The following is a 72,089-nucleotide window of genomic DNA, read 5'->3' as shown; positions in this document are numbered from 1 at the left end:
CATAGATTCCGGTACCCGATATTTTTCCAATCTTATCTTTTGTAACTGACGTCCTTATTCATCGTTTGACCGTTCCTCACAACCTAATCCTATTTTTCTTCAGGGAATTTACCACTAGGTGGCATTCTTCCCTCACTTGGTCCAGTATATAAATATGTATTATTCCCAAAACCGTCTGCGTCACCAACACTTTTCCGTTTATGGAAAATAATCTTAAAAACCTTTGTGTTGGTTTGGATTGCTGTGCATTGGCTGTGGTAAAACATATATTGATAGAACTAGATGAGATGAGAGGTAATCGTTGTCATCGAACACCAACGCGTAAGAGAATATGCGTGAGAGATAACTGTAAAATCAACTGAAAACTTATATGTATGAAAACTAGAAGGCAGTCCTTTCCTCCAGTTAATGAGAGAATCTTGGACACATACGGTCGTCCGTACAACTAAATCTGTTTGTATTGTCACATCTTTCCTTTCACGATCACGTCGATTCCATCTTGTAGAGCTGAGCCACTGGTATCGGTTTTACGTTAGGAATTCTCGAGGGATTTCAATTGGTGAGCAACTCACAGACAACGCACCGCAAAATTCTTCATTCTAGAAATTCTGTCCAACTTTGTTTTATTTATGTTATTCCATTTAATAAAATTAACTTCAATATCTATTACGAATTTAAGTTTGAAATATGCATTTTGATGAACTATTCTTGTTATTTGTTGAAAGTTGTCATCTCTTTGAGCTTTTAATTCCAATTTACTTCGTGTCAACTTATTTTAATCTTACCGAAAACATCTGCCGTACTTTCTTCATTTATTTAGCTTGAGTCATTGCACTAGTTCTTCCCTTTTCGATTTCTGTTTTTTTCTTTCAATGAAACTCATTTTTTTTTGGTTGCATGTGGACCATCAATTCACGTGTTTTTTGTTGAGTTTTTTTTTTTTAATTTTTACTTGGACTTTTTAAGTTGATCCCCGTAGAAGAACTTTTTCTTTAGTTATGCTATAATTACGCTTATTTTCCTCTATCTTTTCTTCCTACTTACGGCGTACTCTCAGCAAGCTTTCTGTTACACCCGTAGACTTCTAAGGCGTTCTTTCAATTTTTTCATGTTTTATTTTAGTGGACAGTCAGTACGCTTTTCTATTTACACGTTAACTCTCAATAAACTTGAATTTTCTTTCTTAAGTGGACTTTGATCGCGCTTGTAATGCTGCGTAATTTTAACTTTGTAACAGCGGACTCCCATCACGCTTTTTTCCTATCAAGTGGACTCTCAACGCACTTGTTTTCTCATGTTTTTATGCAAGCAAACTTCCAACGCACTTACCAACAATACTTTTTTTACAAGCGGACTCTCAACGCGCTTGGTTTTATTTTTTTTTCCCTCTAAGCGGACTCTCAGCTCGCTTGGTATAATTATTTTTCTCTAAAGCGGACTCCCACCACGCTTTGTTTGTTGCCAAGTGGACTCCCAACGCACTTGCCAAAACTATACTTCTCACAAGCGGACTCTCAGCGCGCTTTGTTTTTTTTTTTTATTTTCTTTGCGGACTCCCAGCTCGCTCTGTTTGTTGACAAGTGGACTCTCAACGCACTTGCCAACAACTATACTTCTTACAAGCGGACTCTCAGCGCGCTTGATTTTCTGTATTTTTTTAGTTCTTCCACCGACGCTCAAGCTCGATTCCGAGCTAGATGTAATCTGGTTAGATACTTACATTTTCAAACATTCCGGAGAAATATGGACACCACGCATCGTCAACACAATTAAATTTGAACTTGTTCCTTGCGAAAGGGTGACTTTTTAGCTTTTGTTTTGAGTTCTGAACAAACGAATACCTTTCACCAAGAAAAACGTCCTGTTTAGGTCGCCAATGTGCAATTCCATATTACTGCTATAAAGTCACCCTTTGCACAAGGCACGAGGCACCGACTTAGTTGGCCGAAAGCTTGCACACGAATGGCTGACGAAGACGCTGTCTCTACATACCCTGAGTCTGAAAGAGTATAGTGTGCGTGACGCATCACTGAACAGTTACCGGCTGGCTATCACATACTGAATGCCAATCATATAGTCGTGCAACGCACACAGCCACGTGAAACATAAGCTCTCTGCTCTCTCAGTTCAACCCGTGTAATCGTATGCTTGGCGCTCAACACAGTACGGTACCTAATTATATGGGATGTGTGGCTGGTTATACAATCGCCCACCACACAACACCACTTTTTACATTTTTTGTCATGATCTTAAAAAATTTCAAAAATATATATATATCCTTGTACGAAACGTATACCCAAGCAATCAAACAGCACATATTCACTTGAATGAAGGCTTTGAAAGTTACATGTTGGCTGACAAAGAGAATCAACTGCCCAATTCCCTCACGTGAATTTTTTGTTCTCATTAATGAACTTGAAAGTTGCAAAGGTGTGTGTTATGTGTGACATATTTCGCCCAATTCCCATGAGTATGTACTTCTTGATGGACTTAAAAGTTGCAGAGGAGATTTATAGGTACGTAGTAAAAAGGGATTTAAGTCACATAAAGGACACACATGTGCTCAAAACGGGACTTATTTTGCCCAATTCCCATGAGTGAACTACATGTACTCATTAATTAACTCCAAAGTTGCAAAAGTGATTATTATTTACGTTGTAAGGGACGTACGTTGCAAGCGTGTTCGATTCTCACCACGAAGGTCGAGGTTCGATCCCCATACTGGGGAAGTTTTTTTGCAATAAGTAATTTGGCACTTGAATGATCATCTTGATGCAGTACATGTAGAGGAAATGTAGAAAAGAAGCAATTGAGGAATTTGTCGAGTTTGAAATCCGGCGTCATGTACTTAACGAAGTAAACAATCAAGAGAAAGTGATATAAAGCAGTTCTAAGGTGCAATTGAGATAAAGAAAGAATTTTTATCTCGTTTTTCGATTTTTTGAAGCTGTATAAAAAAGCCGCTGAGAGCTGAAAAGTAAGTCATTGAGATTTGGTTTGGGACTTGAATGTAATAAATAAGAACTTAAATTTGACTCTGTTGTATTGTGAGCCTACTTGGTTGAATGATTCAACTGAATCAAAGCAATCGAAAGGTTCCTTTTAATTCAACCACGGTAAATGAAAAGTTCATATACCGGTATTTCGATAGCAACTTACTACCTTCTTCAGTGAGCGTTTTCGATTCAAATCGAAAGCACTCACTGAAGAAGGTAGTAAGTTGCTATCGAAATACCGGTATATGAACTTTTTATTTACCGTGGTTGAATTAAAAGGAATCTTTCGGTTGCTTTGATTCAGTTAAATTTCGAGCTGTATAGAACGTACTTCAGATTAATGATGGGGCTAGGTAAGCTTTTTTGTACCTGTTTTATGAGACCTTTGGTTGCTTGGGTAGCTTTCAACTTCAGTGCTCTAGGGTAGTACGTAAAAATTTTTGAGTTTTCATAGCTAATTTACAGTCTTTTTCCCGAAACTTGTTAGGATTTTTTTCTTAGACTTAGAATAATGGAGAATTGGAGTATTGTAGCCGAATATTGTCTGAAAAACATAAATGAGTTACATTGCGAGATTTCCAAAACTATAGATAATGTACAAATCGGTTGAAAACAAGAGGGATATTGTGGTTTTAGTCAAGAGTGTCAAATTGACAGTCCAGGAACTTTAACGGGTAAACCTTTCAGAATAAATGAGGATTAAGAGATTACTTTTTTTAAAATTTAATCTAATGTCATTTTTCCCGACCGTTTGCTCAAAACTCCATGCAAAGGATCGAAGAACAGTTCTGAAAACCTATGTTTCCGAAATTTAAAGACAATGAACAAAATAGAAAAATCCATAAACATTATTTTTCAACGCCACATTGGTTACCTTTATATTGATGAAAATATGGTCAATTTATATCGTCTCCATGAGCTTCCGTAACAAATATCAGCTCTTTAGACCACATGATTCTTTTAAAGACTTATGCGACTTGCAAGCATTTGAAAAAAAAAAACATACAACATTGATTTGACTATTCAACTGTCAATGAGAATGGTCTTCTGAGCTTTGTACCGAACGTCCCTGAAGACGTTACATTTAGCACGGCATTAGAACTGTGTCTGCAATTTTTGGGTACAGGAAACCTGTTTTCAATGATTTTTTTCAATATTTTTGTAAAACTTTTTTTTTTTTTTGAAAACTTGCACTGTTGGATCTTATTTAACAATTTTGTTAAAAGTAATTGATAAAAAAAAACTTGCTTAAAAAAATTGGTTAAAACTACTAAAATAGTGAATAACTGTGGAATAAAGTGCCCAAATGAGCCAACTTTTTAAAAAATTATGCGCTGCAGTCTTAAATTAATACTAAATAGGCCTAGTACAAGGTCCCATGCAGCCAGATCGGACCACTGGAAGTGGTCGATTTGCGAGCTTGAAGTTTGTATGGGATTTTTAGACAATTTATTCAGGATGTACATGAAAAACCAATTTCTCATCAATAGCGTAGAACGATAGTTAACTAAGAGTCTGTAATTTTTACAGCGGAAAAATCGGGTTTTGGATGGTTACTCCCATACAAACTTCAGGCTCGTTGAGTGACCGTTTCCCATGGCCAGATCAGGCCCAAATTTAGCGGGCAGCACTAAACATTCCACAGGTTTCAAATTTCCCATACAAATTGCACTCTATTGGACAACGAATGTCAAATCACTCTACTTTTAATTCCAAATAGCTGACTTTTTCTTCATAAATATAATCTCGTTAAAACAAATGTTTTTTTGTTAAAACAATTTAAAAAGTTGAAAAATTTCAAAATTATTGATTTCAGAGCAAAGCATTGAACTTTGAAACCATTTCTCGTAATTTCGTGAGGATGTTTTTCATCATTTTTCGAAATCGATATAAAGGTCAAGCTCAAATTCTGTAAATAATTAAATTATTATATTTTTAAAAAACATTTGAACCAAATTAGCAAAACAGAGAAATCATTAGACTCTCAAGTTCAAACATGAAATTTTAATCAGACTTGAATAATAAAAGTATAGTTAGAACAAATGCAGAGAGAAAGTTATGAAAACAAAGTTTCTTCTCAAGTTTTTTTTATTTTCATTGAAATCTAGAACAACTTCAATTATGTATTTATTATGTTATTGAAAACGAAAATTGTTTTTGACCAGCAAAATCTGCAACTGAACTCTTAACTGACACTGACCGCAACTGGATTTGACAAATTTTTATTTTAGGAACTTTGATTTGAATTTAAAAGGAATATCGATCTTTAAATTTCAAATAAAAAAAATCAAATTCACTTCGATAAATCCTTAAGAATTGTTGTTTAACGCAACATTGGTTGGTCGCTTTGATTTTAATGAAAATCTGGTTAGTTAATATATTTTCCAAATGGGTTTCGTTTTGTAATATATTTTTCTCAAAATGAGCTTCCGAATCAGCTTTAGACTTTGAAAGGAATATCGATCTTTAAAATTCTAATAGACAAAATTCAAATTCACTAAGAAAAAACTCAGATCTTCGATATATTTTTCTGATTTATTTTTAATGGAGAAAAATTAGCAGTTCGCCGTCTTTTGAAGTGTTTTTGAGAGTTGAATGAGAATTGAAACTTCAATCGAAGAACAAAAAGCTTTGTCAAACATCAAGCAAAATTTATCGACTCAGTAGATCCATTGATTCATTGACATAATAAAAGCAAAAAATCTACTTTTTTGACAGCTTCTGTTTTGTACAAAAGAGGAGAGATGTATATTAGGTAGTAATACTGTGCTCTTTAAGCAATTATAACAATTCATTCACAAACAGATTTTTTTTAACTCAATTGAACCCTTATGTAATACAGATCAAAATAAAAATTTCTAGGGAAAAATTCCGAGTTCACCATTAAATACTTTGAAAAAATGTCATCATGAAGTTTATGTCATCCTCCAATGATTGACATATTGAAATATAAATTTAATTGTGAGTTTTCCATGTTCAAATCATGTAGAAATGATGAAAAGCGATCTTCAAGTATTTTTTTTTTTGGAAATAAAGATGAATAATTCAAAATATATACATATATATATATATATATATATATATATATATATATATATATATATATATATATATATATATATATATATATATATATATATATATATATATATATATATATATATATATATATATATATATATATATATATATATATATATATATATATATATATATATGTATATATATATATATATATATATATATATATATATATATATATATATATATATATATATATATATATATATATATATATATATATATATATATATATATATATATATATATATATATATATATATATATATATATATATATATATATATATATATATATATATATATATATATATATATATATATATATATATATATATATATATATATATATATATGGGAGAGTGGGGAATCATGGGCCACTTTTTTTCGTTGTTCCATAACTTCTTTGTTGTAAAAGATAAAATAAAAATAAAAAATGGTATGGTTTTCTACATTTTCAAGGTATCATATGGTATTTTTTTTTTATTTTAATAAGTTATTTTGCCCGAATTCTGACTGTTTGAAAAAAAGCTATAATTTTTGGATATTGAAAAATGGTGGGGAATCGTGGGCCACCAAATCCAAATTGACCAAATAACGTGAAAAGTTCATGAGTTGACCCAAAACTGTGATTTCCTTATTCATTTCGTTGTTTTAAAGCAATTCCAGATGATGAAATAAAAAAGACAGCTGTGTATGATCGCATAGATTCCAAAACCTGGCTCGCGAACGTTTTGGCAAAATTTCTTATATAGGATGGACAAAATATTTTTCATAACTCTTCATTTGGCATAAGAAAACTTTACAGATAGGTTTAACGTATTTTAAGTTCTGAATGTGTATAAAACACAAAAATATAGGTGATTCAAGATGTGTGGCCCATGATTCCCCACAAGCTATGATTTGCAAATTGGTTGCGTTTGTGTGACTTATTGATGTTTCATGAAAAATTCCTTTTCCATGTGAAAGATCATGACAAAACTAAGATCATAAGCGTATGAGCATATTTTTGTTATGCACTTTAGGTTCCCCATCGATGAAATTAGCAGCTTTTTTTTTAATTATGTAAGTAAATTTTTCTAACACTTTTTAGCTTGATAAATAAAAGAAGCATATGATGCGTATTTCAGTCAACAACATATAGGAATATATGCTCACGCAAAGCGACGACGATGACAGTTGATTTGAGATTTTTATCTCAACACACATCTGAGATATTAAAAGTGGCCCACGTTTCCCCATGGCCCACGATACCCCACTCTCCCCTATATATATATATATATATATATATATATATATATATATATATATATATATATATATATATATATATATATATATATATATATTCATAATTCATAAAAAAAATTTAATAAAATTATTGATCGTATAATGAAAGAAAAAAAAACAACTTTCTTCTTGGTACCTCCCATTCAGTCATAATATTGATCAGTTTTTCCAATTTTTACTTCGTCTAATCTGTATTCTAGGTGGCTGCCTCCTTCTTCTTCAATTTTTGCTACTTCTCAGTCCGATACTTCTCTCTTAAAAGAAACTGAGGGCAATTTTGTGGATACAGCAGTTTCGAAATAAATAAAACTTGATTATAATTGAGCTTCTTAAAAGCGTTTTCAATGGAATTTCTGGCAATAATGAAGTAAAACCATCATGAGATTAATATTAAAGTAAAATCGGTTAGTATCGATCGTAGGTTGTGAAGGGTACAAATAAGATTACTCTTTTTATGCTTTTAAAAACAGCTAATTCCAAAGTTACCGTTTTGAAAATTGTTGTTTTTTTCGCAGGAGCAGAGTCTCGGACAGTCATTATATTTTGTACAAAAAAATACAGCAAATACATGCTTTAAAATGCTAGGGACCTTACCACGAGCAGGCATGTTATGAGATTCAAACGCCGGAAATTTGTTTAATATAGAGCTTTTCATAAGATTTGTCGTCCTTCAGAAATCATCGGTCTCATAGCCTCGGTACTGGGGATTTTTTTTTATTATCTGACAATTTGCGCCGGGGGTCTTCAGATTTTCCCCAAAATTGAAAATTTGGTTCATTTTTGCGACTTAAAAACACTTGTATTTTTTCAGATTTCTAACATTTTTATTTTTTGAGTTAGCTTCGGTTAGATTTTTTTGCAAATAAAAAATAACCATTTTTCAAAGCTACATAACTCTGTTGTTTCTCAACGGAAATTATAAAATAGCACATCAAAATGCATTGAAATTTTATCAGCTTTCCAAATAGAATAGTTGAAAAAAATTAAATGATGACCTTCAACATGAAAAGTTGTAAATAAACTTTAAATGGCGTCTAAAAGTACCGTCTGCACCACCGAATATTTTGCAAAAAATACCATTGTATAGCTCGATTCATGATGCAACTTTCATTTGAAGACACCAAAGTGGGTCATTAACACCTTGAAGAGTTATGAAAGAAATAATGACAATAAATCTCTTTATTTGCATCGAAAACAAACAATGGTCGAACAACTGCACTCACATATGGAGAAAGCAAGCACTTCTAACAACATGGAAACAAAAGAACTTACCAAAGCAGGTAAAAAACACAACTTTTTCGTGCTTTGTAGAGTGTTTGTAGCAAAACTGACTTTAAATTTTAACCAAAATTCTGAGTATCGTATTGTTTATGTGATATATGTAACTAATAATGGGAATGTTGCTTTTACAACCTGGTCATATACTATACCTATATAACTTATTAATTTTTCGATCAAAGATCATTGTGAAGCATAATCAATGCCAATAGTAGAAGGTTCAGTCCCTGTGTTAAGGATCACAATAATGTGATTAAAAAAATGAAATATAGACGTGCTTTACATAGCTTTTATATCGGGAGCTAAGCACTGGACACCAAAATTCTTTCCCATTGATCAAAAAAGTATGAGAAAGTGGCACAAATGTTGTATAAATAATCAAAGAGCTCAGTATGGCCAGCCCAGGCTGTAAAATGATGAAAATATGATACTTTTACCGTATTTTCTACATTCGCCCAGTTTTGAGGTTTACCATACTAGAACGAACATAATTCGTCGTCAGTGTTTTGCTACCTCGATCGCTCACACACGAATCTTCAGTGTTCCACCGTCCATTTTAAATCAAATCTGAGGGATTACGGATGCAAAACTTAGCGCATAAACTTCTAAAAATGACAGTAAAATGTGCATAACTTGTTGTGACCTGGTGCAAAACTGGGTATAAACGAATACGTTATTAGATTTTTGGATATAACATGAAGTCAGTTAAGCTGCAACAATCTACCGCCCTTTCTTTCATAACAGTCTCATATACAAAAATAAGCAAGCGAGACAATCAGCTTTTTCTGTTTTGGAATATATTTTCAAATTGTGACCACCACTTTCAGCATAAACGAAAATCGTTTCTAGGTTGTCATAATAAATCGTTAGACCTGAAATTTTCGAAATTGGGTTATTGGTAAGGTCGAGATCACCATTTTTATTCATTATGGGACTGTTAATCGACCATATTTGAAACCTTTTTCGAATCTACTAGCATAACAGTCCCATACAAAATATATTTTTCTCACTAAGCTACTTTCTAAGACTTAAATTTGATCATTTTTGAACTTCTAAATGCAATTGTCAAAAAAGAAACATACCTTTGCAAAAAAATATCATGAATTCCACATTGTAAGTTTAATCTTTTTTTACGATTTTTGATTGCATCCGATAGTTTTTCGCTCAAGAAGTCATTCCTAAGAAAGTCAGACCTGCCTTCGAAAACTAGTGTGCATCATTCGACATCAAGTGAGTTAAAAAAATGTTTAAATGATTCAAAGCAATAAACCAAAGATTATTTCACCGAAAGAAACATTGAAAAGTAACCAAATCCGTGGTATTTTACATATGGGACTGTTATTCAGGTATATTTCATATAGGACAGCTACGAATGGATATTTTTTTCGAAATTTCTAGAACAAAACCTCTTTTTTTAGTCTTTTATGTTGAAGCCTTATGTTGACCTAAAATGACGAAAATTCATATGGGACTGTTATGCGAGTAGGGGCAGTCTGAAAAGGACGAAAAAATTGTGTTTTTACCTGCTTTGATGAGTTCTTTTGTTTCCATGTTGTTAGAAGTGCTTGATATCTCCATATGTGAGTGCAGTTGTTCGACCATTGTTTGTTTTCGATGCAAATAAAGAGATTTATTGTCATTATTTCTTTCATAACTCTTCAAGGTGTTAATGGCCCACTTTGGTGTCTTCAGATGAAAGTTGCATCATGAATCGAGCTATACAATGGTATTTTTTGCAAAATATTCGGTGGTGCAGACGGTACTTTTAGACGCCATTTAAAGTTTATTTACAACTTTTCATGTTGAAGGTCATCATTTAATTTTTTTCAACTATTCTATTTGGAAAGCTGATAAAATTTCAATGCATTTTGATGTGCTATTTTATAATTTCCGTTGAGAAACAACAGAGTTATGTAGCTTTGAAAAATGGTTATTTTTTATTTGCAAAAAAATCTAACCGAAGCTAACTCAAAAAATAAAAATGTTAGAAATCTGAAAAAATACAAGTGTTTTTAAGTCGCAAAAATGAACCAAATTTTCAATTTTGGGGAAAATCTGAAGACCCCCGGCGCAAACCCGTCAGATAATAAAAAAAAATCTCCTACTGTCAATACAGCTTACGAGCTCAAGAACTAGCAAAAATTTGTTGTTTGAGTTTAGGTTTGCATGACTCGTAATGAGGCAACACTTTCAGCTTATCGGAGAAAATTTTGCTGGACATTTCAGCGATCTAAACTTAGTTTTTTGCTAATTAAAAATTAAACATTCGAATATACGACTTGACTTCCCTGATGACCCTTAACCGTAATTGCCGATCACGTGCTTCTCTACACTGCTTGATTTGAGTTTTGTAGACATTTTTGACATTTTTACACCACTCACACACGGTTATTACTTGAATAATCAACGGGTTTTTCAGCTATCAATTTGATATTGATGGATTTTGAAGGAATCTGTACAGGTTTTTTTTTCTTTTTCTTTTTCATCGTAAATATCTCAAAAATGCGTTTATTTAAAATTTTGAAATAAATAAGTCGATTAGTACTTGTTTGGTTTCGATTGTTTTGGTTACCCTGAAACGAGCGTCACAAAAGTTTGTGCATAACCCCTTGTACCGTTACCATTGTGAATGATTCTGAATGTTGCCAATTTGATTGTTTTAGCCGTTAATTTATTGTACTTTGCGCGGGAAAAGTTATAATTTTTAATGACGATGAAATATAAACCCTCTTTAGTTCGAACTTTTATCGAGGAAAGTTGTTTCTTTTGCCGTAATGGTCTGACACAACAGTACTTTTCACAGGCAACAAAATGCTGTCAAAATTTTGAATGTCTGATTACTAGTAAATGAGCAATCAGCAAAAAAAGTGTCCCATTTCTAAAAGAACTAAGCTTTACATGCTCTTTGAAAGAGCAACTCTTTTTTCAACAACACGTATTAAATTTTGATTTTTAAGTGATGTAATAAAGTTATCATTTAATAATAATGTGTTAGGATGTTTTCGCAGTTTTAGTCAAATCCAGTCTTAAAGCTCAAATTAAGTTAAAAAAATTAATGATTTTTGTGACAGATAACAAATGGTTTCCTAACTGGTTTAAGCGAAATAAATTCGCATATTCTTTTTTTTTTTGGAATTATAAGATAAGATTCCAACGCCACGCTGATGTGCGAATGTGCGTTTTTAAAGAAAAACATCTGGATTTTTCCAGGATTTGCCCGGATATTTATATCATGAGCAAATTTGAAATTTTATGATTGCATGGAAAAAAAAATTTTTTTAATTCAACATCGTTTTTGTTTCTTTAATTTTCTTTAAATTTATAAATTAGCACGATAAATAAACAGACATTAGCAGGCTCGGTTTCACAGAAGAATATTTATATGATGCTGGACTTTTCAGAATATAAAATGCAATTTTCTCTTACAAACGAAAAATTTTAATTTTACTCATGTTAACGTTACTAAAAAATTCGGCAAAAACATGGATGAGTTTTGAACCAGAAAATAGCTTTTCACAACCCATGGTTTGAGAAATTCAAAAAAGACTCCAAATCGACTCATTCCACTAGACAAGGAACAAAGTTTTCAGGCAGCAACAGCACTCGACTGAGTCCAAGGATCGAAGATTTGTGTAGAAAATCCGGCAGCTACTCAACACATCCACCGGATATCAGTAGAAAGGAATTATGGACTAACAACCTAGTTGGTACCTGATCCATCTAGACTAGCACGAGCACTCGCTACTTCCGGCCGGGTATCAGGAGGGCAATTTCGAAAATGCTTCCAGAACCTTACCTTTTCGGAATGCTTACCTACTTACTTACACAATCGACGAGAAATCCGGTCGGCTGCTAGCTCTAAGGGCCCGAACTAGCCATGGGGCTTTGAAGATGCACTCACCGATGATGCACATTTTCTCTCTGCTGCGTCCGTGGGCGGAAAACCACAGCTGAGCTTTGATTACCTTGTTTTGGCAGGAGGGTGCTGAGGATTTTTATAGAATTTTGAAATATTTCAGGCAAGTTTCTTTTACATCTAATTTAAATTGTGCGAATAGTTGAAATTATATACCGTAGCATCGGGTAATATTGCCAATAACTATGAGTGAAGTTTACTAGTGGGGCCTATATAAGGATTATGGTAAGCTTGCCAGATTGCCCGGTTATATCCGGGTTTGCCCGGATATTTAATGCAAAAATTTGAGAAAGTCCGGTCCGGCCCGGTTGCCCGGATATCGTGAAAAAAGTCCGGATATTGCCCGGATTTTTTCACAATTTTCACATAGAAACAAAAAAAAATCAAAGTTTTTGAGTAAGTTTTAGCAAAATCGATTAACGGTATTCTCGGAACGGAAATTCTCAACGGTTGTTTCAAATAATTTTGCTGATTTACTTTTATAAACCTTTAAATGTTTAAGTGTTCCAAAAAGTTATTGGAAGTCTGCAATTACATTAAACTAATCGAGCATTGTTTTATTGCATTAATATTAATTTCAGTTTTTTTTGCATTTTTTCTTTGCTTTTATATATAATAGGGTAAATGTACCCAATCTTGGCCCCTAAGGCATGGTTGACTAGATTTCCCATGATTGTAGTCTTCCTGTAATGTGAACCTCCAAAAGTCCTTCGACAAATATGATTGCTTACTATCCTGAAATGCAGCAAAAATATGTTTTTGCTTGAAAGCGGTTGATAATTTGAGATAAACCTGATCAAACTTTTGATTGAAATGCTCCTTATTGTAGCCCCCGCGCCGAATTTTGGCCCTTTATGAGTTCCTTAAATTGGCCGTCTCTAGAATAAACTTGCCTCACTAATACAACAACCGCCCCCACGAATTCATTGAAACTATCCCGGAAGGAATGTTCTGTATTGTTTTCAAAAAGTCGGAAGTACGAAATGTCAATCAACTTTTAGAATTGATATTTGCATGTAGAATGATAATCTTAGGTAAAAAAGTTTCACTTGCTTATTTCGGTTTTTGTGTATTTAAAATTTCTATTATAAGAATGATAATTTAAAACAAGCAGGTTCCAAACTATTGCACTGGTTAACATAATTATGTTTATTAATGAAGCAAACAAATCGTTCGCTCAATTTTTAACATGCAATCATGAAAGATCTGTTGCCATTGAAGTAAACAGGTTAACATAAGATAGTAAATGTTCATTTTTTTGATTCCACTCCCTTAAAAGGAGGACCGACATTTTAAAAACCATTATGACCGAGGCAAAAAGCAAACTAAAGCTTAAGCTTAAGTAAGCGAGCGATTCTTTGAATCATAAATATTTAAAATGTCGCCCTTAGGAATTTTCTAGCAATCGTATGCGTACACTCGGAAAGCAAAACAAGACAATCTTTCGCTCACTCCAGCCAGCCTGATAGAAATATATTGCATCTCACTCGTTCGTTTGGGAACTATAGGCAATGGAAGCGAATAGCAAATTCAATAGCTGGATGAAATAAAGGCTGCATCCCACTCGCACTCATGCAAAATCATTACCCGAACTAGGCAGCGCTTCCTTCGCATATTTCTTTCCTACAGAGAACAACGTCTTCACCTCCTGCTAATGCACAGTGATGTATAATAAAAAACAATCTTGGTCAAAATATTATTTTTGATTTCACATGAAATTGAAAACAATAAAAATTCAAGCTCGTTACAACATAGTATTTCAACATTGCATTGCAGTTATTTTTAATATTAATATTTAGAGTGTCATAATTTGAACTTTAAAACAATTCCTTTCAAAGCGACACATATGCAGCAAATGTTCATCTTCAATACAAATCAAATGAAATCATAATACGTTAAACCGTATTTCCAAATATGGATTTTTTTAAGTATGGATATAGTAACAACATTGAGATCCAAGATATCAATTCGGATCCGGAACCGGTAAATTAATTTATTGAGAGGTAAATTTTATTGAGAATAAAAGTTCTCGAAATTTACCATAAAAGAGCAGCTCAAATTATAGTGTTATAATTCTAACTAAGATACCAAATACGCTTGAGTCGGCTTGAGAGATAAATAAATTGATTATAGTCCAAAATACATTCATGATATTTTTACATTATTTCAATCATTCATTTTACTTTCGACCGGCTTTTCAATTTCCAGACCACTGTGCAACGTCGGCCGACGAACGGCCGCCGGCTGCCGACTGCCTGCTATGTCGTTTTCACACATACATAAATACTTCTATTTGTGGAATTGCATGCCAATATTAGGCAAAAAAAATGTTTATATTTTCTAAAATTCTACATAGAAAATGTACGTTGTTTGGAGTAAGTTATAATTTTATATTTTTTGCCATGTTTTGCTGTAATCAGTGGTAATTTTTAGTGATTTTTCCATAAGGAAGTATGTTTTTAAAATCAATACGAAGACGGCAGATGCACTAGCAAGGTAGGTTCATTTTAGATTTTTTCCGAAGATCATAATTTCATTTGCAGTTTGTCATGCGAAAAAAAAATTATTACGCAGTCATTTGGATTTAATAGTGAACAAATGCTATGCAGAATGTTGCCATATGCGATTTTCTCTTATGTTTGATTTTTTTATTCCATTTTCAGACGTATGTTTGACATGAAAATCACCAAAATGCATTTTGGCATGCCAAGATAAGGAGCATGCCAAGTTAAGGCTCACTTACCCTAACACCTAAATTTTGCCCGGTTTTTGCCCGGTTTTTGGATTTTAAAAATTAAAATCCATGCCCGGATTTTGCCAGGTTTTTTTGAAAATACGCCCGGAATTGCTAGGCCCGGATGGGAGTGGAAAAAATTCTGGCAACCTTAGATTATGGTAAACAAAAAAAAAATTTAAGCAACGTATTTTTTTTTATATTTCATGCAACTTTTGAGGATTTTGGTCGATTTTCAACTTGAGTAAATAGTCATCATTCAGAAGGCCAATTCATGAATACCGACAGATTCTGAAAAAAAAAATGGTAAGCTTTTAAGGTTATTTATAGAAAACTTGTCAAATGTGATGTTTATCTCAAATGAAACATTAATTTCATTATTTACTTCGTTTTTCATGTCTGGCGAAACTAAATCTTGCTCAACCATTGAACTGAAATGTTTGTTCTCAGTTCAAGGACGTTATTCCAACAATATTTGTAGTACACTGCAGCATCATAAAATCATCCAAATTATGAGTTGTCAAAAACGGATTTTGCACAGGTACGCCCAAGTGTCAATGGACTCAAAACCAACAAAAAAAAATCGAGGACATCCTAGAGATAGCACAGTGAGCACAGCTAGACAACCGGCCTCTGCAAAAGCACCATCATCTAGCCACTGTAAAGTTAACGATAAGTGAAGGAATATTTATTATACCCAGCTGGATTTTCAGGCACTTTTACGGCAACAGCGCGGCAACGGATAGAATTTCTACACCCGCATCCGCACCGCTGCGATGCTCTGTGTGGGATTTTGGGATCCGGCTTCTGCTGGCCACTGCCTGAGTTGTAGTGCGTTGTCTAGCTATTCCAAGCTTCCAAGAATCCGAAAGCGCCAACATTTCCTTCCTCTCGAGAAAACGAACGATGGTGCTGCTACTTCTACTTGGCGAAAAATGCAACACAAACCACTTTCCGAGCGCGCTCTACAAACCCGAAACCACCCATTTTCGGTTGGTACACATTTTTGCTAGTTTTTATTGGGGTACTCAGTCTTTTCTAGGGTTGTTGAAACCGAATCTGCCACCCAAGCCAAAAAGAACAACAACGACAACGGAACGACGAACATAATGATAGCACTTTGAGAGGACCGTAAAAATTTCCCGGGACTAGCAGTAGCAGCAACAGTGCATAAGCCTTTCTGCAACGACGACGACGACGACGTAAAGGAGAGCGTAAAACAACGACAATTTTGGACCGCAAAAGGTAGGACCCTCAAGATTTTCCCTCTGAGTGTGACAGTTATGGCCCCCGGAGCTGCTGTCGGTTGATGATTCTAGTGATGCTGTAGACGTCTGATGGATCGTCCGTATATGACGTACAGGTGTTTTTTAACCTTTTAAGAAGGGAGTATCCCAACTCAAGAAACCTATAGTCTTAATAAAATCTGAATAATGGCAAACAAAGTTAACATTTTTTTAAATTTTAAATAATATCAAAAGGTGTTGAAAACAATTCCCCTTAGACCTTAAAATGATTCAACACTCGAAAACCTACTATCGCTACTGGTTGGATTTGATTTTTTATGGAAAGTATTGAACCTTAATTTAAAAAAAAAAACCGAAAAAAAATCATCCTTCTTTTTCAAATAAATATTTTGTTCTGTTCAGATCATTTCGGGTAGGTGAAGAAAACACTTCTTATCACGTTAACGTCTGAACTTAATAATCTCTCATAATTACAATTTTTCGCGCTGAACTGTGAGAATAAAACCGCCATATAGTATCAGAACGGACAACATAACGGTAGTCGGATTGTTCAGGCGGCTGTATACTTTTAGGCGTATGAAGCATAGTTCATCTTCAATCTGGACGCACTGTATATTATACCAAAGCGCTCCTAGTGGTCAGATCTCAAATGTTTTGACAGTACTTTGTCTTCGTTACGATTCGTTTTGTTCAAAGAAAGTTAAAGTTAAAAAACCGACGTGGTCAGATTCAAAAATCGAAAAATCGTTGAAAATGGTCAATCGACCGTGTGCAGCGTTCTCAAATGTTTCTGTAAAATGCATACTATCGATCGGCAGGTTCATACCAAGGTTCACCCAGGGCAGGCGGATTATGACATCGCCAAGAAATTCAACGCAGACCGGTGCACCGTCAGAAGGATTCGTCTGCGCGAAAAAATACGATCTTATCGGGCCAGTAAGCAATCAAATCGGACATTGAAGCCGAATGTAGTAGTCAAAGGACGTGCCCGGAAGTTATAGAACAAGGTTCTAACGGATGCATCCTCATGGATGACGAAACGTACGTGAATATGGATTTTGAGAAACATCCTGGCCAAAAATTTTACAAAGCCACTGGTCGGGGTGATGTCCCCGGCAAGTTCATATTCGGATTTGCCGATCAGTTTGCACGAAAGTGTTTGATATGGCAAGGTATTTGCAGCTGCAGACGAAAAACCCCGGTTTTTGTGACAAACAAGACCATGGAATTCAAGATGTAGAAGGAGGATTGCCAGGGAAAACATATTCTTCCGTACATTAGATCTCACAAAGGACCAGTCAAGTTTTGGCCAGATTTGATAAGCTCCCACTACAGCAAAGTGGTACTACAGTGGTATCGGGATAATGGGTGGATTTTGTCGAAAAGGACATCAACCCACTCAACTGCCCTTAATTCCGGCCTATCGAAAAATATTGGGCAATTGTCAAGCAGAAAATGAAGAAGAATGGTAGGACGACTTGGGATGCAATAGAGATGAAGATATTGTGGAACAAAATGGTCGCTGAGGTCAGCAAACAGGTTGTTTGAAATTTCATCATAACCACGTCTGAATAATTTTTTTTATTATTTTTCCTTTAAAGTGCAATGAATAACCTACATTTTGAGTACAAATCATTTTTATTCCGTTTTCATAGCTTCGAGATAAACCCGTTTCAATGCGTCCAGATTTGATAACAACCACTTAAACAACAACAAAACTTAAACCACAATTTTTTTTTGTTTCGATTATAGTCATTCTAACATCTTTATGTCATTCGCGACTTATATCAACGATGAAAGTTGGCGGACAAGTCATTGAAAAACTTATCCGGTACAAATGTTATCGATGTTTACTCTTGGGCTCGAACAATTTTATTTTTAATCACTTTGATTATTAAAAAATGTCATTACAAATTACCTGCTCATTGGGGAGTATCCATTTATTACGTAACGCTCCAAGGGAGGGGGGGGAGGAAGGAGTAAGCTCGAGCGTTATGAATTGTGTCAAAGGGGAGGGGGGGAGGTATGCTCATCGTTACGTAATGATTTTTTCGCAGCTAAATATTCTGGTGTCAATTTTTGCATGGGAATGAAGAGTAAACCAAATTTGTTAAATTTGTAAGCTAAAACGGCTTAAAAGCCACTGCCCGTGGCGTAAAGGATAGCTTAAGTCTTCTAAGCCAGCGGGCATGAGATCGAATCTAGTCACGACGGCAAACATAATACATTTTGTGTTAGTTGGTGAGTTCAGTATTTGTAGGATGATAGCTATCATTTCCTCGTAAGATTTACGCTTAGGGTTAAGAAAAAGGAATCTAAATATTCAAGGAAACATCAAGTTTCATCGAGATCCTGTATGTGTTTGTGAACGTTTAAAAAAACACGATTTTAGCTGTCCTGTGTCTTTTCTTCTTATAAAGATTCTGAGAGACATTTCTTAAGATCGGTATTGAATGTTCCTGAAATAATCGTTGGAAAACCCAACATAAGACCAACATAAATGCAAGGTAAATTAATTACATGTTGAAGCATATTTTGTATAACAAATTGTGCTCCTTGAGCAAAATAAAGAGAATAAATACCATCAGCTAACAAGCACAGAGTAACGCGGAATAAGACAACCAAGAAGTGTTTATAGAGAGTCATCATTTTTATGAAGTCTGGTTGAAATAGGTCGAAACAAGTATAAACCAATTGACAATTGATCACCTGTCTATTTCCAATTGACCTCGATCGATTTCTACCAGGTCGAAACGAATCCTGCTGAAGAGCTGGATCGGTTTTGACTAGTTTCAACTTGCTTCATTGAACTAATTTCGACCAAAATATTGGCTCATTGAACAACTTCCAGTTGATAGAAACCAGTAGAAACCAATTTTTACTTACGATTGGACGAGGCTATTATTCAGTATTAAGAAGCTATCTGGACATATATTAACTTTAATTTATTTTGTTGTATGTAATTTGAGAACAATAACAAATATTCTGTTAAAACTGTTTTTTTCCCTTCGAGCATTAAAATTAAAAATATGAGGGGGGGGAGGGTATTTAACAGCGTTACGTAGTTTTCAGAGGGGGTTCGTCGCAGGGTTTCGATTCGTGACATACGAAGGGAGGGCGTCAAAAAAGTACATTTTTGTGTTACGTCATAATCGGATGCAGCCATTCTTCAAGAAAGAAATTTTATCTTCAATTTTATTGAGTGTTTCTTGTTCTTTAAATGCTCAGCATTACATTTAAAAACGTTTTGTTAAATTACACAAAGCCAAAAAAAGTACATTTTTCCGTGCAAAGAACTTAAGAGCTAATGGCGATTCATGAAATCAAAATACGCAGTTTTTTCTATCAGCTTTTCTTTTTTAACAATTTTTATAAATATCTATGTAAACATCATTTCAAAAAATTCAGTAGGTATTTTTATGACTTAACTTAAGTTTGATTATCACCTTTTTCAAAGACTGCAAATAATTTTGAGTTCTGCGAATAAAGTAAGACAAGTTCTCTATTGGTTAACTTCTTTCTCTTAACCCCATCCTGATTAATAAGGAAGTTCCAACAAATTTGTGAAGAAGTTTCAACCAAAATTTAAATTTAAGATACTCAAAAAAACAAAAATTTAATAATTTTGCAAGCGTCAAGAAATGGGTTTAGTAAAATAAAACTATTTTTCAGTTTCTTCAGTAATGTCAGCTCTAATTGTTATGATATCTGTATATTTTAGGTTTTTAGATTATTCATCATCATCATGATCAAAATATTTTTCCTTCTTAATAAAATGAAGTATAAGAAACAAATTTAGAATCAGGTTTTTTTTCATGTAGCTTTGTTTATGCATCAGTTATCAATGATTTATTCCACTCAACACTGATTTATTGTTAAACTTGTAAATTTAACTCTCTATCACCAAGGCGATAGACAAAATCTGTGAAATGATTCGAGTTCAGGAAATTCCAGAAATATGGAAATTTTCCAAATCAACATAGGCACCAAATTGCAGTTTTCTTGAAAAAAAATTCGAAATGGTAAAAAGTATTTATTGATGATAATTTCTTTTGAAAAACTTATCGGTTTGATTTTCAAATAAATTCATCGAATTTATTTGTATGTTTTTTTTTAAATTTTCAATTAAATTGACCGCATATCTTAGTAAACTTATTTAATTTATAGATATTTTATAATAAATTTGTCTAGCTTTTATTTCTGAATCTTTGATTTCTTAAAACAAAATCTTTTTTTTAATTAAGAGAGAAGAAGTAAAGAAGAAGAAGAGAAGAAAAAAACAATTCATACCTTTTGTCCTTGTCAGGAACCGATATATTAATTGCCAGCGAAAAAATAAGCAGAGCTTAAAACTTTAAACCATATGATATGCATGAAAATTTATAAATTCATTTATATTTATCATTTATAATCATCTTTTATGAATCGATTAAGATTTTGAGTTCTGTTATGAACAGTTTCAAAAATGAATACAAGTAGCTATGGATGGCAAAACTCCTCAGATCAGCTTGTCCAATGAAAGAGAGTGCAATTTTATTCGTCTGCTCCACCAATCTGTGCGGGGAGAGATAAATCGCACTGAAATCAAGAGTGAAATTGTCAACACATAAGAGTGAGTGAGAGCATTCACATCCGCTGATGAAGAGAATTCCCTTCTCCGGACAAATCTGTTGCGACTTTTTGGACATCTGCCAGACATTTTTTTCAGGTTTTCACACTTCTAGACTTCCATTTCTTCCAGACAATGAAAGACTTTTGTGTTAGGACATAAATTATTCGAAGAAACTATGAAAATGTCGTGGTAGAATATTGCAGGAAATGATTAGAGTTTATGAATTATGAATGCAGAAGTGGTTAAAAAAGCTATTAATTATGGCAAATGCTTCAAGATGTTGTCAAATAGAACTTGTAACTAACAGTGATAGCAACAAACGATTAGTGGGTATCTGCAACATTGAGATCTGGCGATTAAAAAAAATAAAAGATCACCACCTTCAAAAGTAAGCTATCCAGACATTTTCAGACTGTAACGGCCCGTAGTAGGCAAAGTGGTAATATCCGTAGTATCTTCAATGTATAACTTGAACATGTATCATGTCAGTCTTATTGGGAGTGGATCTTTGTGTGCTGAAATGTGAAGTTTCGGTAAAATAGGAATTCCACCCAAAAGGACTACGGAATAACTTATCGTTATTCTGACAGTCGTCATGAGTTACCAAAGGTAGCTTTTCTATGGGAGGGTGAAAAATGGAGTTTTCTTGGAGACCAAAAAGAAAACCGGCGGGCCTTAGCATTTTGATCTTGGAGTGATTCGGTCGTTTTTGTTTGTGGAGCAAGCTTCGGATTATATAAATATTATTAAGGCGGTTATTACACTTACTGCCTTCAAATATTTCCCCCCGTAAATTCGCCCTAATACAATACGCGGCCTGGCTTACGTTGTGGCATCCAACCCCAGCCGGGAAAGTTCTCTGGCGGTAGCTTGTGTGCAAGTGGAAGGACGATTTAAACGGTAAGTTTGCATTTTAGTATCTTTGTGAACCTCTTTTTAAGCGTTGTGTTTGGTCATTTTATACTGCGGAGAACTACGGATATTAGCACGGCGACTAAGTTCGTGAACCTACACAAACTTCCTCATTTCGCCAACACCATTTTGTTTAGTCTTCTTTGGAAGCCCACCCCTGAGAAGAAAGTCCGGGTTTTAAGAGACTTCAGCACATCAACTTTTTTGTTGTTGGCGCTTGAGTGCTGTTAAGTTGAGCTACGCATTTATGCTAATAAAATTTTCACTTTTCTTTAGCACAAGTGGGATTCAGTCCTGATTGAAGTCAGTGGCTGTTGGTTTTTGAGAGTTTTGTCGTCTTGTTTCAGCTTCGACTTCCGAAGGAAATCGAGACGGTACAAGACATTTCCAGATATTTTTCAAAAATCTTCCAGACTTTTTCAAAAAGCAGTTGGCAACCCTGGTTGCGCATTGTGTTGAGGAGAAATCTGAGAGCTAACACAGTTTATTCTTGGTACGTTCATGAGAAAAGACGCTACTTTCCGAATCAAAGATGCCAGAGGTGTCCTAATTTTCTAGAATCCATCCTGATCTTAATTGCAATTGATTTTGTAATAAAAACAGTTAAACCTCTTAAACCAATGGTAATCTTCGGTTCAGATAATATTTGAACGGTGTTTTTCGGTATGAACTACAAACGGCTTAACTTCTTATCTCTTCTGTTGTATACAGCACCGCTATTTCGCCTTAATTTATTGAATCTAAGAACTCTTCATTTAATTTCCACAAATCTACTGGTGTCCTAAAAAATCCTGTTTTTTGTTCTTCACCTTGTTCTGATTTTTTGACGAAACCCCATGGCACCTCTTTTTCGAACGCTACCTTTTGTAAGAAACAAGAATCCAACAGCAAACAGCAATTGGCATGGTAGCCAGGTGGCGGCAACGCTATTCAAACCGTATGGAGCACATCTCTCAGATTTCCCCTTCTTTTCCCCTCGTTTTGACAGATTTAAGCTTTTTTTCTCAGATTTAAGCTTTCGTCTCCTATGCTCTCAAGGCAAAAAAAGCTTAAATCTGAGGAAAAAAAAGCTTAAAATCGAGATTCACGACCACTTATTTAAAAGATGTTGGTCAAACGATACATAGACAAAACGTGTAACGTTGCAGCCGCCTGATGGTAGCGGAGGAGAAATTGTTGTTATTTTTTCTACGTTGTGTGGTGGGAGTCTAAATAAATTTTTTCTTCATTTACTTTGAGGTGTATGGCTGAAACACTAGGCGCTCTTTGTTTAGAATTCTCTTTCTCCCACTCAGATGCGAATGATCTCACACTTGTCGTCCGAGTCACTTACAGCTCGTGTAAACTCGGGTAACGAGTGGAGCACGATCATCGAAAGAGGATTACACTCGGAAGCAGAGTTGCCAACATTTTTTTTTTCAAGCGTCAGGGAACTCGTTACAGTTGATTTTAAGAACTTTTATTATGGTGTGATTTGAGCAAAAATACAACTTAAAAACCCAATCCTAATCAAAAATAAACCAACTTGTTCGACCAGATTTGGCCCACTGTATCGAACTTATTTTTGGAAAAACCTGACAGCCCATAGCTCCCGAAAAAAAGAAAAAAAAAACATACTGTCATCAATATTTCCGGAGGTCAGTTATTCTTTCTCTCCTTAAGAAAAACGCCTTTAGAACTGTCAAAAGTTGGGTGAAATTATAGCTGCATCCCACTTGCACTAATGCAAAACCATCACCCAAATTCGTCAGCGCTTCCATCGCCTATTGGAGAAGAATTGGAAAAGAAAGGTGGTGCTCGGTCGAGTGCGGAGGCTTTTGGGCCTGCGGGTCTGGAGAAAGGTTCGGGGCTTTTGTTCCGCATCCCCACGGAGGACAGAAGCGGCGATCGTGGCACAGATGGCCACTCCATCATCGCTGACTTCGGAGCCAGCACGTCAACAGTTCCCTCAGAAAAAGTGCACAACAGCAACATGGAACGCTCACACCTCCGGCAGCCAGGGAAATGCTGCACCAGCAGCAGGAAAACGACTTCAGCAACAACCTCCGACATGGCAATGTCGTGCGCTCCATCGGTTCGATACCAGGCACACCTCCGGCTGCTTGGGAGATGCTGCACCAGCAGCAGAACAACAACAACTCCAGCAGCAACATCCGGCACGGCAAGGTCGTGCGCGCCATCGGTGCGATACCAGCCACACCTCCGGCTGTGTGGAAAGTGCTGCACCAGCAGCCAAACAACAATAACATCCTGTACGGCAATTCCGTGCGTCGCAATCGATGCCAGCAGCAGCAACATGGCCAGGCGGTCGAGCGTCTCGGAGGCAGGTACGAGGCCGACAGTGGGACCATGCATGGTTCCCAGGAAGGTGCCCGTCGGACAAGAACTGTAAGTTGAACGACGTGCAAAAAATCACACTCCAAAACTAAATGACCAGAATAGTCGGGAGATTGGGTGGGTGAAAATAAAAGTGCCAATTGTAAAATGTGAACCAATGTCTTCGATTTTTTTATTTGTGGCGACGACCATAAAAACCTTCCATTACAAACTGGTGAAATAAAAATCAGGCAAAATCAGGCTACCTTTGAGTAACGGTAATTTCGTTCAAATTGATGACCTTTTTTGGTCATCGCTCCACATTTTCACTCTTATATATTTTGTAAGCCTACTTGGTTGAATAGTTCTACTGAATCAAAGCAATCGAAAGATTCCCTTTTTAAATAAGAGTTAAAGGGAATCTATCGATTGCTTTGATTCAGCCACTTTTTATCTTCAGCAATGGTATCTTATCCAGTTCTTTACAACCCATTTTTCATCAAATTTGCAAAAATCAGGCATATTTTCAAAAATTTAAGGGAAATTCAATGGCTTATCATATTGTCAGGCTAAGCCTCGAAAAATCAGGCAAATCCTGAAAAATCAGGCACATTGGCATCTCTGCTCGGAAGCCGAACTGAAAACAGCGTTGTTTTCTCTCGGCTCTTTGTTGTTTGAGAAGAGCCGACCAACCCTGCAAGTAGCATCTTTAAAGCAAAATTTCAATGTTTTTGAAGTGCTTTATTTTCTCAACATTTAAAACAACAGATAGACCAAGTGGAGCATAATCTCGTGAATGTGCACCCAAAATTCAGCCTCTGTGCCAATGGCGTGTAGTCAATTACATAGCATCATTGGTACAAGAAGATAACGCGATTGGTGCTGATTCGATTTGCTCCCACCGGCATTAATCTCCCAAGTTAACCGAATTGCGTATGTCTGAAAGAAACAAAATAAAAACGCTTTCACGTCCCTCCCTATCGCATCACAAGACGAAGAAGGATGGAAATAAATACCGGCCAACACCAGGCAGCCAGCGAACCGAGCGCTGTGCGTGTGAATGTAGCAAAAGCAACAACAAAAACATCCTTCTAATTCAATCCCTTCAATCCACCGGCAAACAACCACGGCCGAGCTGTGCGTGTGTATGCAGTAAAAGCAACAACAAAAAAAAACATTCCTTCAATTCAATTCGCCGGCAAACAACCACGGCTAAGCTGTGCGTGTGTATGTAGCAAAAGCAACAAGAATATATTCCTTCAATTCACCGGCAAACAAGCACCGGCCAAGCTGGCCGGCTTTAGCAGCTGTGTATATGTAGCGTGTGTATGTAATAGCAGGCAGTAAGCAAAGCACAGTTCTCATTCAATGGGTTTCCCGTTTCCTCCACTCCAGTTCCCTTTCCCGTTTCCATCGCAAGACAAATGAATACCTTGAAAGGAGGCCAAACGCCGGGAAGCCACTGTCGTGCGTTTCTTTTGTGATTGATCGGTGGCAGAATGCCTATGACAAATATCTCTCTTCCTGCATGAAGCTCAAATAGTACACTGGTTGAGATGTCGGTCTGGCAAGACCATTTGGTTAATGATTTGAGTTCGATTCTCCCTACGGGCGCTGTGGTTTATATTTTTATTTTCTTGTTTCTGGGATGAATTATCCAATAGGAACGAAATCCCATAAAATGTTTTTCTTGTTTTGCTTGAATGTAGTGGTCACTGGTCATGCATCATTTTAGTTGGGAGCCGAGTCCTTATGCCAGTTACGGTTTTTCAAACATATCATCTTCGGCACAGTGCACATTTCAGCGCATTATCGGCACAGAGATGTGCTAAATAGGCATTGGATTTTTGCAACCTCTTCTATGGGTGTGGGTACCCAAGAAATTGGAAAACGTTTGCCATGGACCGAGAAAATTGTAGGAATATTGTTCATCATGTTATATCGTGAGACGGTATACTATGAAAAAAAATTAAACATTTTAACTCAATACTAATGTTATGAATTCGTCTTGGTACATCTTTGTACCTGAAAATAATCAAATTTTTGAAAGTGAAGAAAAGTATTAGAGAAACATGAGGTTTAAAAGGAAAAAAGAAGATCAGCTGTAAATATCTTGAATTTATCGAAAAAGATACAACGGCTCACCGACGGGAAATGAACTCGGAGACTGTACTTTCCTTCACCTTCAAAAAAATGGAATCCAATTTTTATTCCAGAATAAAAACAGTATTATAAATCAGGTTTAATTTCAAAAGAAAAGTTTCCTTTAAAAGAAGTTTCATCTAAATCATATTTTACACGGAAACATCATAATACGTCGATAAAAGCAAAAGAGTGGATCTGTTTTTGGGATTCAAAATCTTCAGTTCAGACCTATGCTTATTCAAGTTATTTTTAAAATGGAATGCTTCTCTGTATGTTGAGAAAAGGAAAGTAAAACATACGAAATTTAATTTAAATCGCAATGAATTCGAATCGAGAGCGCATCGTTCAAGTAGATTTAGAAGGTAATCGGTCCTAAATGGCCTCCCTGAGGCACATCAGAAAAAGCAGAGAATTGTCTAGAGAAAAAGTCCCCCTCGGGAACTGTTAATTAACTTCAAGATAGATAGCTCCAGAACAAGCCAGGAAGTGCTCCACAGAAACCCAGGTGTTCGAGCTTTCGGGTGGCAATATCGTGGTTGACTTTGTCGAATGCTGCAGACAATTCGGTGTAAAAAGCATCAGTTTGAGACTTAGCAACAAAACTTTCGTACACGTAAGAAGTAAACGTCAGAAGGTTAGCTGTCGTGGAGCGCTAGGGCATGAATCCGTGTTAATAATCGAAAAAAAATTATTACAGGACAAGAAAATCGGATCCAAGACCAACTCGAACACTTTGGCTACTGCATATGATAAACCACGGTATGAGAAAAGCTCAGATACCGGCATTTCGATAGCAACTTACTGTGTTCATCAGTGAGCTTTTTCGATTAATCGAAATCGAAATCGAAAACGCTTACTGAAGAAGATAGTAAGTTGCTATCGAAATACCGGTATCTATACTTTTCTTATACAGTGGTTAATTTAAAGGGAACTTTCGATTAGATCTGCCACAACTCTGAGTCCAGACGTTTTTCTGTGATCTGCCTGATTCTATCAAAATAAGTTCATATTGAAAATAAGAGGTTTCAAGTCTTTAATTTGATTTTATTGAATAATGGCGTAGTTCTTGACGCCTCCCCCAAAACACATTCCTTTAATAATGGTCTATTCTGCTATCGAGTGATGCTGGCGCAGGGCCATTGACGGCGACCGATGGTCGCAGCAGCGAAGCGGTGATAAAACTGTCCGGATCCGACGAAAAACAAGCCCATCCGGGAGCAATCCGAGTCAGGCCGCCTTCCTTCGAGTGTGGTAGGAACGATATCTATAGTCTCCGAAGCAGCTGATAATTAATGGTTATTTTGAGCGACTGCTGTGCCTGTAGGGGGTCTAGAAATGGCGCACGAAACCATTTTCTTAATATTTTGAAATTTTATACTAGCAGTACAACGAGATATCACACTTATTGGCACATGACTTTTTTTTTTGTCATAAAAACATACAATCGTTCTCCTGGCAAAAATTTGTGATAGTTTTTACTGGAAAAGATATGGATCTATACACAGGTCTCTGTACAAATTTTGGAACAACAAGGACCTGATATCATTCTCTATAGTTTTCAAATGAAATTTGCTGAAACTGGAAAGTGTTCACGCCTCAATAAATAATGCAAAAAATTTAACAAATTCCGCAAGCGTCATGTTTTATTTCATTTGATACGCCGTTGCACCCTTTTGTGCTATCTTTCTTTAGCTAATATTTGTCTACCATTAAATAAATTCACATAAATTAAATCTACGGCGCGTGCCAAACGAAAACAACACCTGTTTGCGCTATACGCAAATCGATAAACAAATACACATAAAACTCAATGTTCAATTAATACCTCACGCGCGTCACAATTTGGAAGCATATTTTAAAGTCCGTTTCCGCTCACTGGGAAACGGAAACAATGGAAATGGCGCAAAAACAAAGAAATAAAAATAAAAACGTATAAAGGTAAAGCACCAGAACAGTGTGGGACCCTCTAATCCTTCGGTGAAATACTATCACTTTTTCCACGATTGTAGGTCCGGGAGCCGCTCAGCATCCGGTCGATTTTGTCGATGAAGCTCTGCTTGGACTTCCGCTTGGCCGCGATAACTTCCCGGCACAGATCATGGAATGCTTCCGCCACCTGGTACACGTGTTCCGCAGCCGAGATCTCGAAAAACTTACACTCGAAGTCCTTGGCCAGGATTTCGCCCTCGTCGGTGCAAACCTGCCGCAGATGGACCATGTCCACCTTGTTTCCGACGAGGGCCACTGGCATACTGTCACTGGGGAGGTCCTCTTTGGCCTTCCGGATGTAGTTAAACGAATCTCGGTTTGTAATCGAATAGACGAGCAGCAGCCCGTCAGCCCACTGGATGGCATCGGCCAGGGCCGTCTGGATGCAGTCCGCATTTTCTTCAATCTGCAAGAAAAGGATAATTTAAAGATTTGTAAATGAAAATGAATGCACAACTTTAATTGAAGATTTTAGATCTCAGTTAAAGAATTCGAAACTTAGTTTCAAAGGAGTAAGGAAGAGTGGTGCATGAGTCACTTTCAGTATTTAAAAAGTTTAGTATGTTGAGATAAAAAATACTCAACTCAACCGCCATCGGTCCAAAATAGAGATATGTTTCGGAATCAAAACCTTGAAGGATAAGATCATGCTTAGGCTTGCCTGAATGCCCCTTGTACAGTTTAAGCTCATTTGGTTATCTCTGAGGGGTCGTTCAACGGAAATTTGACACTTTCATGAACATGAACCAATTGCTTTATCCGTCAGGTGATACGAGCCTTTTACTCGTATAATAGAGGTAAAAGTTTCATGTTGTTCCAAATTGAACAAGAAAATAAATCTTTTCGGTGTTGGTTAAGTATTCTGTTGCCCTTGAATTGGAAATACTTCTCTTGTACCCTTTAAAACTTTTTTCATTTTAACTTGAAACCATTTCAATCTTTGGCATTGAAGCCCAAGCTCAGATATGAAAGCTTTTAGAGAATTGGCTTTTGGGTGAGAGGATCCACGTTCTTCGCTTGAACATACACTGATATAACAAATTCGATGGGATTTAAATTCGGAATGTTCGGAAGCCAAAGATCTATTGCCAAAACTTCATATTCTACTTCATCCAGGTTTCCATGTATTAAATTTCAGTATTAATTTATACTCCAACTTTCATGAAAAAAAGATGCATGACTATGGTGGGGTGCTTAGTAGGGGCTTAAAGGGTGAGTAAGTACTGATTCGTACGTAAATTGGACACCGGATCACTTGAAAAAGCTTCTAGTCTGAGAAAACAATGATCAGCTGCTTCTTCTTCAACATAGCAATCGCTTCGACCGCTCAAGTCGCGTCGTCGAGCCTCTAAACTCAATCAGCTGTAATTTTCCCTGTACAGATTCTCCAAATATTTTTTGTTGAGTTACTTGGAGTGTTGAGTTCGAGACATCTTTTGAACAAAATCATTAATTTGCCGTCATATGTCAAAATTTACATGAGCAAAGCAATTCTTAGCTTCTAAATTCTTCATTTTCATTTAAATTAAATGGAATGAGAGATTAAAAAAAGACTAATATAAAAATAAATATGATAGTAAGACTGAAATACTTAAAATGATGTTTTTCTACTGCAGCGGCATACATTTATTGCCTTCATGCAGAAAAGAATATTTTCGTAAACATATATAGTAGGGTGACCGCCAAATGGTTCATGACGATGTTCGCAAACTGACCAAGTAAGGGAGATTGGGTATCATGGGAAACTTTTTTCTTTGCTTCATAACTTCTTTATTATAAAAGATAAAAAAAAAACCAATAAATGGAAAGGTTTTCTACATTTTTGAGATATCATTAGGCATTTTTTTTTATTTTATAAATACAATAATTTCCCAAGTTCTGACTGTTTTAAAAAAAGTATTTTTTTGTGGGCCACCAAATCTAAATTGACTAGATTATGAGTTAACCCAAAACTGAAATTTCGTAATTCATTAAGTTATATCAAAGTGATTTTAAATGAGGAAATAAAAAAGAGAGGTGTGTGTGATCGAATAGTTCCTAATTCCTGTCTCGCGAACGTTTCGGCAAGATTCCTTATGTAGGATTTTTGTTCGTCTCTATCGCATTGGAAAAAATGTACTAAATATTTTTCACAACTCTTTATATGGCACAAATAAACTTTGCAGATAAGAAAAACGTATTTTAAGTTCTGAATGTGTATAAAAACACCAACATATAGGTGGCCCACGATTCACCAAAAACAATGATTTGCAAATTGGTTGCGTTTGTGTAACATATTGATGTTTCATCAAGAATTTCTTTTCAACGTGAAATATCATGACAAAACTAAGATCATAAGCGTATGAGCATATTTTTGTTATGTACTTAGTATGTAAGTACCTTTTTCTAGGCTAGTTAAATATAAGAAGCAAATCAACAACATGTAGAAAAACATGCTTACACAATGCGACGACGATGGCATTTGGATTGAGATTTTTAACTCAACACACAGCTGAGATATTTAGAATGGCCCACGTTACCCCACTCTCCCCTACTTTTACTAGCTTAGCCCAAATAAGTGAAAAATTTCAGATTTATCGGACTTCATTCAGGGGTGCCTCAAAGCTTTCAAAGTTTCGGGTTTTTTAACCCTCAAGAATCACCTACGATCGTTTTGCGTCAACAATATCAAACGATTCTTCATATCTCATACTGTATTTGGAGATTTGTCCAGATTTTTATAATTTTATTTGCATAATTTTTACGTTCGAAAGAATAACACAAGGTTTCATATCAAAATCTGGAAAATAATCAAATGAATCAACTTAAAAGCGTGTTTTTCATTTAGTATTCATGGTTAGATTGCATTATATGAAATTCAATTATGAATAAAAGAAAAATGTCGATAAAATTTAAAAACAATACATAGCGACGATAAATCAACCGAACTACAGAAAAGATTCTCTTGAACAAATTTATTTAACCATAAATTTACCTGAATTGAAAATTGAGTTATGATAATCAGAATTAAATACGTTCAAAAAATCTAAAAATCATATGCAAAACTTTAGCAGTGTGTGTTATTGTTATTGTGTGTTATTTAAACAATTATCTTGTCTTTTTTTCTCAGATTTTCAAATTAAAATATGTTTCAGATATTTACAATGGAAATAGGCATCTTAAAAATAATTTTGTAGAATCGCCTCGGAAGTGTTGCCTGATTAGTATAAACCAAGTTAATAACTTATAGTGAGCAGTTCCATAGACAGCAGTCTGTGCAACTGGATTTTACGCAATGTGATAAATGTGTTCTGATGGACAGAGAGAGATATTTATGTTAAAACCGTATTTAAGGAACCACTCAAATTCTAGTTGGTTTTACCAGGTGTATTGGAAAATATTATGATTTTGCAATGATTTTGCAAAGTTTGCAAAAAATAAAAAAAAGATTTTATAAGAAAGTGCAAGTATTTCTTGTAATCAACGAAATTTTTTTATATTTAAATATTATTAATCATATTAACACCTTCTTTCCTTCCATTGAGTTTTTCGATTAAACGAATAGTTTTTTATAATACACACGTTTGTAACAGCCCGAATTCTTAATGATCATAGCCTCAAAAAATTCAAAAAAAAATATTTAAGAGATCAAAAGTACGCAAAACTTTACAAAAAAAAATTTATTTATTGAAAATAAAAATAGTATTTGGAAAATAGCTTTTTTATCTTTTGATTTGCGAATTCTAACATTTTTTTTAAACAAAATCAATCACAAACACCTTCCTGCAGCCAATTTTCAAGGTTTAGAAGAAATTTGCAAAATTGAATAGAAACTTATAAGAAATTTCAAAAAATATGTTTCAATTTTGAAGGGCCATAACTTTAATAATACTCCAAATAACGAATTCAAACCAGTTCAGTTTTGTTATTCAAGTTAAAATGTTATCATTACACCAAATTCATAGCTGCTATTCTCATTTTTAAAAAAAGTCATGCATTAAAGGGTTAAATAAAGGATCCAATTTCGTTTTTAAATTCATCACACCAATTGTTCATGTTTAGGATGACGGTAAAAAATAAGGGTACCTACTGGAAATTAGAAAAGGAATATAAAATATTACAGAGTTAAGTTTAAAAAACTCTTCTCCATTCATTAAGATTAATCGCCGCAAATTTTGTTTGAAATTAATATTAACGGCCTTATCGATGTATGTTATATTCTCATAGTAAGAACATTTCAAGATTTGAAAATTATATTCAGATGGATAAAAGAGGAGTGCGAACCACGTATGACCAACTATTGTGTTGTGTTAGACTCAACTCTGTCCGATTCTAACACTTCAAAATAGTTGATCCGTGCTGAAAATCCCTCTTAAAAATTTCTACCCGCTCATTTTCAACACCTGTAATTTACTTCTAATCTTCTTCTATCCATCTGTAATTTTTAAATCTTGAAATGTTCTTACTATGAGAACATTCACCGATAAAACTCTTCTCCAGATTCGTAAATGCAAGTTAGAGCGTTGAAATATAAAAGATTCTAGCAGCAACAATTTAAAATCATTGTGTGTTATAACATTTACGTTCATGAAGAATTTTCATAGACAAAAACGAATAGTATTTATTTTTAAATGCTGTTTCAATATGAAGGAATAAGAGTTTTAGCCATAGGAGATAATGGGGACACGTGATTCAATTTTTTTTTAATTTAGAATCTGAAAGTATTCTGAAAGTATTTCATTTCAAATGTCTTTGGTCCAAAATCTAGAACGATACTTGATCGCGTACATATATTAGAATCATTTAAATATATCTAATTTAAATGAAAATATTGAAACAAATATTTTTAGTAAATTTTATTCATACTAGAAATATTTGAAAAAAAAGGAAGAAAGATCTTTAAGTCGCATTTTATTTAATTTTTCATCAAGAGATCAATAACTCAGAAAAAAATATGTTTGAAAATTTTCTAAAGTAACGGAATTGTCTTTTAGCTCCATTTTACACATTTTTCTTGAAAATAAGATTTTTGTCAGAGATTCCAGTGACGAGATTTAGCTGAGTTGTCAATACGCTCGTGGGATCATGTATCCTCATTCTCCACTATAGCTTTAATTCCTCCTCAGAACTCAAAATATACATTCACATGTGTTTATAACACAACGAAACTCAATTCATATTTTTCCGAAGTGCGTAAATTTAAAAACTATTTTTTACTTATTTGCGGCCGTTTCAAAATGTCTTTTTAAAATAGCAAAAAAACGTTATAAAAATGTGTGCACTTTATTTTGACAAAAACCATGCTTATGTTTAAATTATTAAAGTTTAAACTTAATGATCAATTTTCCCGAAGACCGTGAGTAATTTTGATTTATTTGTAAAAGTATAAGAATTTTCCGTCCAAACGCTTCGCTCTTAACAAAGTTGTTAAATAGATTAAAATCATCAATTTTCAATACTTAGCTGAACAAAATTTTCTTTTGTGATGCCAGAGTTAGTTGTGATATTATCTATTTAATTTTCTAAAAATATCAATATTAATTTTTCAAAACTTTGTATCCGCAACAACATTATTTGGGATAAAGCTGTATTTTTTCGGAAATTTAGCACTTAGTGGCATTATTCCCAAAAATCGGTATCTATGAATGAATGAAGAAAAATAAATAGATTCAAACTCTTTTTTTTTCTTGTGTTGGTGAGTTAATTCCTCAGTTATCAATGATTGATTTCACCCTAAACTGATTAATTTTAAGCCGTATCCTATTCAAATTAGAGGGGATAGACAATACCTGACAAAAAATCGTGTCCAGGAAGTAAAACCTTTCAAAGACAATTTTGTCACCAAAAATGTGGCAATAATTACATTTTTCCATTTACACAATAATAATCCAGCTTCAGATTTTAAGTAAAAAATGGACTCTAAATCTGAAAATTTGGTTATTTTATTTACATCTCTTCACTAAGGAATAGAATTCCTACCAGAAATAATCCATTATTTTATACTTTTTATTATATTTAAAAATAGTACAAATAATTGGGAAATAGTGTATACATAAAGAAAAAAAATCAATTATCACTTTTTTCATTAATCATTTGTTGCAAATTCGTTATTTGTACATTTATTTCAGTTAAAATAAAATTCAAAATGTATGTATTCAAAAGTATGAGAGCTGCGAATTTAAAAAAAAAAACTCTAAGAAAATGAAGTTCCAAAAGCTTCATACCTCAGAATCTGAATTCGAAAGAAATTGAAGAATCAAAACCAGAATTCATCGTAATATGACGATTTTCTGTGAAAAACGTTTCAGTTCAATAAAATATTAAAGTTTAACAATCAGTTTTAAATTCAAGTCTCTATAGAAAAAACAGTTTTAAATTTGCAGAAAAAGTTAACAAACACTTTTCACAAATGTTTTTTCAATGTATAAATTCAAAATGAGAAACATTGAAATTTTGATGTCAGCCTAGAGCTGATACGAAGAAGCTCGGGATTTTTGAAATATTGTTGATAACTTTATCAAAAAGATCATTTCTGTTAAGGGGGGAGTAGGGTCTAACACTTTCAAAAAATCGATTTTTTTATTTTTTTATTTTCTTATTGTAAAACATTTCAAGAATGTTGTGTCAAATTTTCAAGTCAATCGAAGCAAAACTGTAAAAATTATAGGCATTTATCTCTTCTTATCTAATACTGCAAGAAAGCAAGAGCAGAAACTTCAAACGCGTTTTTCTCGATAGCACATTTTTAAAGTCCGTGGACATCGTCATTTTAAAACTACTTCACCGATTCTTTTTAAATTTGGAACATATTTTCTGTGTATGTATGTATGTATGATCCATCCAACGACCCCCTGAGCTGGCAGGTATGTTATGCAAAAGAGCCAATGTTAATCTATTTGATAAACATTGTTCAATCGCGGGTGCTGGTGGTGTTAGCTCTATTGAAATTCCAGTAACCCATTTCAGAATGGCAACTGCACATCCCGAGGCTACTTTCATTGCCAATAAGCCCCGTCCAATCATAGCTGCAAGACCAATTGGGTCATGTAATTATGATTTGACTTTCCATCTTTTATTGTTGACATATCCAGATACAAATTTAATATAATTGTCTAACTATATAGAATTGGCACCCTAATATGTCCAATAAAAGATAGACACGTATTTAGTTTATGGTTTTATTCAGTTGTAATTTTCATTTTGTTATTGGTTGATATACTGAAAAATTAGTTTACGAAGAAAATATCTGAGTGCTGATCAGACCTGTAAAAAAGTATCGTTATTTATTTTGGAAAAAGTTGAAAATAAAGTATTGATAAATTTGGAACATATTTTCTACATATAAAATACCAAACTCCTACGATTTTCTTTTTTTCTTTTTTTACTTTGAAGATATGTTACAGATAAAAAATGGCGGATTTTTTCGTGAAAAATCGTAGTTTTTACTTCAAACAGCCACAAAAATTCCAAAAAAAAAAATTTTTTTTGAGTAAAATAAAATCGTTGGGGTCCAACATCTCCAACATCTTTTAAAAAAATTTTTTGCTATGATTTTTTGACTTCCGATGATTCTGTGCTAAGATACAGTGTCCACCGCAAATATTGTTTTCTAAAAGGCATCCTCGAAAGTGCTCCGTCACCGGCTCAATTTTCAATATTTTTCTACGAAAAAATTACTAAATGTTCTTTAAACAATGCTTTGTATAATGCAAAACAATTGAATACATTTATTTGAACGATAGCTCTAAAAAAATTCGTGAAAATGGTGTTTTTTTCCCGTTAGACCCTACTCCCCCCTTAATATCTCAACTACATAAAAACGGATTCAGTGCACAACTGCTGAAATGGATTGAGTCGTATTTGACAAACCGTACACAAATTGTTAGATTCACTTTTGAAAAGCATCCTTGTTATATCTGGTGTGCCTCAAGAAGATCTTATGGATTAATACTTTATCTTTCTGCTTGAGAAAAAAAATTAAAGGGATCTCCAAGGGAAAAAATCATTTTCCGAAGTGCCAGGTCATAATCCAGTACTGAATCCTATTTTAAATCTTAGGAATATGCTAGCCAGGTGTGTTGGATTGCCAGATTTTTTTCCCTCACGTTTCCGAGCCAGGCAATTAAGGGCTATTTGAACTAAAAACCTCCGACGATTTCAAGTGATTTCAAAATGTTCAACCAAAAATCCAGGCAAAATAAAGCAAAATTCAGAAATTATAGATCAAGACGAAAACACTTGATACATTATAGTTTTACCGAAACCAAAACCAATTATAGATGGATAGTTTTTGCTGAAACACATCAGCTAATTTTTAATTGTATTTTAGGCTTCCACAAAATCGTTCATGTTTATTTTGACAAAATTTGTCCAAAAATTGCGTTTTTGGTCGTAAAAAACAGCAGGAAGTCTTGAGAACATAGAATTATTCAATTGACTCAATGCCAAACCAAATACATAAGGGGATTTTTTTTTATTATCTGACAATTTGCGCCGGGGGTCTTCAGATTTTCCCCAAAATTGAAAATTTGGTTCATTTTTGCGACTTAAAAACACATGTATTTTTTCAGACTTCTAATATTTTTATTTTTTGAGTTAGCTTCGGTTAGATTTTTTTGTCAATAAAAAATAACCATTTTTCAAAGCTACATAACTCTGTTATTTTTCAACGGAAATTATAAAATAGCACATCAAAATACATTGAAATTTTATCAGCTTTCCATATAAAATAGCTAGAAAAAAATAAATAAAGACCGTCAACATGAAAAATTGTAAATAAACTTTAAATGGCGTCTAAAAGTACCGGCTGCACCACCGAATATTTTGCAAAAAATACCATTGAATAGCTCAATTTATGATGCAACTTTCATCTGAAGACACCGAAGTGGGCCATCATTTCCTTGAAGAGTTATGAAAGAAATAATGACGATAAATCTTTTTTTTTGCATCGAAAACAAACAATGGTCGAACAACTGCACACACATATGAAGTTAGCACGCACTTCTAACAACATGGAAACAAAATAACTTACCAAAGCAGGTAAAAAGCACTACTTTTTCGTGCTTTGTAGAGTATTTGCAGCATAACTGACTTAAAATTTTAACCAAAATTCTTAGTATTGTATTGTTAATGTGATATAACAAATAATGGAAATGTTTCTTTTACAACTTGGTCAGATGCTATATAACTTATTAACTTTTCGATCAAAGATCATTGTGAAGCATAATCAATGCCAATAGTAGAAGGTTCAGTCCCTGTGTTTGGGATCACAAAAATGTGATTAAAAAAATCAAATATAGACGTGCTTTACATAGTTTTTATATCGGGAGCTAAGCACTGGGCACCAAAATCCTTTCCCATTGATCATTAACAAAGAGTGTGGCACAAATGTAGAAATAATCGAAGAGCTCAGTATGGCCAGCCCAGGCTGTAAATAGCATCATTCCCATTGTAGGTAATATGACATTGAAAATATTATACTTTTACCGTATTCGTTTTATCCATTCGCCCAGTTTTGAGGTTTACCATACTAGAACGAACATAATTTGTCGTCAGTGTTTTGCTACCTCGGTCAAACGAATCTTCAGTGTTCCACCGTCCATTTTTAATCAAATCTGGGGAATTACGGATGCAAAACTGAGCGCATAAACTTCTAAAAATGACAGCAAAATTTGCAAAACTTGTTGTGACCTGGGTATAAACGAATACGTTATTAGATTTTTGGATATAACATGAAGTCAGTTTAGCTGCAACACTCTACCGCCCTTACATTCATAACAGTCCCATATGCAAAAACAAGCAAGCGAGAAAATAAGCTTTTCCTGTTTTGGAATACATTCTTAAATTGTGATCACCACTTTCGGCATAAACGAAAATCGTTTCTAGGTTGTCATAATAAATCGTAAGACCTGAAATTTTCGAAATTAAGTTATTGGTAAGGTCGAGAGCACCATTTTTATTCATTATGGGACTGTTAATCGACCATATTTGAAACCTTTTTCAAATCTACTCGCATAACAGTCCCATACAAAATATTTTTTTCTCACCAAGCTACTTTCTAAGACTAAAATTTGATCATTTTTGAACTTCTAAATGCAATTGTCAGAAAAAGAAACATACAAAATATCGTAAATTCCACATTGTAAGTTGAATCTTTTTACGATCTTTGATTGCATCCGATAGTTTTTCGCTCAGGAAGTCATTCCTAAGGAAGTCAGACCTGCCTTCGAAAACTCGTGTGCATCATTCGACATCAAGTGAGTTAAATTTGTTTTAAATGATTCAAAGCAATAAATCAAAGACTATTTCGCCGAAAGAAGCATTGAAAACTGTTATTCGGGTATATTTCATATAGGACAGCCACAAATTGATATTTTTTTTCGAAATTTGTAGAACAAAACCTCTTTTTTTAGTGTTTTATTTTGAATCCCTATGTTGACCCAAAATGTCGAAAATTCATATGGAACTGTTACGCGAGTATGGGCAGTCTACAAAGCAAAAAAAAAGTGTTTTTTACCTGCTTTGAAAAGTTCTTTTGTTTCCATGTTGTTAGAAGTATGCGCTCACTCCATATGTTAGTGCAATTGTTCGACCATTGTTTGTTTCCGATGCAAAAAAAGAGATTTGTTGCCATTATTTCTTTCATAACTCTTCAAGGAAATGATGGCCCACTTTTGTGTCTTCAGATGAAAGTTGCATCATAAATTGAGCTATTCAATGGTATTTTTTGCAAAATATTCGGTGGTGCAGCCGGTACTTTTAGACGCCATTTAAAGTTTATTTACAATTTTTCATGTTGAAGGTCTATATTTAATTGTTTCTAGCTATTTTATATGGAAAGCTGATAAAATTTCAATGTATTTTGATGTGCTATTTTATAATTTCCGTTGAAAAATAACAGAGTTATGTAGCTTTGAAAAATGGTTATTTTTTATTTACAAAAAAATCTAACCGAAGCTAACTCAAAAAATAAAAATGTTAGAAATCTGAAAAAATACATGTGTTTTTAAGTCGCAAAAATGAACCAAATTTTCAATTTTGGGGAAAATCTGAAGACCCCCGGCGCAAACCCGTCAGATAATAAAAAAAAATCCCCATAACACTAATTGTATAACAAATACTCCAACCAATCATTGTTGTTAACAGTTTTGGGGTTTATAATAATATATTTCTATGTTTTCTTAAAAAAAGATGAAGTGCGCTTATAGAATTTTTCGCCCCTAAAAAAGATTTCTTTCAATTTACTCAGCCATTGAGAATATTAAAAATTAAGTTTTGTTATGGCAAAGTAAAAGTAATTTAAAAAGATCTATCAAATGGTAAATTTTGATTCCTGAAGAAAATAAACCTCAAAAATGTGTGTGCACTAATAGGAATTTCTCTCACTGTTTTGGAAGTTTGGCGGCTTGTATCATTATTCAGGCGCAAAATTTTCAAAAATTGTATTGAAAAGTTAACGTAATTCGACTCATTTTGGCAACTTTAGCATCTCAAAATACATAACGCATATGGCCTCCCGTTGCGAAGAACAGAACATAATTTTTCAGTTTATACCACTGATTCTGGTACATAAATTTGATAGATATTGTGTTTAAAAAGAAATGAAAGTGCATAATTTCAAAAATTAGTACACTTATCTTTATTCGAAACGGCTGGGTAGCTCAAAATAGCTTTAGATTTAGCTCAACTTGAAAAAAATTAACAAAACGTACAAGAAAGTTAATGGGGAACTAAAAATTGTTCGAAGACTAATTTTCCTAAGCAAGGAATGAGTTGCTTACGTTTATCAACACTCACCTTCGGACAAGTGTCCCAAATTTCGCACAAGACCGCCTCACCGTCAATCATAATCTCATACTTGTGCCGGTTTTCTGCAATAAAAGCAACAAATAAGTACCGTAATAAAAAGCATGCTTCAATTTGTCACCAAATAGACAGAAAACCAATTGTCTCACAACAAACACTCACCTGCCTGATGGTCGTATTCGCCGATGTACCGTTTGGTCAAAAATCGGACTGTCAGTGCTATATTCATTCATCCCGTCGATCACAGAGTTTTTCGGAAAAAGAAAGAAAAAAAAACAAAGGAAAGTCGGTAAAACATAACACCAATTTAGTGCGGGAACTGACAATAGGCGACAAATGAAAATGAATAATAAAAATGCAAAAGTGACAAGTGACTGTGATGAAAAATTAAAACAAAAAAAAACTGAAAAAAGCGCGATGGCAGCCAGACAGCCATAACAACTTTGATCAATTATTCAAGCGTGTTCCGGATGCCTTGAAAAGGTCAACTCCCAAGGGTCAGCCTCAGCACCAGCAGGCAAAAAAGGGGGCAGCAGCGTCAAATGGTGCGTGAATTTTCGATGCAAATCATTTTGCGGTTTGCTACGAATAATTGATCAAATTGTCCGCTTCAGCACGCTGGCGAGGACATTAAAATTGTTTTGATTTTTGGTTGTTGAAAATGGGACCTAGCTTTTGCGCTTCAATGTACAAAAGTATCGACATAGGAAACGCGACTGTTGCTGGTTATTGTCATTCATTGGGAATAATTAAAGTGTCAACAGCGAATGTTGAGGTATAGTTTATGTTTTGTGGCTGCTTAAAATAATGAATGTAAATTCATCGAAAAAAAAACCTAACATAGATAAAAGGGATGCTACCACGTGTTGGTCGCTAATTAATTTGAATTGCACAAAAAGGGCAGAGGGATGTATTAACATGTGATTGATCTGCCATTAATTAGTGCTAACGCGTTTAATAGCTTAGCAAATTGAATAGCTGTTCTTTTCAGAGAAAACAAATTAGAAATTTGTAAATGATAACAGATTTTTTAATAAACAGTTCATTGGTTTCAAAGTTGTAAACTTTTAAAAAGTAGCGATAATTCAGTCTTTTTCTATTTTTCATTCTATTTTTTTTATCATCATTGCACCATAAACATCGGAACGTGAACTGCTAACCGCAGCAACAAACCAGAAATGCATGGTTTTGGTCGGATATTCATTAGCCACGACTAGACCGCATCATTGCCAAAAGCCGATGAAAGGGTGGGTTTTGCAGTCTGATGGTTTATTGGAGTTAGACAAGAACAAAAAAAAAGGTAGCAAGGCTTTAATGAATGTGTGAAGCTTATGTGTATATTTCAACTAAAGTCGCCAGATTGCCAAGTTTTATCTAGGTTTGTCCGGATATTTAATTTAAAATTGGGGATTTCACATAAAAATACTCAGATTTTGCACGGGTTTATTAAATTTTTTGACAAATTAAACAAAAAAAAATTGTGTTGTGATATTTTTTATGTCTCCAAAACATTATCAAGTTATCAAGTTTTATAAAAAAAATCATGAAAAGTTTCTTGGAAACCTTCAATAGAATTTCAAATCTGTCGATGAATTTTTATGAAATTTTTTTTTCAATTTTTTTTATGATTTTTGTTGAGTAATTTCTGGATTTTGCCAAAAATTGCCCGGATTTTGATAATCAATTTTGAAATAATATGCCCAGATTTTGCCAGGTTTTAATTAAAAAAAAATCTGTCAACCTTAATTTAAACCAACCAAATGATTAAAAAAAACCCGTTTAACCCTAAATTGGAATATTTTTTCACCGAAACGAATTGTGATCAACTAACTAAGTTCATCTTTCACCACCAAGTAATGAGTCCATCAGCGCATCGGCAGTCTTAATTAGCGCAGTTTATTTGTATTTCAATGTACCTCAGCTGGGAAGAATGGTGAGCTAATGTTGATTGATGATTGTATTTTTATCGTTTTCAAATTGATGCGAGCAGATGTTGACCAGATATTCCGAATGGAAATTCATTTGACACATTCCACGCGCTTGTACCGTTCAAAAGTGATTTTTATCCGTTCGCGTATCAAAAAATCTCAAAGTTGACTATAATTTTGATAATTTAAATCACACAAAACTAACGGAAAAAAGAGAAAAAAGTTTTTTTACACATGTTTTAGATGATTTTGAAAATCAGTTTTTTTGTTGACAAAACTTTTACAAAATCATTAATTTTAATATATGGATGATTTTTTTTTGGAAATATTTTTAGTATTTTCAGAAGCCAAAAAACACGGCTTCATTTTGTAGAAAAAAGAATTTGTTTATATCCAATGTAGATTGTTTGAAATGCGATCAAAAACAGTCGCAAATGAGTGAATTCAAGTCACAAAAAAAGGGAAGTTTTTAATTTTACGAGAAAACTCTGACTTTTTTTTAAATAAAAAAAAGAGAAATTTCTTTGAAAATGATAAGACGATTCTAAAACTCTAAAATTTATAGAAATCGGTTGGAATCTAGCTGAGTTACAACAGCGCGAATGAGTGAATTCACGTCACAAAATTTGATTTTTTGTTAAATTTTATATGAAAAATATGCTCTGAAAGCTGTTTTGACCCTCCAGATGGTCGAATTTATACAAATCAAGCTGAATTTAGTTGATTTTCTTTAATAAGTTAATTGTTTTTAAATAAAAATACAAAAGTGAAAAACAATAGTTTTTTTTGTGAATCTTTAAATTAAGACAGTAGTAATTTTGACATATGATCCCTCAATATTTTGCTATTCAAGTGCCAATCAAAATAAGGAAAAAGTTAGGTGCAGACGTGCAGATACTGAAAATTAATGATTATAAAAGTCGGAACAACAAAATATCGTTTTTGAAAGTGTATGGGAGAGTGGGGAATCATGGGCCACTTTTTTTCGTTGTTCCATAACTTCATTATTATAAAAGATAAAATGAAAATAAAAATTGGTATGGTTTTCTACATTTTCAAGGTATCATAAGGTATTTTTTTAAAACATTTAATAAGTTATTTTCCCCAAGTTCTGACTGTTTGAAAAAAAGCAATATTTTTTGGATTTTGAAAAATGGTGGGGAATCGTGGGCCACCAAATCCAAATTGACCAAATAACATTCAAAGTTTATGAGTTGACCCAAAACTGTGATTTCCTAATTCATTTCGTTATTTTAAAGCAATTTCAGATGATGAAATAAAAAAGAGAGCTGTGTATGATCGCATAGATTCCAAAACCTGGCTCGCGAACGTTTTGGCAAAATTTCTTATATAGGATGGACAAAATATTTTTCATAACTCTTCATTTGGCATAAGAAAACTTTACAGATATGAAAAACGTATTTTAAGTTCTGAATATGTATAAAAACATAAAAATATAGGTGATTCAAGATGTGTGGCTCACGATTCCCCACAAGCTATGATTTGCAAATTGGTTGCGTTTGTGTGACTTATTGATGTTTCATCAAAAAAATCCTTTTCCACGTGAAAGATCATTAAAAAACTAAGATCATAAGCGTATGAGCATATTTTTGTTATGCACTTTAGGTTCCCCATCGATGAAATTAGCGGGTGTTTCTTTAACTATCTAAGTAAATTTTTCTAACTTTTTTTAGCTTGATAAATAAAAGAAGCATATGATGCGTATTTAAGTCAACAACATATAGAAATATACGCTCACGCAAAGCGACGACGATGACAGTTGGTTTGAGATTTTTAACTCAACATATATCTGAGATATTAAAAGTGGCCCACGTTTCCCCATGGCCCACGATACCCCACTCTCCCCTACTAAAAAGCATTGAAAAAATATGCAAAAATATGATCAAAATGAGTCAATATAATGACTAAAATATAACAACTGCGGCAAAAATAGAAAAAAAAGACTGTAACTACAATAAGACGATTAAAAATCAGAAAGAATATGAAAAAAATATGACAAACGAATAAGTGACAAATGACCGAAATTTTAATAAAATACGGCAAATGTGGCAAAAAAATTACACCAAAAATATGGCATTAATAACAAAATTATGACAAAAAACTGAAAATAAAATTTGACCAAAGTTTCACAAAAATTACAAAACTATGACAAATGTGAAAAATATTTTACAACATTATGACAAATATGAAAAAAATATGATAAAAATTTGACAATCAATTGACCAAAACCTGACGACAAACATTTGACAAAAAATTTACCAATATGACACAATACTGACAAACAAGGCCGTAGGAAGAAACGACTTATGGGATAGGAGGAGGTGGATCTGGAGACTGATTTTAACCTATGATTATTTTTGCCCAACAATGCACGAGTACAAAAAAAATTAAACAAATTTTGTTTCCAACAATAGTATTGTTAATTTTTAAGTTCATTTACATCAGAAGTTTTCGTATTTAATCGCAATTTTAGAAATTTGGTCCTAAACCTAATAAATCTGCTTAATTCGCTTTCATCGATGGTAAAAATATTTGAATTTTTCGAAGAGTCTAGAAGATAAAACTTAGTTGATTTGAGTATAAATAAGGTTTTTAAACGAGAGCATTTCATTTCATAAAAAAAAAATTTAAACACTCAAATCAAACAAGTTAATATTAGATGAAAACAAATCAAATTTATTTCAAATAACTAAGATATATTAAATAAGCAGAATTTATTCTATTGGGTTCTGAAATTATGGTTTATGCCTAAAAGGCTATGCTATAACAAACATTTTTGTATGAATATTTATCAAAAAAAATTGTTAAACATTATAGAACCATTCGCATTGAACTCGAAAAACAGCATTTATTTTTATTTCTGGCTTAAGCTAAATAATACAAATTGGACGATATTCAACACCTCATTCGTACATTCCTAAAGTATGCGAGAGAGCACAAGTTTTGCTCTCAATGCATGTAAACCGATGCTAGCGACAATATTTGCGGCTTCTCTCATTGGACATTTTTTTCCAAATAGGTAAACCATCTAATTTCTAGCAATCCAGTTGCATTGCTTATCGCAGAGAGAACAACAGGATTGTTTTCTCGCTTAAATTCCGCTCGGGAGAAAAAATTAGCAAACATGATAGACTTTTTATTGTTTCCGATTTCTACCGACTTTAAGTGACCATTTTTACGATCGTTTACTTATTTGGTAGGATTTACGAATCGCATTTACATTGTTTACGATTTCAGCTAAATGGGTTTAATTTAATTTAAAATTCAGACCTTAATTTTTTTAAATAAATGAGAAAATTTGGAAAAATGTAGAAAAATTTTGAACTTGGGAAGGGTATTGAGGTTTTGGCATAAGATTATAGTTTAGATTGTTACTCTTGATTAGCCATAATTTGATTCGGAATTTGATATTTTGGGTGTAGAGTAGAATAACTCGCATGCTTTTTCGGATCCTCACGGGGGGGGGGGGGGGCACATACTGGAGCACATGTGTACATGTCGAGTTTCATCGACATGTCAAGGTCGCAAGTTGGGGTTGGAGCTAAACTGAATTTTATCGGTGGTACTTACACTAGTAGCTAGAACTAGCGAACTCGCGACACTATTTTTGGTCACCTACAAGCAAGGCCGTGTGGACGGGGGGGGGGGGGGGAGGGGTTTGGTTGGGATTTAACCCCCTCATGAAGATTTTTTTCCAAGTTAATTTTTCAGTTCAAGAAAGGAATTTACCGTAGTAACGTGACATCACCTGATCCAAAAAGGTGTTTGAAAAAAGTGTAAATAAAAGTGTGAATATTATCTCGCCTCGAGCGGTATTTGGTCCTATATCACTTTGGGCCTAAGACATTTCATACTTCGAAACTACAAGACTTGACACGAATTGAAATTTATTTTTAATAAACAATTTGGATTAACAATTAAAAAAATAGAGTATTGAAACTCAAAATCTTGAAACAAGTGCATCCATTAGGTTGTTACAAATCATTTTGATGATAAACGATAATCATTATGTTGATCGTGATGTTGATATTCAATATTCTTCATCTTCAAATGTTTAAGTCACCGTTCGTGTTATCTCCTCGTTTTTGGATTTATTTTTTTTTTCGGTGATTCAATGAATTAACTGCCGTGTAGTCTGCGAAAATATTCTTAAAGATATTAAATTCAGCCTCAAATAAAACTTGTGTTTATTGTTCTTCTAAATGCTCAACACCACATTCAAAGGGTTTTGATTAATTACACTAGGCCACGTAATTCACGCTTTTTGTGAAGGGCAAAGCAAGCAAGAGCTAATTTTGGTTAATTTTGAATCCCTGAAACTTTTGAAAAATGGTAAACGTAGTTCAAGGAAATTCTATATTTTTTATACAAAATTTTAAAACTATTTGCTCGCTTTTCTCAATTCTGTAAAACAATTTGTTGGGAATTTTACAAATTTATTAACAAAATTTTATTTCAGATATATTTTAAAGCAAAAATTAAATCGTTCCGCAGATTTGAACAAGTTGTAATTTGAAACATCAGTAAATATTAAAAATAAGTTTGTAAAATAGTAGAACGTTTTTTTTTAATTTTGTTTTTAAAATATTAATAAATTATCTTGTTCATCTCCATATAAATTCATTATATGAGAAGCTTGATCACCGTTATTATGTTTGTAAATTTAATTTATCGACCGTATAGGTGGAAGTTTTTTTTTGAAATTATGTTCTTTTGTTAATAAACATTTTAAGATAATGGAATTTATAAACGGATAGAAAGTTAAAAGAGAAGGTATAAGAAATGAGCGAGTAGCATTTGATTGGAAGCATTTTGATCACATGTCATCAATCTTGAATTTGTTATATAATTCAGTTACCAAGTCAGTTGCCTCCTGAGCAAAGATGCGGAAAAAATCTGTGTTTTTGACAAAAAAAAATCGAGAATTCTGTGGTCTCTGCCTAAATCTCTGAGAAGATTTTCTGTGACTCTGATTGTTTGGAGTTTCTTGGGATTTATTTGAAACATCAACAACTTGGTAACATTTTACAGTTTTAAAAGAGAAAAAATCAACTTTTACTACCTACCAACAGAAAGTAAATTTAGATAACCTGTGAATTCCTCCCCCCCATCCCACTAACACTAGTAGCTTGTACTAGCGAACTCGCTACACTATTTTTCGTCACCTACAAGTGAAACCCTTTCACAAGAGGGGTCGCAAGTTGAAATCGGAGTTATACTAATTTCTACTGGCACTAACATTAGGAGCTTGTACTAGCGAACTCGTGACACTATTTTTTGTCACCTACAAATCAAACCCTTTCACGTGACCGGTTGAAAACCGATATCGGAGCTAGATTAATTTCTCGCGATACTCGCACTTGAAGTTTGTATTAGCAAACTCGTGACTCTATTTTTCGTCACCATCAAGTCAAACCCTTTCACTTGACCGGTCAAAAGTTGAAATTGGAGTGAAACTGATATCTCGCGGTACTTACAATAGAAGCTTGTACAAGCGAACTTGCGACACTTTTTTCGTCACCTACAAGACGAACCCTTTCACTAGAGGGATCGCAGGTCTAAATCGGTGCTGATCAGCATTAATATGTTTCAATTTCCCCTTGAATCGCCTCGAAGACAAGGCAACTAATTAATATCCGAATCATATACTAATCCAATCGATCTAAATCGGATTTCGTTTGCGACAGTCAAATTCATAACATTTTAATGAATGTTATGATTGAGATTTCGTGACATTAAAAATGTCGATGTCGTCGTAACATTTCCAAATAAGAATGTCATTCTAGCTATTGCTGACATACCTTGGATGATCATGACATTTTTTTCCGTAACCGTCCCGGTCTTTAAGCAAGTCGTGACATTTTTTCCGAATGTCATTCGACTTTTTTTCGAGTAACATTCTTTTGGAATGACAAGCGCCAAAAGTAACAAAGACATGACAGCTACATGACCGTCCGTTCCGATGACAGCGACTTTGTTTCCGTGTGATTGTCTAACGACATTTTGTTATATTTATCATCCCTGAGTACAACACAAGAAAATTTTTCTTAAAATGTATTTAAAAAAATATCAAAACAAATATTTTAGATATCCCTTAAAGAAAGCTAAGATCAAAGGCCGAAACGTTTCGCAATTTGTAAAACTATACCTATTATTTGCTTCCTAAAACTGAAAAGTATGAATTGATTTGGAAAGTTGTGAATGATTTGAGACGGGGGAAATAAAAAATGAGGCCCTTGGAGCCACCCAGCAAACATTTATGAAGGTATAACGCAGGAACAACAGAATTATTCAAACAAATATACCAGATAAAAAGATTGTATTAAACTTACCAAAATAGCATATAGCTACAGAAGTGGAGGCGATATATCTACAATGACAAGATTCCAACAATTCGATTTTCCAACATAAAGCAAAATAAACGAAAAAAAAAAATTTCCTCGATCGAGATTTCAAATTCAGTCCTTCGAGTTCACAGTCCGGTATCTTACCACGATGCCAACTCATCAGTTGAATTGATCCACGCTATAGCTCTATAGGTGAGACTGTCTTTTTACGAACCGGTCAAAGGAAGAAACCGGAGAGGATGTCAATTGAAGGGCCGCCCATTTATCGTAAATCAGTTCACTCAAATTGTAAATGTTGAATTAGCATATTCTCAACTTTTTGGAGACATATTAACGAGTTGACTAAACTGCTATCCGATTCAACTTTTTTCGAGCAAAGATGGTCGTAAATGAATGATAGGAAATCACTCAATACCAACGTGTTTACGATAGTTATTGAAAATGTCTTAATATTCGATTTGGATTATCATTTCTATTACGATTTCATGTTAGCTGGGCAATGAGGTATAAATGCAAACAAACTGGTATCAAGAAAATAGCACTTGAACATCTTTGTGTTCCAAAACATTTCATTGATATTTTTATGACCTTTTGTAACAAGTATGATCTTCTTAAATGCAATAAATATCATTTGACAACAGTTTTATTAAAAAAAAATCGGACGTTAATTGAGACCAAACATGTTTTTTTTTAAATTTTTTGCACTTTTATCCTTTTGGCTCCAAACACATGTACTAATTCCCATTTGCCACCAAATAAATTCACTTATAGGGGAGAGGCGGGCTATATGCGCATATTAAGGAAAGCACACATTTTCTCCCATATTCCAATAGATAGGAGTCTAAAAACTATATACACACTAGCGGACATCTGTTTTACATACGTTAGAACAATTTTTCTGTGAAAATTTTCTACAGAGTTTGTGAAAATAATTTAATAATAAATGAAGTCAAAATAGCCGATTTCCGAAACTGGCGGGCTAAATGCGCATGTTTATATTTTTAGTTATATTTCATTAACACTTGCAATATTTTGATACTATTTCATTGAAAATGGTGGAATTGGATGTTAAGCATACGTCAAGGCTGAAATTTTGGTGAAATTTTTTACATCACTAGTACTTTTGCATGAAACATAGTTATGCATTATGGCCATATTTCATGATAATATTTTGTTCATATCGTATTATTACCGGATCAGTATGAGGTTCTGCTTTTTTCGCTGTAAAATCTTGATTTGAGCGTAGATTTAATGTTTAAATGATAAAAAGTAAAAAATTTATAAGACTAATCTATTTTTCTTGATATTGGCATTCAACCTGCCTCGATATGGGCATTCAGAACCCGTCTCTTATTCCAATATCTTATCATTTACAACTTTCCAAAAGCTTCAATTTGTTGAATTTCCGATTTCCAGATGAATAAGAAAGAAAAACCATTAAAATCTTTGTTCGCAGAATCTGTACGCACGATAATTAAAGTTCAATATATTATAACAAAACTGACAAAAAAGTTGTTTGAATTTTTAAATTTTTTTGACTTAATGTAACAATTTCATTTGTTCATGCCATGTGTTAAAAGCGTATTGCCCTCAAATTGCACTGATTAGATATGATGAATCTCCAGCCATATCGTCAATCGGCTGTATGCGCATATTACCCTATATGCGCATATAGGAACACTTCCCCCTACCCCTTTGAGGGTCAAATGAAATTGTGAGCATATTAAAAGTCATATTTTGCTGTTTTGATAAGAAAAGTTCCCTGATACAGTTGGTCAAGAGATTTCATGTTTATAGATCGACCAATCTCTACAAACAACGATTTTTCATCAGGATAATATTGGAATAATTCGTGAAAGGCAAATCCATATTGTTTGCATGTTTTGTTTGCCTTTTCCTGGTTAATTGGACATCGATATGGGCTTCCACTAATTATACAAAAGCATGGACTCAAGTTTACTTCTAGGTCATTCAGAATTACCTCCCTTTAGTAGCTGCTCATAATTTTTTTTTTTTTGAAAAATGACATATTAATTATCCATTCTTCTCAATTTTTTTTTTCCAAAAAGTCGTATGATTGCATATTTTAAAAAGGGTGAATTTACGTTAGCGATTTTTCATTTTCCCAGTGATTTTGAATTCTTACCATTATTAGATTTCGAAGAGAGATTGGAAAAAAATGAAATGATGTTAAAATTAAAAGATAATTCAAATGAAATGGATTCCTCATCAATAACAACTGTTCAGCACTTACCACTCTTGCCCACACCAGGTGCTCCAATAACGGCTACCTTTATCTCGGCCAAGTACGACTTTTTTCGCCTAATCCCCCTGGTAGTCATAATGCCGGACGAACAGTATCAACAATACTAGCAACAACAACAACAACAACTTCAACCGGCCCCAAAATTGTCCGTGCAACACACTTCCGGACTAATCCGACTGCCGCTACTGCTTCCGGTGGTAAATTCCGATCCGAACGAACATCTACCCAGAGTTATAATCCCTGGCACCCGCACTTCAGTTTACTTCACTTGCAGCATCCAGCAACCAATCCTTCTCCGTTTAAACGGATCTGCTCTGATCTCTTTCTACTCTATCTCAACCGGTCGTTGGATGAAGTACACATAGTTTTTTTTTATTTCTACTGCTGTTCAACTAGCTTTCTCCAACATTTAATCTCCTGGTTTACACACCGAACGAAATGATGCATATCCAATCCATCGGCAAATTCAGTTCTGGCAGCAACATGGTTCTTTCTGTGGGTGGAAGGGAAAAATGCAAGCGGATGAGAAGTTTTGCGGTGGTGTATCGAACATGCAAACAAACACAAAATCCCCGAAATCCTTCTCTCGCAACGGTATCGGAATATGAACCATGGACAAACGGTTTTCCTCCCATTTTTTGACTTTGGTCGGACACAACCGGCTCCATATTGTAGGCAATCCGTAGAATTGTCGAGAAGCCCCCCACGATCTAGAATGGGGAAAATCGCACAGAGGTCGTTTTGATTTGCACACAGTGCTCGGAATCCAAGTTCCCAAACCTCCAAATGCCGGGCCAGAGATGATATATACAAACAACAGTCAACAGTCGGAACGATATTCAAAACATGCAACTGCCTAAACACGAGCAACACGCATTCCAGTCAATAGGGAGCAGCAGCAGCTTGCATCGCTCGGGGTCTGGAGAATAGTGTTTAACACCTTCGCAGCCGAAGCGATTATTTACGTTCCTCTAAAAACAACTGGATTGAATTGTTTTCTTTAAAAATTTACTACCCTGGCTGGATACCCGCTCAAATTTGATCATTTATTGCTTAAAGTGGCCGTGAATGGGTTTCAATTGTCTCCTAAATCATTGTGTGGAATTTGAATCCAATGAAAGCTAAGCATTTCGAGCAGCGTTTCAATGACACTGAAGAAACGGCGTTACATAAGTTTGGATATTAAGTTCACTCAAGTTTTTTTTGGTTTTAAACTAAGGTTGTCATATTGCCCGGATATTAAACACAAAACATGGCATAAGCTATTATGAGCTATTTTTCAAAAAATAATCATGGGGCTTGTGATATAGCTGAATTGGCAAGTCTGTTGTCTCCTGAGCCGATGTCCGTGAGTTCGAGCCCAAGAGTAAACATCGAACACAGTTGTACCGGATAAGTTTTTCAATAACGATCCGCCAACTGTAACGTTGATAAAGTCGCGAATGCCATTAACATGGTAAAACGACTATAATCGAAACAAAAAAATTATCATGAGAGGTTTTCTGGAAGCCATAAATGTAGATAATCCACCATGGGTGCACGGATTCACCACAGCTTCGCCAACGTATGCGCTGAATTGCATTTTTTAGATCATGAGTTCGGCTAATCTTCAATGCAAATCACCACATACCCGATACCATGGCTTCGTGTGAACTGTCTTGTATGGATGTGTTTTTTGTATGTGTGAGTCTTATTTGGAGAACAAGACAATAAATTTCGCAATCGTATAAATTCATCACATTTTCAGTGTCATGAATCTATTAATGACAGGTATTCCGCACTCGTGTATATACCTGGCCAGCTGGCAACTGATTTTGTTTCTTGATCAGACAAATAAACTGATTGAACATTCTAAATATATAATATAGTCAGTTATAAGAAAAAACACATCTTACCTGTCGGCCACTTACAGGATTTGAACCCAGAAGTTTTCTTGTTGATACCGAGAATCGAACCCAGTACGCCTGGCATTCCAAATCCAGACTCGCGCCAGCCTATCCGCTTGACCACATCGGCGCTCTAGGTTCTTTGGACGCCTTAAATACGGTTAATATTTGCTTAAAAGTTGCCATGATTTTTGATCGACAATTTTGAAATGCAATGCCCGGGTTTTGCCAGGATTTTAGATAAAATAGCTCGGTTTTGTCCAGCCCGGATAAGTGCTGAAAAAATTGTGACGGTCGCCATGGTAGACGTTTTCTTTTGAAAACAATAACTTGCATAACTAGTGCAACACTAAAATTGGAAACAATGTCACTATTCGTCAGTTTTTAAGCACACATGAAAACTAATAAACCCTCCAGAGGACATCTTCCCATCTCATCCAAAATTCAGTTTTTGGTATTACAGAAGGTTTAAACAAAAATCTGAAAATTTATGATGTAAGTGAAAACCCGGGGCGAGTGCAAACGTTCAACTTTTCTCTGTTACATAAAACTTAAAGAATATTTCTTCTTCTAGAAATTGTTGTTTAGGCCTAAACAAACAATCTGTCATGGATAAACTAAACTTTCTTTAAATTTTTCACTTAAAACACTGCACTGTTTGATTACACGCCAATTCAAGAACGTACTAGATATAAACAGTGTGTTTTTGTTTAGCATATTTTACCTAGAAAAAAGGGCATTCAAATCTGAATTTTCGTTGATAGGTGAGTGGTTAAGACTGCTATTCAAGTGAACGCAGAAAATTTAAGACAAATTTTCAGTACACCCTGAAAGATGTGAAAATAATATTCACTCTCTTGTCAACCCATACTGCGGGGTAAGTGCAAACGCAACTTTCGGCCATGTAACATCAGCCATTTCAGAAAATTCATCTCCAAAATGGTTCAGCATTATATAAAAATGGTCAGAAGGGGTATCCAAAGTGTTGTATCTGAAGCGGATATTAAATGTAAAAAAATAACTTTTTTATCTTAACTCTTATCGAAATGCAGTTTTCGAATGAAATATTGGTCATAGTTTAAACTTCAAGAAAACCCGTATTCAAAAGAAATCGGACGAAGGGAATCAAAGTTATTGATGAAAAACGGTTTTTCATGTTTCTCCCGAACAAAATGACTCGAAATCCCATACAATTTTTAGGCTCGTTGAGCGACTTCTTCCCGTGGTCCGATCAGGCAAAAATTTGGCATGGGATCTTGTACTACACAGCGAAAATTATTTACTGTAAAATTACGCAAATGTCCTGTAACAAAAAGGAGCAGGACATTTATCGTAATTTTAAAGGTCGAAAAACAAATTACGTGACCTTTAAATTTCAGTATAAAACCTTTTTACAGGACATTTGCTGTAATAATAAATGAATTTCGTTAACTTTCAATAAAAAATTATAAAAATTTTAGGCTTTGTTAATTACAGGTTGACTTATTTTAAAGGTTGCAGTTTCAGTGACACGTAATAGTCAAAAAAATTTTCTGTGTAATGGACCCTCTACTTATTTTGTTCAAAGTTTTCCAGTCTAAACATGCTTTTTCTGAAATATTTGAAAAATTTAGATGAATTGAGGGTAAATTTAGTTCATGCATGACGGAACATAATAAATTTTTCACGGTTTGTACACTTTTTTTCCCCATTGTGCATTGGTTCAGCAAAGTAATACCGTCACCTGCCCAAATTCTGCATATTTTCATATTCAAACTGAAATATTTTTTGATTGGAAGAATAAAATATCAATAACACAAACAGAATCTCCCTTAAGTTAGGCTGGAACAAATATCAATTTCTTCTTTCGTCACCCCCCCTCGCCCTTCGAAATTTCCGAAAAACCCGAAGGAGAAAATAAATAAAGTATGAAGTATTTTATGTAAATTTCGAAAAAAATTAAAATATCCGAAAGATTACAAGACCAAAAAACAAATTTTGGAAGATGGAAGTTATTTAACCTTTGCTTTTCTTGATTTCATTGAAATTTTCGTTAAAAATGTACTTGATTTATAAATTTTGTGCGATTATATAATATGCAATGTTGTTGCATACAAGTTTTTGTGCAATTTATTCCAGTTCATTTGATTTTCGCATTATTTTTTATTGTCGCCCCCCCCTGTGATCTTCCAACTCTGAGTGACAAAAGAAGAATTCGAAATTTGTTCCAGCCTTACTGGTTTTCTTCAATTTGATTCTTTTTACTTAAAAATGGGATGTTTTATTTGCCGTTAGCAGTAGATACAGCGAAAGTGTTTCAATGCCGCCTTTACGAGGAACATTCAGTCATTTTCAACATAACTGTTTACAATTTTTGAAAACAACATTTTTTAAAACAATGGTTTTTACCGATGCGTAGAATTTGACACCATTCGTTTACTTATGTTCCTAATGTGCAGAAAAAAAACGCGAGATGGTACAAAAGTTCAAGATGTGAAATCAGTGCATCAGTACACATTTAGTCACAGCTTTTTTATAAGCAGTTGAAGATTCAAAGATCTGTGGCTTTAATTGGTTCCTTTTCACGATTTGCAATACTTACAGATAAATTAAATGATTGTCTTACCAATAGTTAAATAAGTTTTATTGATGCGCAAAATATGGGACATATGCGCAGAATAAGTGCGGTCCATATATTTGTTTCCAAATGTTGTAATATTTCTACATTTTTGCTTCAAAATTGAGATCTTTTTATTTTTGCCGTTGACTTAGGAAGTTGGCCCAACTGTAAACAAAATTTTGTACATATTCATTGTAAGATATTTTTTTTTTTAATTCAAAACATTTAAAAACCCTCAACTGCGAAAAATTAGGACCGTTTACGGTAGAATAAGAAAACACTATTAAAGTATAGAATAAACCAATTGGAAAAACTGCATCCAAGGTCTCAAAATTACAAGTATTCTTAAAAAAATTTAAAGTAATTGTTAATTTCTCCGACATTTTATGATCTTTGAACCAACCAATGAAATTATTATAACTTTTTTCGTTTCACAAACTTTGTATTTTATCCGGACTCATAAGTTTGCTGAAGAAAGCGTCGAGGTGGTCTAGTGGATAGCTCTAGAAACACAGATTTACCCAACTAGCATTAGAATTTTTTTTGTGGTTGTCTTATGGCATTTTATTGCAGCCCGTTTTAAAACTGTTTTATTATAACCATTAGAAACGCTTAAATTCTTGATTCAACCTTCATTTCTTTTTTTAATTCAGGTTGTTCTGCATATGCTTATGAAGCTTTTATTAAATATACTAATATACTGTTCACGTTTTATAAAAGTTCAGAATACTCTATTAAAACTCCAATAAAATATAAACATAGAAGATTACTCAAAGCATTATTTGCATATTTTATAAAGGCACGCAGGTGACAGTTCTCGATCAAGATGTCCAAACAGGACATGCTTAGGCTAGAATGCAAATAAAACCACTGCAAAAAATGATTCTTGGCACCCATGTGTTTTTTCGATGCCTCTTGGGTCACCAAGCATCAGGGTAAAATTTTCAGATGATTGAATTGATTCCTTAGTTAGCGCAACGCGTTTCAATTTTGTATGGAAACTTGTATGGAAGAAAATTTTCTTGCACATTTATTCCTCCAGAAAATTCAAATAAGCTTGAAATTGAGTCGGTCTTTGGTTTTTGGTTCTGAATATTCTTAAACTTCATTTTTGCTAAATCTGAACCCATTGAAAAGTATTTAAAAATGGCGGACTTTGCTTGCAAGAGCTGTTAATGATTGCATGAAATGTTTTTGCAAAGTTTTTATAAATCAATCAATTCTCTTTTTGGAACCTTCAGTACATCCCTGGCGATTTTTGAATGGAAAATTTTGTTTTCCCATACAATTTTCCATACATATGTAATTACAACTCGTTGCTCTAATTCAGAACTGAAAGGATCGCTTCCAAAATTTTTATTGCTATTTCCGGGAGCAAAAATAATTAGAAAAACTTATGGGAGGTGTAAAAATTTTAGAATTTGAAGTTTGCATATTGCAGCGGTCTATTGCACATATTTGAATAAGAATTCCCATTTTCAAGCATATTTGATAAGCTATGTGTGTTGTTTAAAGAAAAAAATATCAAGTTTTGAAGCACTTCGAATCACCGCAAGTGGCATGAGTATTGAGTGAAAGGGCCAAGCTAGTAGGTAGTAGAAAAAAATTGATGCTTGACGCCATCAATAATCCAAGATGGCGGCTTCTGCATTTCTTTTCATAGCTGTAAACCACTGAAAATCTCATGAAACATCTCACAATATGGGTATTAAGGATAAAGGGTGATACGATAAAAATTTGTTCAATATCAACTTGACGTATTTCTTTCAATTTTGCATTAAAAAACCTGAACACCCCTTATTTTGAAGGTGTTTGTGTTGTGTGTGTGTGTGTGTGTGTGTGTGTGTGTGTGTGTGTGTGTGTGTGTGTGTGTGTGTGTGTGTGTGTGTGTGTGTGTGTGTGTGTGTGTGTGTGTGTGTGTGTGTGTGTGTGTGTGTGTGTGTGTGTGTGTGTGTGTGTGTATGTGTGTGTGTGTGTGTGTGTGTGTGTGTGTGTGTGTGTGTGTGTGTGTGTGTGTGTGTGTGTGTGTGTCTGTGTGTGTGTGTGTGCGTGTGTGTGTGTGTGTGTGTGTATGTGTGTGTGTGTGTGTGTGTGTGTGTGTGTGTGTGTGTGTGTGTGTGTGTGTGTGTGTGTGTGTGTGTGTGTGTGTGTGTGTGTGTGTGTGTGTGTGTGTGTGTGTGTGTGTGTGTGTGTGTGTGTGTGTGTGTGTGTGTGTGTGTGTGTGTGTGTGTGTGTGTGGGTGCGTGTGTGTGTGTATGTGTGTGTGTGTGTGTGGGTGCGTGTGTGTGTATGTGTGTGTGTGTGTGTGTGTGTGTGTGTGTGTGTGTGTGTGTATGTGTGTGTGTGTGTGTGTGTGTGTGTGTGTGTGTGTGTGTGTGTGTGTGTGTGTGTGTGTGTGTGTGTGTGTGTGTGTGTGTGTGTGTGTGTGTGTGTGTGTGTGTGTGTGTGTGTGTGTGTGTGTGTGTGTGTGTGTGTGTGTGTGTGTGTGTGAGTGTGTGTGTGTGTGTGTGTGTGTGTGTGTGTGTGTGTGTGTGTGTGTGTGTGTGTGTGTGTGTGTGTGTGTGTGTGTGTGTGTGAGTGTGTGTGTGTGTGTGTGTGTGTGTGTGTGTGTGTGTGTGTGTGTGTGTGTGTGTGTGTGTGTGTGTGTGTGTGTGTGTATGTGTGCGTGAATGTCTCTGAAGAATGTTGCTCCTATTTTGATTTTGGATTTCACTCTTCAGCTGTCAAAACGCCGTTCAAGGAAGAAGAGCAGCGTAGCAAAATTTTGCTCGCGTATAGCGAAAATCCGAGCTACTCGCACGCAAAGCTGATAAAATCGCTGAAAATTGTCAAATCAACAGTTACAAATATAATTCAAGTGTTTGGGGAACGTTTGTCGATAGCCAAGAAGTCTGGATCGGGGGGAAATCGAAAACCGGAAGCCACTGAGACGACAAAGAGAGTTGCCGGTAGTTTCAAGTAACACCATAACCTTTCTCTCCGAGATGCCGCAAATAAGCTGAGTGTATCGTCTACAAGACTTACAAGAAGGTAGTGACGACCAAAGCGCGACGATGCTGACAAAGTTTGACTGCGTGGTAATGGGCGACGAAACCTACGTCAAAGCCGACTACAAGCAGCTTCCGGGACAGGAGTTTTATACGGCAAAAGGAAGGGGACAGATAGCAGATATTTTCAAGCACATGAAACTGTCAAAGTTCGCAAAGAAATATCAAGTCATCTGTACCTGTGGCTTGAAAAGCAGTATTATAATAGCTTCCGGGACTGTCAACCAAGAAATTTACGTGAAAGAGTGTTTGAATAAACGTCTGCTGCCTTTCCTGAAGAAACACGCTTGTTCCGTACTGTTTTGGCCGTATTTGACATCTTGCCGTTACGGTAAAAAGGCCTTGAAGTGGTATGCCGCCAACAACGTGCAGGTGGTTCCCTAGGACAAGAACCCTCCCAACACGCCAGAGCTCCGCCCAAATGAGAAATACTGGGCTATTGTCAATCGGAACCTAAAAAGGACCAAAAAAACTACTGAATATTTTTCCTAAATGGTATACTTATTAAACTTGAAAAAGAAATTTAATTTGATTTTTTAAATAAACGATTTCATCGATTTACACGCGTTTCCCCTTGACCAAATTTTGACCGTATCACCTTTTAATGGTTTTATTAGAGCCATACAAATAGATAAACTTCTGGCAAGTCAACTACACGCGGTTTACACGCGGTTGAATGATATCATGAGTTTAAGTCGAAATTCGTTGTCTGACGCCATCTTGAAATCCAAGATAGCGCCTTCTGCTTAAATTTGAATTGTTGTAAACAACTTAAAATCACATGAAACTCTTACAATTTTGGAATTGGGTAAAAGGGCTACATGAGTAGAAGTCGAATTTCAATTTCCGACGCCACCTTGAAATCCAAGATGGTGGCTTCCTTTTAACTTTAAAATGCTGTTAACGACTAAAAATCACATGGAAACTTCACAATATGGGTATTGGGTGAATGGGCTAAACGAGTATAAGTCAAATTGCGCTATCTCACGCCACCCAAGATGGTGAGTTTCGCTGATCTTAAAAATGCCGTATATTGTCCTGATATTTAATTTTATTACAATCAAAGAAATGTATAAATTCATACTCTAGATTCATATTTGGGTCTTCGATATAAGACTTCGCTTTCAATTTTCGAGATTTTTTTCTAATTTTCAGATCAAATAAGGGATAAGGTAATCAATTTTTAAATTTATGTTCGATCCCCCTAAATTTCAAACAGGAAACTGAAGTTAAAATGAAATTTAACAACTTTGGTTCGTAAGTTTGGCAGTATAAATTGTATAATTTTTTAAATGATGTCCTCTTCCATTAAAAAATGAACAATTACGACAATCATCTTCTTCGAAAATATAAACAGAAGAGAGGCCTTTAGAAAAACAAATTTAGGTCCCCCAGTCAAAACGACTCCAGATCGGTTCCCTTTGAACAATTGGCCCAATTGTTCAATCAAAGCTGACATGGCGGAACAAAATTTGGTGGCTGCTCAACATGCCAAACCAGCCGGGTTTCTCTCCCAGGAGCACTTATTTCGTTTATCGCCTTAGCATAATTCCGCTTTTATGTACCTCACAATGTGTTGAACTTTCATTCAGCGATGCATTAAATTTTAATTATTTCCACGTTATATTTTCGGTGATTTTAATCGCCTTGTTTGGCCCGGCCTGGGGCTTCCGGTTTATGGCATGCCGTTGAATGTCAGCTCGCATTTTGCCAGCCTCATTTGACGGATGTGCATTATGTTGGAAAATTTTACAACCGGCGTGCCAAAGTCGACATCATCCCATTCCAAGCCCGCGAAAAGCAGCGCACAAAAAAATTCCACCATATAAAATAATTTAATCCCTCCCATCAATTACTGTGTAAACAAGAGTCGTTTTTTTTCGTTGGGTCTCGTACCTTGAACAAATCTCACTCCATATCGTGAATCGTTTTTGGTCACCGGGCAATTTTTAGCAAAAATTCTCAGCGAAAAAAACGCACCAGGTATGCCTTTGATCTGGAAGTTTTTTATAAAAGTAGGGGACCGTACGGTGCGTTGATCGCAAATAGAGTGCAGCTACCGAAGCACATATTAATATGATTTTACATCATGCTGTTAGAAGCTCAAACAAAATACAAACTAATATATAAACTGAAATGAAAAAAAATTTGTACTATTTGACTTATGAAGTGAAAGGACATAGAAAAATCATTTTTCCATATGCTTTTTGGTTGTTTATAAAACAAATTGAACTTCAGTAATAAGTTTTGAAAAAGAAAATTGTGCAAAAAATATTGGTTTTGTTTGCGATTTGAAAAGAAAAGCGAGTTTCGCAATAAGATTTTTTATAAATTATAATTTGTATAAAGCCCTTGAAGCCAAAGGGAAATAAGTGCATCGAAGCTGTTTTTGAGAAAACACACTACAAAGTTTCCTTTGTCCCAGTTATTCTTATACTTTTCGGAAAATCACAGTTTTCGTTCGATCTTACAGAATGAAAAAAAATCTAAAAATCTAAAAATATTACCATACATAGTTTGAAACATGAAGATTCACTTGACATGATTGAGTCAAAATTGACCATTTTTGCACTTTAAGGGGGGAGTACGGTCAAATGGGTAAAAAAACACAATTTTCACGATTTTTTTTCGAGCTATCGTTTAAACAAATGTATTCAAATTTTGCATTATACAAAGCATTGTTAAAAGAACATTTAGTAATTTTTTCGTAGAAAAATATTGAAAAATGAGCCGGTGACGGAGCACTTTCGAGGATGCCTTTTAGCAAACAGGATTTGCGGTGGACACTGTATCTCAGCACAGAATCATCTGAAGTCAAAAAATCAGAGCAAAATATTTTTAATAAATGTTTTTCTGGACCCCAACGATTTTATTTAATTTCAACAATTTTTTTTAGGAATTTTTGTGGCTGTTTGAAGAAAAAACTACGATTTTTCACGAAAAAATGCGCCATTTTATATCTGTAAAATCTCCCCAAAGTAAAAAAAATCGTTGGGGTTTGGTATTTTATATGTTGAAAATATGTTCCAAATTTGAAAAGAATCGGTGAAGTAGTTTTAAAATGACGATGTCCACTGACTTTAAAAATGTGCTTTCGAGGAAAACGCGTTTAAAGTTTCTGCTCTAGAATTCTTGCAGTATTAGATAGAAGGAGATAAAGGCCTATAATTTCTACAGTTTTGCTTCGATTGACTTGAAAATTTGACACAACATTCTTGAAATGTTTTTCAATAAGTAAATAAAAAAAATAAAAATCGATTTTTTGAAAGTGTTAGACCCTACTCCAGGCCCGTGCGAAGGACCCGCCCATGGGGGGGGGAGGTTTTTGAAATTCAAATTCAACGAAAAATAAAAAAATACCAAAAAAACAAAAAAAAAAGGAAACTGATTTCTTAACCATTTTCTTACTTATGGTTATCACACAAACTTAAAAAATAATAAATTTTACTAATAAAATTATTCAACATTTTCAAAACGAACCAGAATGAATGTTTAAAATCAATGCTGTTTCCGTCATTGATAAATCATTCGAAACGTTGTTCCTTATTCTGAACTAGAAATCTGCTTGAAAATAAATTTCAGATTTGAAATCAATATTCCCGAAACACCAGAAAAGGAAAGCAAATCAAAATTTCGAATAAAGCTCGTACATGAATACTAATGCACAGATATTCACATAAAATATGACACCAGATTAAAAATAAATCCAAATTTTCAAATGAATGGCAGATCACGTTAAAAACAAATGATGATAAAAAATTGTTAGAAAAATCATAATGATTGTTCAATATAATTTATCTTATTTTTGATTTCTACTTATCATTTTCAATGGAAGGATTAATTAAAAAATCCGCTGTAGTATCTTGAGTTTGAAAAAAAATACCTCGATTAGAAAAGCGATTTCTCGATTTGGAAAAAAAACATCTGGAACCAAGGAAAATATATTCAATAGATCCAAATTACAGATTGGAAAATGATCATAAAGAAACTGTAAAAATAAAATTAAAAATTAAAAAAAGGTTTTAAAGTTAAAAACATCAAAATCTGAATATTTTGTCTCTATCAATTGGAATATTGGGTCCTGAAAAGGACAGGAGGTGGATATCTTGTTTAAAAATTTAGGAACACAAAAATTCGGATTGGAAAAACAAAGACAAACTTATGAAAAATATTTCATGAGATTCAAATAGTTTATCTTTAAAATAAGATAAATTTATTTGACAATTGGAACAAAATATGATGAGGAAAAAAGATATTTTTTAAATGTTTTAGAAGGATTTTTTTCAATAAACTCGTCTAATTACACTAGTTTACAAAATTTAAAAAAAATCGTGAACTTGATTAACTGACCAACATTTTTAATGTAAAATCGGGCGCTGAATCCGAAAATGAAATTCAAAAAAATCTCAGTAGAACCGTTTTTGAGTTATGCTCCAATTATGAAATTTTGGAAAAATTAAAAAAGTTTTTGTACTTAGATTAAAATATCTCGGACGGCATAACAGTAATTTGAAATCCCTCTTTTGCATATTGAAGGTGAATAAATTTTCTATCGATCATCTGAACACTGTTTTTGAGTTTGACCAACAGTATTGTTGATATTAGTGACTTTATGAGAGAAAAAATTATAAAAAACTCATTTTTTAAGAGAAAATTTTGTTTCAACGAAAGTTTTAGACTCAATGGTAGCATTTAAAAAATCTGATTTTCTTTTGCGCTTGAAAATTTATTCAAAACAAAGATTTCAAGTGGTTATTTATCGAAATCGGTTAAAAATTTAAGAAGTTATGGCTACTTTACTATAACTGTAATTTTTGCAGTTTTTAATAATTTAACGAACCACAGTACACTTATTATAGTATAGGAAGAATAACACATGGTAAATCTCACTCGCTCCAAGTCAAAATTATTTATTAGCTTACCAGAAGGTCACATGCCAAGTTTCAGGAAGATCTGACCATAGGGAGGGGTTGCTTGAGTCTCAGACGTGAATAAATTTTTAATGTTTTCTGCCCGGGAGGAACAAAAAGTACTGGTTTTTCATCAATAACTTTTTTTCATCACTAGCCGATTGTTTTTTATGGTTGATTTTCTTAAAGCCTAAGTTAAGACAAATATTTCACCCGAAGACTGCAACACGATTGGACTTGAACTAAAAAAGTTATTGCAGTTCAAAGGCCGTAAATTTTGTCCAACACGCAATGAGTACTTTTTACGCATTGCGTTTTATACGAGAATTTTCGACCAAAATACAATCTTTGAACCGCAATAACTTTTCTGTTTCAAATCCAATCGAGTTACAGTCTTCGGGTGAAATATTTGTCTCAACTTAGGCTTTAATAAAATCAATCATAAAAAACAATCTGCTAGTGATGAGAGAAGTTATTTATGAAAAACCAGTATTTTTCGTTCCTTCCGGGCAAAATACCTCAAAATTTTATTCACGTCTGAGACTCAAGCAACCCCTCCCTATGGTCAGATCTTCCTGAAACTTGGCATGTGACCTTCTGGTAAGCTAATAAATAATTTTGACTTGGAGCGAGTGAGATTTATCATGTTTCATTCTTCCTATACTATGAAGAGTGTACTGCGGTTCGTTAAATTATGAAAAACTACAAAAAATACTATTATGGTAAAGTAGCCATAACTTCTTCAATTTTCAACCGATTTCGATTTATAACCACTTGAAATCTTTGTTTTGAATAAATTTTCAAGCGCAAAAGAAAATCAGATTTTTTAAATGCTACCATTGAGTCTAAAACTTTCGTTGAAACAAAATTTTCTCTTAAAAAATGCGTTTTTCATAATTTTTTCTCTCATAAAGTCACTAATATCAACAATACTGTTGGTCAAACTCAAAAACAGTGTTCAGATGATCGATAGAAAATTTGTTCACCTTCAATATGCAAAAGAGGGATTTCAAATTACTGTTATGCCGTCCGAGATATTTTAATCTAAGTACAAGAACTTTTTTAATTTTTTCGAAATTTCATATTTGGAGCATAACTCAAAAACGGTTCTACTGAGATTTTTTTGAATATCATTTTCAGATTCAGCGCCCGATTTCACATTAGAAATGACCTTCAGTTTACTGAGTTCAAAAATGCTGTAAACTAGTGTTATTTAAAAAAAATTAAAATTAATATAATTGATAACTTAAAGAAACAGCATTTTGGTGCCTATGATTGAATGATTGTTTGGTAGATTTGAGTATTCTGAACTCGAATCTATTGTCACATTTTGTCTATCACCTTGCGTTTTGGTGATATGGAGTCTATAAGCTTTAAAATGTATCAGTTTTAAGTGAAATCAGTCATTGAAAACAGATGAAGTCTCAAAATTACAGTTACAGAAAAAAAACCTGATTCTGAATTTGTTCATTATGCGCAATTTATTAAATTAAAGAATAATATTCCAAAGATGATGATGCATGATCTAAAAATATTGAGTTCTACAGTTTATAAAAATTGGAAAGATATAATAACAAGTATTTCTGAAATTTTGATTAAAGTTTAAAAAAAATTGAATTCATTTAACAAAATCTGTTCGAACCCTCAAAACGATTAGATTTTTTCTTTAACAATATCTAAAACTAAATTTGGATTAAAATATTATTAAAAATGGGGAAGAGTATACAAATTGAAAACCTCTATAACTTTTTCGCTCTCTATAACTTTTTCGCTGAACTCAAAATTACTTGAAGTCTTAAGGAAAGTTGAAAATTGATTTATTCTCTTATTTTTAGTTATTGTTTTTTTTTTTAAGTTTTGTCAAAAACTGCAGAAATTTTTTAAATGATTTTAAAATATTTTCAAAAGTTATCCGAAAAACAAATACTGATTGTAAAATTGCATATTTGGATCCAGGGCATCCAAATTAGTCAAAATTAGCTTTCAAATTCTTTGCACCTCGAAGGATGTTAAGTTTGTGGCCTTGTGTAATTTTTTAAAACGTTTTTGAATGTGATGTTTGAGCATTTAGAAGAACAAGAAACACAAAATATAATTGAGGCTGAAATTGGTTTTTTATAGAATATTTCATTACAACAAAAATTTTTGTAAAACAAAATTTCTAGTTATAATGTAGAGCATGGGTGGCCAACATTTTCAACGGGCGGGCCAAATTTCAGAAATGAGATTGTCTGGCGGGCCAAAAAAAATGTTCTGGAGTATTCGAAAAAAAAAATAATAACAGATTTATTAAAACGCTATGAAAACATTTGCCTAGGTCACATCGAGTAAAGATTAAGCTTGCCAGGTTGCCCGGTTTGGGAAGAGTCCGATCCGGCTCGGTTGACCGGATTTCATTGAAAAATGCTCGGATTTATTCACCATTTTTGCCAAACTGCACAAAAAAATTCAAATTGTATTGTTATTTTGTTTTATTTATGCAAATATAACGAGAATGTTGTGTAAGTTCTATAAATATAATCATGAAAGGATTTTTGGAAGCCTAAAATACGACAAAGACAAAGATTTTAAATTTATATTCGCATACTTTAACGTTCGAAAGAAAATTGCAAATGTTTGAAAAATGTATGGAAAATGGCCAAACGCAACAATTTAAATGTGCGTTTTCTCGAAATTTTATGTTATTCACTTTTACCCCTTTGCCTAAAATCACTTCAGAGATTATTTGATCTATGTTTTGACTTTAGTAAGAGTAGATTCAGACATATTTTTGCAAATGAAATACGTAGACCAAGAATTTTTAGAACATGGCTTTTTCAAAATGAGCTTCGCGGGCCACAAAAAGATGGTCGCGGGCCACATGTGGCCCGCGGGCCATGGTTTGGCCACCCATGATGTAGAGGATACTAGGTTTTAGATTTTAATTTGGTAAATCTGATGACCATCGTGACTTATGATACTGGGCTTCCAATTTGTTTATTTATAATATTAGCATCCGATGAATTAATTTTAGAGTTAAGTTTTCTTTTTTAAAATTGTTGTTTTTTAAACTGAGGCAGAATTTTGGAAATCATCATATTTCATACAAAACAACCAGCAAACACGTACCAAACACGTACAAACACTACACGTACGACATGTCGAGAGCTTGCCACGAGCAGACATGGTATGGGATTCAAACGCTGGAGTTTGTTTGAAATAGGGTATTTCATAAGTTTTGTCGTTCATCAGAAATCATTTGTCCCATTGCCTCGGTACAAGCTATACAGCTTACGAGCTTTGGAACTAGCAAAAAATTGTTGTTTGAGGTTAGATTAGAATGACTCATTACAAAGCAACACTTTCAGCTTGTCGGAGTAAAAATATTTTTGACATTTCGTCGATCCACCCTTGACTTCCCCGATGACCCTTAACCGATCATGTGCTTCACTACAATGCTTGATTTGAACTTTGTTAACATTTTTGACAGTGTTTGCATACTTTTCCACCACTCACACACAGTACTTCTATGAATGATCATCGGTTTTGTCAGCTATCGATTTGATTATGATGTATTTTGAAGAAAACTGTGCAAACGATTTTTTTTTTTCATTTTCTTTTGCATCGAAAATATTTCAAAAAATCGGAAATTGAAAATTTAAAAAAAATATCGTATTGACCCTCTGCAATCGTCTGGATACATTTATGATAAATTCGCCGATATTTCAAAAAAGGTAGCACTTAAGATTTCAATTTATTAGCGAAGGAGGAAACATATTCACTGCGGTAGTAAATACTCAATTTTTCAATCCACGAGCATCTTTCAGAACAAATTGAACATTTCCGCTCAATTTGAAGTGAAAAAGCAAAACATTTAAAGGGAAGTAAACGATTAGTGTTTGCTGGATGATGTCCAAATAACCATGTTTACAAAAAAATGGATTTAAAAAAACAATCAATTCTATTTTCTAAATTGTCCGTTGCGGTAGGTAGCTTTTAACAAATTTGAGTCATTTGCTATCAACAATTTTACAAATCGAGAATTTTGTTATTGTAAATGGATTTCTTCAATGAAATGTTCAGCCATAACCAGATTATTCCGTTTAAAAAGCACGCATATGTGATAACGTAGTTAATTTTTTTGTCTCGACTGATCTTCACTATTTTTTGGTTTCCGAAGAATTAAAATTCTCGCAAGTTCTGCAGATTCTTTTGGCAACACCAATATTCACGGGAATTTCACGGATCACCAAACATCAAAAAGTCACTTTCCTCCCACAAATCGTCCCCGTACATATGTTCTCGAACGCTCAGAATATGAGGTACACAGATAAAAAAAAGTACATCGGTAGGACACACATATTCCACCTTAATTTTTCGCTGCTGGAATGTCACATTCTAGAAGCAGCATCTGGCAGCGTTGACATGGCGCTGGTATGTTCTGTTTTACTTTTTTTTCTCCACTACTTTTCCACGCCACAACGCAACGCCAAACGGTGTGCTGCTCTCAAATAATCACGTTCTGTCGTATCGTTTAAAATTCTTGGCCCGCAATTTTACTAGTGGTGAAAAAATTCGATCTCGAGTCAGCAAAACGCTCACGAGCCGCGCGATTCTGTCCACTGAATAGGGGACGCTGCCGAGGCAAAAAAAAGCCGATCTCTCCCCACAATTTCGATAGCAAACAAACAAAATATTTGTCGTAAGGTATCGCCGCGGTGCCTGGGCGAAGGTGAAACGGCTGCGGCTGCTAAATGAATGAATGAATCGGGAAAAATCGCATTCGTTACCACTACTAGTGCCCGTGGAATAAAAACTTGATCCGCGAAAAATCCGTGCCCGACCAACCGTAACGTTATTCGGTGAAAATGGTACTGATTTTTTGAGTAGATTTTAAAATTTCAAACGCTTGCGGCAGATTTAATGCCCCTAGAGAGCATATTGGTATTCGTCTCAATCGCATCAGAGGTTTTCTACTAATACACTAGCAAGTCAATAGGAAAATGTATACAGTCGTAGTCGTCATTCGACGCGTGTTTCGAAACAACCTTTTAAGATTTTTCACACGTTTTGTTCCGGCTGCCCAGCAAAAGCAACGACATCAACAACGCGAAACACCCAAACAAGACTATAAATAGAAAAATTTGTGTTGACAAACGCCGACCTGCGAGAACGAACTCAAAATTAGTGCCGGTACCTTAGTAAACAGAGTCAACGATCAGGAAAAATAAATTTTTCATCTAAAGGTGTGTGGGAAATGAGGAGGATGCGTCTGCGCAAGTTGATTACGTGGTTCGTAAACTAAAAAGTGACGCATGTGGAGTTTAGAAGAAGTGAAGTGGACCAATATTTGTGAAAGAGATTAATAAAATAATTCCGATAGACATTTAATTTTAAATCATCCCAAAATTATTCTGTTATAAATGTTCAAATAATAATTTGAAACAGGTGGGCTTGTGATATAGCTAAGTTGCCAAGTCTGTTGTCTCCTGAGCCGATGTCCGCGAGTTCGAGCCCAAAAGCAAACATCGAACACAGTTGTACCGGATAAGTTTTTCAATAACGATCCGCCAAATGCACCGTTGATAAAGTCGCGAATGCCATAAAGATGGTAAAACGACTTTAATCGAAACAAAAAAAATCATTTGAAACAGTTATCAATTAGAAGGATCTGATATAGCGTGTTGGGTCTTTTTAAGTAGCAAATAAATTTCTGCAACACATTTCAAATCATGCAGGGTTTAAATATCGACCAGATTTTCATACTAGGCCCTTGAAACCAAAAGGGTTTAAGTTAAGATTGCCAGAATTTTTTCATCACGTATCCAGGGCGGATAAATTCGTGCTATTTTATCTACAGATTTGGCGAAATCCAGGCATTTGATTTTAAATTTTCGATAAAAAATTTGGCATATTTGGTCAAAACTCAGGAGGTTATTGACTAAAAGTAAAAAAAAGCTTGAAAAATTGTTTTCATTAAATTTTTTTTACCAGATTTGAAACCGCATTTAAGGCATCCATTAAACCTTTCATGATTGAATATTTTTTATAAAAACTTACACAAAAACTACGGATAAATAAAATTTACAACACAATTGGTTTTTTTTCTTGTTCGTTAATAAGGTGATTAAATCCGAGCAAAATCCGGGCTTTTTAAATGAAATCTGGGCGAACAGGAAGGACTGGACTTTTCCCAAATTTTGTTCTAAATATCTGGGCAAGCCCGGATAAAACTGGGAAATCTGACAAGCTTAGTATAAGTACATAAAAGCTAATTTAAAGAAAACATGCTTTTAAACTGTTCTTGGTAATATTTCGAAAATGTTTCGACAATTTGCATTTTCTTTGGCAATGCTCGGCAAACCTATTTGTGTTTTTTTTCTTTTGTTAAAAGTTGGTTTATCGAAAATTTTTGAACTTTACAATGTCGTATCAGATGTCTAAAGCAAAAGTAATCCTAAGATCTAATGCAGTACTATTATCATTTGGGTTTACAAGGAATTCATGATTAGATTGCAAACTAAGAATTGAGGTGCTGAATCACAGTAAAGATTCTCTTGTACGAATTTATTTCACTCTCAATTTTCCATCGTTCAAATACGAATTATGAAACTTCAAATTAACCTATAGGTATTATTAAATTTGAAATGAAAGTTTGGAATTTAAGATCCAATTTGATTTTATTCTGTTTAAAATTTATCATATCAAACATACATATTATGTTATATGTTTGTATTTTTTTCGTTCCCTACGAGTTTCTGGAGCCACAAACTAATAAAAAGTATTTATAAAAGTTGTTTCAATATGCAGGAGTTGGTGTTTTGTGATAGAGATTTTAATTCATCTCCAAAACTCAAAATCTGCATTCACAGTTATGACACATGGAAATAAAATTCACATTTTCCGAGGTGCAAAGAATTTGAAAACTGACTTTACTTATTTAGGGACACTGAATAAAAAAAAGTTTTCTTTTATCATTCATTGAAAAAATTTTTGGACTTTTTAGAAAAAGTGTAAAATATCAAAAAGGTTTAGAAAAAAAAATGTTTTTACTTATTGATCAATTATTCCGAGAACTGTGAGTAATTTTCCGTGACTCTTGGGCTGGTTGCCCAAAGTCGCCTAAAAGTATATACATTTTTTCCACCCCTCTTTCGAGGTAAATTTTACCATTTTTCACCTAGCAAAATGGTAAATTTTACTTTTTTTTAAATTCACCTAGCAAAACGGTAAATTTTACCTTTTTCCTTTTCACTTATTTAAAGATAAATGCTTGTTGGTTTGATTGGTTTCTTGAATAAAGATAAAACAAAATTTATAAAAAAAATTTATATTCATTTGAAATAAATAGGGAATTTTCATTATATTTATTTTTGAAATGTATCACCGTGTTTGAAAAAAATATTAAGGCAAGTCCTTTCTTCGCCAGGCTCGTGGCAATTCGGCTTCGCGTTCTTCCGCGCTATAATGGCCACTGAATCCTCCTGCATTGCGTTAACACATTCATGCCCTTCTCCGTTCGACTAATCCTGTAAGGTCTGGTTTTTTCGGAATGATATCTGAAGGATGACGTGGAATACACCTCGAAACTCTGTGGGCCAATCTGAAACAAAAGCAAAATTTTATGACTAGAACCAGCACAACTAAATTATATCAAAGAAAACACTAACCATTCTGTTCCGATTTTCACATATTAGGCACGAAGCAAAACTTCCTTCTTGAACGACAAAACAGCTTAACCTCAATAAACGGGCTCGGCAAATAGTTACTTTTTTTTAGAGATGAATTGCACCGTTTTGTTTAGCTCATTCCAAGTCTTTACCTCGCTACGAGGTTAGATTTACTTTATTTGGATTTACCTTTTTTCTAGGTAAATAATACTTGTTTATTCGGCTCAATTCACCTCGCTGCGAGGAAGGATTAACCTTTTAGGATTCACCTTTTTTTTTTCGATGAACTATTCTTTTTTCCAACTTCGATTCAGGTAAATTTAATCTCGCTGTGAGGTGAGTTAAACCTCGAAGAGGTAGAAGCTACACGAGCGTTCACCTTGCTATCTCGGTAAATTTTACTTTTTTATTATTTCCCGTGTATGTTTCCTCGTATTGTTAAATGAATGAATGAATAAATAAGAATGTTAAATTAATTTTTTTAATCGTTTTTTTTTTTCGAAAAAAAAATACTTAAACAAAATCGGCATCGTTTTATCCAGCAATGTATCGTTGAATGATTAAAAGATAAGGAATAGAATCAAAATAATTTTTCGTTGTTCGTGTAGGTTAGCAACTTCATCAGTTATCATTGATCGATATAACTCTAAACTGATTAGTTTTAAAACTACTAAACGACAAAATCTTAAAGTGATAGTCAAAATTTGGCAAAAATAAAACGAGTTTAGAACGCAAAACTCTTCAAAAATTAGTTTGCCTATGTTTTCAGATTTTGCTTGACAATTAATACTATCCTTCCTCAGTCGTAATACGGCAGTAATGATTACTGATCAAACAAATAAAGGTATTCGGTCTAAAGTAATTCCTGAAGATCGTATATTAATAACTGTAGAGATCTCTCAGCAGGGGCGGTCCTAGAGTTGGCTCTTGGGGGGGGGGGGGGTAATTTTCCAAATTTTCAAAAATCAGTCAATATGAAGGCACGTAATATCTGTCAAAAAAAGGATTGTTTTGAAAAAGCGAAAAGAGTGGTAGAGTGGCCGGGGGGGGGGGGGGGGTCTGGGGGTGTGAGAGTTGCCACTTTCAAATATAAGCTACACACTGCTTCTCCTCCCCTACTTCAATTTCACTGAACAA

At 34.1% G+C, this 72,089-nt stretch overlaps 1 protein-coding gene across 5 annotated transcripts; it reads right to left on the bottom strand.

Moving 5' to 3' along the window:
* Positions 1 to 27,987: 27,987 nt before the first annotated feature.
* Positions 27,988 to 68,156, bottom strand: LOC129751067 (ras-related and estrogen-regulated growth inhibitor). Of its 5 annotated transcripts, none has more exons than XM_055746335.1 (6): positions 68,073 to 68,139; positions 52,757 to 52,897; positions 50,850 to 51,354; positions 40,462 to 40,518; positions 40,291 to 40,364; positions 27,988 to 28,921 (listed from the first exon to the last, which is right to left on the bottom strand). In XM_055746335.1, exons 3-6 carry the CDS (start codon positions 50,935 to 50,937, stop codon positions 28,493 to 28,495), a joined length of 648 nt encoding a protein of 215 aa, XP_055602310.1. In that variant the 5' UTR covers positions 50,938 to 51,354; positions 52,757 to 52,897; positions 68,073 to 68,139; the 3' UTR covers positions 27,988 to 28,492. The 5 variants fall into 5 exon arrangements, with proteins under 5 accessions (XP_055602310.1, XP_055602311.1, XP_055602308.1 ...); XM_055746336.1 differs by lacking the exon at positions 68,073 to 68,139 and adding an exon at positions 67,651 to 68,045; XM_055746333.1 differs by lacking the exon at positions 52,757 to 52,897 and having other exon boundaries at positions 68,073 to 68,156.
* Between the last annotated feature and the right edge of the window lie 3,933 nt (positions 68,157 to 72,089).

This window comes from Uranotaenia lowii, chromosome 3 (genome assembly GCF_029784155.1).
Source record: "Uranotaenia lowii strain MFRU-FL chromosome 3, ASM2978415v1, whole genome shotgun sequence".
In the NCBI taxonomy this organism is placed as follows: domain Eukaryota; kingdom Metazoa; phylum Arthropoda; class Insecta; order Diptera; family Culicidae; genus Uranotaenia; species Uranotaenia lowii.
The sequence above is the reverse complement of the archived record's forward strand: the minus strand, read 5'-3'. Positions and strand labels throughout refer to the sequence as shown.

Coding starts and splice junctions, on each gene's coding strand:
- LOC129751067 (XM_055746333.1), bottom strand. CDS start 50,937: ATGACTACCAGGGGGATTAGGCGAAAAAAGTCGTACTTGGCCGAGATA. Junction 40,365..40,461: donor CGAATACGACCATCAGGCAG/GTGAGTGTTTGT, acceptor CTTTTATTGCAG/AAAACCGGCACAAGTATGAG. Junction 28,922..40,290: donor TTTGGGACACTTGTCCGAAG/GTGAGTGTTGAT, acceptor CTTTTCTTGCAG/ATTGAAGAAAATGCGGACTG.